This window comes from Salmo salar, chromosome 13 (assembly GCF_965601325.2).
Source record: "Salmo salar chromosome 13, fSalSal1, whole genome shotgun sequence".
In the NCBI taxonomy this organism is placed as follows: Eukaryota; Metazoa; Chordata; class Actinopteri; order Salmoniformes; family Salmonidae; genus Salmo; species Salmo salar.
In genome coordinates, this window is record NC_138303.1 from 75,819,204 (window position 1) to 75,874,387 (window position 55,184).

The 55,184-nt window shown below is 43.2% G+C and overlaps 3 protein-coding genes across 5 annotated transcripts in view; 1 reads left to right on the forward strand and 2 right to left on the reverse strand.

The window, feature by feature from the left end:
- Positions 1–227: 227 nt before the first annotated feature.
- Positions 228–34,576, reverse strand: LOC106567675 (rab GTPase-binding effector protein 1). 2 transcript variants are annotated; one of them, XM_082960334.1, is made up of 19 exons: positions 34,405–34,576; positions 32,493–32,621; positions 29,944–30,147; positions 29,398–29,561; positions 28,979–29,098; positions 28,555–28,690; positions 28,203–28,381; positions 26,363–26,470; positions 10,441–10,743; positions 8,377–8,529; positions 6,824–6,928; positions 6,439–6,555; positions 6,089–6,187; positions 5,563–5,703; positions 4,392–4,581; positions 3,034–3,089; positions 2,126–2,224; positions 1,907–2,023; positions 228–1,154 (listed from the first exon to the last, which is right to left on the reverse strand). In XM_082960334.1, the coding sequence occupies exons 1-19, from the start codon at positions 34,448–34,450 to the stop codon at positions 1,053–1,055; spliced, it is 2,568 nt and encodes an 855-aa protein (XP_082816460.1). In that variant the 5' UTR covers positions 34,451–34,576; the 3' UTR covers positions 228–1,052. The 2 variants fall into 2 exon arrangements, with proteins under 2 accessions (XP_082816460.1, XP_082816461.1); XM_082960335.1 differs by lacking the exon at positions 32,493–32,621 and having other exon boundaries at positions 34,405–34,573.
- Positions 34,577–46,404: 11,828 nt separating this feature from the next.
- On the forward strand, positions 46,405–52,792 carry scimp (SLP adaptor and CSK interacting membrane protein). 2 transcript variants are annotated; one of them, XM_082960336.1, is made up of 5 exons: positions 46,405–46,573; positions 51,539–51,666; positions 51,766–51,823; positions 52,084–52,166; positions 52,364–52,792. In XM_082960336.1, exons 1-5 carry the CDS (start codon positions 46,434–46,436, stop codon positions 52,552–52,554), a joined length of 600 nt encoding a protein of 199 aa, XP_082816462.1. In that variant the 5' UTR covers positions 46,405–46,433; the 3' UTR covers positions 52,555–52,792. The 2 variants fall into 2 exon arrangements, with proteins under 2 accessions (XP_082816462.1, XP_082816463.1); XM_082960337.1 differs by having other exon boundaries at positions 46,438–46,568; positions 52,364–52,760.
- A 2,381-nt stretch (positions 52,793–55,173) lies between these two features.
- The window catches only part of LOC106567674 (derlin-2), an 8,877-nt gene continuing 8,866 nt past the window's right edge, over positions 55,174–55,184 (reverse strand). The window contains exon 7 of the mRNA XM_014137233.3: positions 55,174–55,184. This exon is cut by the window's right edge and continues 711 nt beyond it. The gene's annotated coding sequence lies outside the window, so the exon portion shown is untranslated.

The following is a 55,184-nucleotide window of genomic DNA, read 5'->3' on the forward strand; positions in this document are numbered from 1 at the left end:
CGAGCCCCTGCCTGCTTTATATAGCTAGCCACGGCCACATGACTCAGTCTGTAGGAGTGAACCATTTTTGTGAAAGGGGTGGTTTACTTAACTGTTTATATTCTGTTTACATTATTAATGTACACATATTTCTATGAATCTCCTTCATTAAGTCTTTGCCATAGGCCCAACAGGGTGAAATTGAACTACAAAAGCATGGTGCGAGAAAGAGTAAACCCAAGGTGGTGTGAGTGAGAAACAGTGGGAGCATTTTATTAAACCACTTGCAGACATGGCAGAAATTTTGTGGATCCATTTGTTCCCATTACCTGAAAGAAGTTGTAGTTCAGGGTTCACCAACTGGCAGCCCACAGGCCAAATTTGGCCCGCAGTGATTTTATTTGTTGGACATAAAAGACTGTAAAAACACCAACAAATAAGCTCCATGTGATTTTAATTTTCGAAATATGTTCCAAAGTATTCCCACATAGAGAGATCTATGTGATGGTATAAAAACGTAAGCAAGGTTTGAAATGATTGTTTTAGTCAAATATCTGTTTAGGCTTCTTGTGGTCAATTTTCCGTCTACAATTATTTGTAATTATGTTCCGACCTCCTGACCATCCGCTCAAGAAAAAAATTGTCCCATGGCTGAATCAAGTTGATGATCCCTGTTGTAGAAGAAAGTGCCTTAGAAGGCTACAAACGCCTCCTTTGGTTGGGCTAGTATGGTCAGTCCAATATAATATCTACAGTAAAAACACAGGACAGATAACAGGCAGGAATTGCCACTCTGCAGGAAACAGTCATTTAGTTATTAGCAACCTCTTAGTAGTAGTGTTCACTCCTTCCTCGGTATGCTCCAAATCCTCCTGCACAGAAAATGTATTTTTTCCTATCATCTCTAATGAATTATTTTTTTGTCCTCCACCTTGGATTTAGTCTTTATTTAAAAACACCCACACCGCTCTTATCCATCCTGAGCCCTTCAATTGGGGGGGGGGGGGGGGGGGATTTCATTAGGCCAGTGAGACAGAGTGGGAGGGGGAATGCAGTTTCTTCAGCCATGGGTATCATGTCTCTGGGAGCTGGCTGATGTCAGTTAAATTGGTGTTGTTGAGGATGGCTCGGATACGGTCGAGAGAGTCAGTCTGTCTGATCCGCTCCAACTGGACCTGAGGGGAAGAGTGATTGCATGATTGAATATACCAGATAACCTAGAACCCTCAAACTCAACTGTGGACCTCTAAGCCAGTTCCACTGTGTTTTTTCATTGTTCCCCTCTAATCAGGGACAGATTTAGACCTTGGACAACAGGTGGGTGGAATTAATTATCAGGTAGAACAGAAAACCAGCAGGCTCCAGGCCTCGTATACCCTGGACCTAGAAATACACATACAGCCATGTAGGTTACATCTCACATATCAGGGGCGGCACATCAGAGATAGGGTAAAATAAGTCACTATCAAATAGTGTTAAAAGCACCAATGAGGTGCTGTATATGGTTGCCGGGGAGGAATATGGTTGCCATGGTAAGAGGTGTACTATAGCAGTTGGAGTACCATTGCCATAGTAACACCACGATCATGCGGACCTATCAAATGTAAGGTCAGACAAGGTAAAGATCAGTTTTTGTCAAATTCAAAGGTATGTCTAAGATCTACATCAAAAATGCTGATTGAAAACTATTACGCATTTTACAAGTAAGTAAGTGCTCATCTATTTCTAGGGGAAGGCATGCATTGCTTACCAATGGAAAAGGAATGGTCGTACATAACCTATAATTGGAGGTGTAGGTTAGGTGGATCCTAACCTATATCTATATCTATGAATGTTAAACACTCCAGTCTGAAGACAAAAAAAAAAACTTTGGGGTAACCAGTTTGCGATCTCAAACTGGTTGCCATGGTACCCCGGCTGTCCGTACCTGGAGGGTCTGGGAGAGCTTGACAAAGTCCCTCTGCACCTGCTCACTGACGTCCAGCTCCGTCTGCAAGCGCTGTGCTTTGTCCTTCTCATCCAACGCCTGAGCCTCCAGGGCAGTCTGCCCCCCCACACACAGACACACATCACAGATAGGTGAGAAAGGAACAGCAGTAGTGGCCAGTTTTAAAATACAGGTTGTCTGGTGTGAATGACCTCTGACCTTGGTTGTGGTGAGCTCTCTGAGCTGCTCCTCCAGACTGCTCTTCAGACCCTGGACACTCTCTAATGTCTTGCTCTTCTCTGCCAAGCTGCTCTCCAGCTGGGAAATTAGCACATCAACCAGGGTTATTAATAACTACTGGTACAAATAGTCTAGTACCAAACTTGAAGTCCTCCTGACTTCAGAGTCTGGGGAGGCTGTTAGATGTTGTCAACACGATGCGTCGATAATGAAAGGGGCTGCGCCTTAGTGGTTCTCCTCTGTCTTTCTCACTCAAACACCCACATGGACAGCCACACAGACCCCAAGTGCCACCTCCTTCCATTACAAGTGTTGGATTTTCAAATCCAACCCCCCAGGAAAAAACTAACATTTAAGAGAACCAATCAATGTGTCCACTCTCGAAAAGAGTGGAATATGGAATCATAACGCTGTGTCACGTGGTCTGCTCGCCAACAAGGCTACAAACAGTCTGCATTGCAAAACAATGTTAAGCCAGTGGCCTCCAACCCTGGTCCTGGTAGTTAGGTGCCCAGGCTTTTGTTCCAGCTCAGAACTCAAACGTCAAATTCAACTAAACATCAAGACCTTTGTTAATTCAGTTGTGTACATATAAGGCTTGAGCCAAAGCCTACACACCAAAGCCTACACAACTATGGTCAGAGACCACTGATATTAGCCAGGAGGTATTCACATTGACATATTGGTGATGGTAAATAAAAAAATCACTCACACCTACATTTGTACATATTATTCCACACATATCAAAACATAGCAACTACTACTACTCTAACAAGCCAGTGGTTTTAGGCCTAAACTGGGATTATGTTATTGAAGGCAGCCACTCAAGGAAATCTGACTTCACATTCAGAGGAGTGACTCATGCAGACTCCCTACTGTTCATTTACCTTTTCTTTCTCATCTTTCACGCGCTCCAGCTCGGTTTTCAGACTTGAGAATGACGCTGGCGGAAGGAGAGAAAAGAGATAGAAGGCTTATTACAGTGCCATTATGATGGTAAATCAGAACATCAACCTCAGACATGCGTTCTAGCATTCTAATGTGGTTCCTGGCAAATGAGTCATCAATTCATAAATAATGAATTAGCACGGTTTGCCAAGGGGAGTGGTGTGTGGGCTACTAAGCAAGCAAACACAGTGCTCCACCAAACTATACGACTGACACAAAGAGCAATCAAGGAAGTGTTGATAACTTGGGCCAGAATTCAGCCATTGCAGAACGTAGGTTTTCTGCACTGCACTTTAAGCAGTGCATTTGATTTTAACATTTCTGAGAACAAAATAGACAAAAACAAAGCTGTGATTCCGTATTACTAGCAGCGAGGCATGTTATTTTATCATACCCATGCTGACTAAGAAGAGTGATGTGAATGGCTAAGACATTGAGCAAGGTACTTAACCCTAATCGCACCTGTAAGTCGCTTTGGATAAGAGTGTCTGCTAAATGACTAAAATGTATGTGCTATGTCACATCCATGATCCTAAATGCCTATACCAATTTGGCATGCCACATGTTCAAAAACATTACTGCAGCGAGTGAGTTTCATTGTCCTACAGTCATTAGTCCAACATTTACAGCATTAACACACACAAACAGCCTCAGTAGGTTCGTCAGACAGTGTTTTTCGTACCTTCCAAGATGTCTGAACAACAATCACCAACCGAGAAAAAAGGACAGGAGAAAAAGAAAGGTTTGAGAGGGTACAAAGGAAAGGAGGGGGAAAAAACATCTTCAGAAAATGTGAAAGCCAAGGTCTTTTATGAAGTTCAAAGGAAAAGCAGAGTTCAGTTGCGCTGAAGAGTTCATTATGGGACCGTGAAGCTGAACACTTGCTCAGCACGTTTTATCCCTCAACTCTACTCAAATGTGTACTAATGAAACAACTAAGTCATACAAGTTTGAGCTAACGGTCATATTTAGCATCTTTGGCTCTTAGAAAATGCAACTTTGAAGATTGCTTTATTGCTCGTATTCACTCTCTGCACCTACAGTTTCCTCATTGGGTGTCCAGACATCTCAACTCAGAGCCATAGATAAACATTACACCTGCCCAGAAAATACAGATCAAAATGAAACTTTTGGTAAATCTGGCACATTAATCAATAGATATCTTGATTAATGAGCATGAGGATTATAGCGCAACAAAGTAACTTTTCATAAATGCCAAATATACATCCATGGTTCTTCTCACCCTTCTCTGACCTATCCTTGTGTCAAGACTAAGGAATGGGAAGGGGAGCCTCACCTATCTCCTCCTTGCAGCCATCTATCTCCATCTGTAGTGTGTCCTCCAGGTTCTCTTTGAAGCACTGCTCTGCCTGGAGTTGCTCCTTCAGGAACAGGATCTCTGCCTTCAGCTTCTCTTCTAGGTGGTCTGCAGCCGTGCGCACCGCAACTATGTCCTCCCGCAATTGCAGCACCAGTGGTTGTAGTTCCTAGAGGGCAGCGGAAATAGTTGCACGTACCAATTTAAGTGAGTCACACTAGGTATAAATGGTGAAAGAAGTACCTGATGGGCACGTAAATAGCTCGATGGTGTGAACCAGAGATGGTAGTCTGCTTCTGAGGACTGTGCATGTGGAGAAGTGTATGGTGATGACTTACTCATACATTTCAGTTGCTTCCACCCCTTTTTATACTCTGTTCTTCCAAGATTTTTGTTTTCTTCATTTACTCCCACGTATTCCCATTTCTATTCCTCATTTTAAAAGCTCTTAAGTAATTGAATACTGCAATATCTGAGTTTATATGGGATGAAAAAAACAAGAATCAGTTAGGTGGTTACGAGGGTTTAGTTACCGCACTTTCATCGATTCACGTCAAAGCGGTCAAGAAGTACACTATAGAATCTTTAACACCCCTGAAGGGCCCTAGTATGTTGTCCCCTGCCAGTTCATCAACCAAAGTCAGTGAAATATTACCTGGTCAGACAAGCAGATTGTTTCAGTTCTGAAAGACAGATTCTGTGCAGGTCTGCTAACATTACTAGACCTTTACAATTCCAGGAGAAGTATTTAACATCTCAGGAACCACATCAACATGACGCTCCTATAATGTGTGCAGAATCTGTGCATCTGGAACACAACCAAAGTCTTAGAATATGACAAAGCTAAATCCAGGCTTAAAATATACACTACATTATCCGTCTTGGATTTAACTTTTGAATCTTACTGTTGTTTTCTTCTTTGTCAATGCTATGAAAGCATGGTATGTAAGCATTGGGGGAAAAAATGAAGAGCCTGGATGGTCCTTGCCATTAACTCATGTTTATTATTCAGATGTCAAGAGACATTCTGTAAATCTATGAATGTGTGTGACAAAATAAATCCAAAACAAATCGAGGGCTATGGTTTACAGTGTTGAGATGCGCCTGAGAGCAATTCTCAAAACAGTGGCTGTGAATGATTGTCTCGTACTTGCACCGTGGTGGGTAGTTTGAAGTCCTCCTGCTGCTGGAGAGATAAGTGGAGTCGGTGTTTGCCTGTTAGGCTGTCGTTGTCCCTCTGCAGTCTGCTCAGTTCGTCCGCCACCTGCTCCCTAGACTGCATCAGCACTGCCTGGTTATGGCAAAAACAGCACTCCATCAAATCATGTCATCATCCTGTTTCCTCCTGATGATTCAATGTACTGTAAAATGGAACTGCCGACCACAGTCTTCAGGTGTGATTCACTGGCAGATAAGAGGCCAAACGTCTGCCATCTGGCAGAACACTCCATCACATTTCCACCAGCTCTATCTCTTTGGCAGGAGAAACATCCTCCTTAATTCCAGAAAAAAGCCAGTTGCATCACTAAATCAAAGGCACATGCAGCGATGGAATGTCCAAATGCTTTGGCTGCTAACTTTATTTACACAGTCTTTCTGGCATAGACAGACATTAAGACACTGGAGGGCCAAACAAAGGCTATATTGGGAGGGTGTAGTAGAGAAGTGCTGTTCACCATCTGTTCCTGTGTGTTCCTCTTGGCCTGACTGAAGGCCTCCTGTAGTGTGTTGAGCAGCAACTCCGACTCGTGGACTCTCAGCATGAGAGCAGCGACCTGAGACACAAAGAAAGAAATCAGCAGGCTTCAGGGGATAACTGAGCAAACATACAATCTTACAGAAAAGGAATGGCGTATGCCGATTTATCCACATTCCAACAGGGAGGATTGTACATTCTTTGAAGATTATAAATAACTACTCAAACAACATAAGAGCTATGCATAAAGATTACTTTACACTTACTATACTTTACGCTTTTTGCATAAGAACTCTGAAGTGTGTGTGTGTGTGTGTAATCAGGACAGACCTTGGCAGTGGTTTCCTCGTTTCCCTGTTTCACAGAGTCCTCCAGCTCCTGTTTTTCACTCAGGGTTCTCTCCAGCTGGTCGTTGGCCTGCCGCAGCATCACCTGGAGCTTCTTTACCTGAGAAGGACCAGAGAAAAGAATGGGAGAGATCGGCACCAGTTAACACACTAAATCAGATGGTGCAAATATTTCTATTCATTTAGGATTCTTGTCGACATATTTATTCTAATTCATATAGCCACACAACATATGCCATGGAATATGGAAAGACATCTATAATAAAGAACTTTGATTTTGAGATTAACCTTCCCTTTAAGTATCCTTGGCATTTAGTAAACATTTCAGAAAGTCCAACTGTAATGGAGTGTCTCAGAGAGGGTGTTACCTGATCGCGTGTCTCTGCCTCCTGGCCCTGGATGACTTGCAGCTGTTTCTCGTAGTTGGAGCACATGTCACACCGCCGGCCCAACTTCCTCCCTGCGTTCTTCACCTAGTGACAGACAGCCAAGAATCCACTTAGGAGGAATACCACATGGTAAATACGTCTAGGAGAAAGATGTATATAGAAACTGTGGGCTGTCCATGAGTGCAGACTAAACTGTACACATTTCATAGCAGTGTGAAGATTGTTTACTTTATTCTACCTTACCATTTCAACACTTAGCCTACATTGTATTTTTGCTACAGTACTTGGTACCAGGGTCTCTGTTAGCCGGTAATAGCCGGCTGTTGGCAGATAAAAAAAATGTAAAAGCTGATTAATCAAATCGGCGCCAGCCAAATTGTCCGGGAGACGAAATAATGATTTTTTGCCTATTCATTGATGGAAATACATTTGACTGGTCATGCTCATCGGACTAGATTAATTGCATAATTTAGGGGAATGAAATTGACACGTGTGCAGCATACAGATGGAGCCTTTGAGCAGAAAATCTGTCAGACAGTGCGAGAGCTGCTGCTGCTACAGCATCTCAAACAGCCAATGCTTTTACTACATATATGAGTCAAGTCTTACCTTGCTTCAAAGAAGTCTAGCCAAAATCAGAACATATCCATGAAAGCAATTATTTTATATAAACTTTCTTTCATTGTCCAGTAGCCCAAAGCACAATCCTAGTCATATTAGCAACCCATGCTGGTTGTTGCATATTAGATCTCCTCTAAATTTCGAATAGATATTTTTCTCTCGGTCACAAACCGCTCACATGTGCGGTGTGCTTTTGAGAGTGTCTTCCAGCTAATTGCATTATGGAACGAACATTCGCGCCGTAGCCTACTGTCTTGTGCGCATTGCTGTGCTTATGTGCATTTTTTTGGGGGGGGGGGATTGTGGGTGAACAGGGAGTACAGGAGGGGACTAAGTACACACCCCTGAGGGGCCCCAGTGTTGAGGGTCAGCGTGGAGGACGTATTGTTGCCTACCCTCACCACCTGGGGGAAGCCTGTTAGAAAGTCCAGGATCCAGTTGCAGAGGGAGGTGTTTAGTCCCAGGGTCCTCAGATTAGTGATGAGTTTAAAGGGAACAATGGTGTTGAACGCTGACCCGTAGTCAATGAACAGCATTCTCACATAGGTGTTCCTTTTGTCTAGGTGGGTGAGGGTATGTTCTGTTAATATGAATTACCATAATCTAAATGGGATTTCTGTCATTCTGAGCACTGAGTGGACGCCCTAATCAGGTTAAGCACACAATGCATATGGTCCGGTAAATTTCTCAAATACCCGGTAAATTAAAAGGCTGCCTGTCAAATACCCGGTGCCACATTTTCCTAACGGAAACCCTGCTTGCTAATAAGCGGTACTTGAGATTATGGAATTACAAGCCAACAACTGTAACTATGTAAACAAGGTTTAGCGTACAATATCGAACTGAAAACAAAGCCCAACGAAAACATCATACAATTTAAATGAACCAAAACACTATGAAAACTGTCTGACCTCTTGCTGTAGCAGGTTCCACTCCTGGTCGCTGACCAACCGGTAGCCTGATGGGGAAAGGAAGGCGGTGTCGGGGGCGTGAGAAATGCTGGACATCAGCGAGGCAGTCTCCTCCTGCTCCGGTGTCATGGCCTTGATGGCCTTCTCCTGGTCCTGGATCATATCAAACTTTATTTAAAACTGCATGTAAAAATAAAATTAAAATATATAATAACAGGAACACTAAAATAACACATCCTAGATCTGAATGAAATAATCTTATCAGCCCATGGAGGTCTGGATTCGGAGTTACACTCAAAATTAAAGTGGAAAACCACACTACAGGCTGATCCAACTTTGATGTAATGTCCTTAAAACAAGTCAAAATGAGGCTCAGTAGTGTGTGTGGCCTCCACATGCCTGTATGACCTCCCTACAACGTCTGGGCATGCTCCTGATGAGGTGGCGGATGGTCTCCTGAGGGATCTCCTCCCAGACCTGGACTAAAGCATCCGCCAACTCCTGGACAGTCTGTGGTGCAACGTGGCGTTGGTGGATGGAGCGAGACATGATGTCCCTGATGTGCTCAATTGGATTCAGGTCTGGGGAACGGGCGGGCCAGTCCATAGTATCAATGCCTTCCTCTTGCAGGAACTGCTGACACACTCCAGCCACATGAGGTCTAGCATTGTCTTGCATTAGGAGGAACCCAGGGCCAACCGCACCAGCATATGGTCTCACAAGGGGTCTGAGGATCTCATCTCGGTACCTAATGGCAGTCAGGCTACCTCTGGCGAGCACATGGAGGGCTGTGCGGCCCCCCAAAGAAATGCCACCCCACACCATGACTGACCCACCACCAAACCGGTCATGCTGGAGGATGTTGCAGGCAGCAGAACGTTCTCCACGGCGTCTCCAGACTGTCACGTCTGTCACATGTGCTCAGTGTGAACCTGCTTTCATCTGTGAAGAGCACAGGGCGCCAGTGGCGAATTTGCCAATCTTGGTGTTCTCTGGCAAATGCCAAACGTCCTGCAAGGTGTTGGGCTGTAAGCACAACCCCCACCTGTGGACGTCGGGCCCTCATACCACCCTCATGGAGTCTGTTTCTGACCGTTTGAGCAGACACATGCACATTTGTGGCCTGGAGGAGGTCATTTTGCAGGGCTCTGGCAGTGCTCCTCCTTGTACAAAGGCGGAGGTAGCGGTCCTGCTGCTGGGTTGTTGCCCTCCTATGGCCTCCTCCACGTCTCCTGATGTACTGGCCTGTCTCCTGGTAGCACCTCCATGCTCTGGACACTACGCTGACAGACACAGCAAACCTTCTTGCCATAGCTCGCATTGATGTGCCATCCTGGATGAGCTGCACTACCTGAGCCACTTGTGTGGGTTGTAGACTCCGTCTCATGCTACCACTAGAGTGAAAGCACCTCCAGCATTCAAAAGTGACCAAAACATCAGCCAGGAAGCATAGGAACTGAGAAGTGGTCTGTGGTTACCACCTGCAGAACCACTCCTTTATTGGGGGTGTCTTGCTAATTGCCTATAATTTCCACCTGTTGTCTATTCCATTTGCACAACAGCATGTGAAATTTGTCAGTGTTGCTTCCTAAGTGGACAGTTTGATTTCACAGAAGTGTCATTGACTTGGAGTTACATTGTGTTGTTTAAGTGTTCCCTTTATTTTTTTGAGCAGTATATTATACTTTTTATATTATACCTTTTATTATACTTTCATTTATTGCGTCTGTAAAGTATATATATATATACACACATATATATATACATACATACATATACATACATATACATATATATATACATACACATATATACACATACATATATACATATATACACATACATATATACATATATACACATACATATATACATATATACATACATACACATACATACACACACACATACATATATACATACACACACACACACACACACATACATACACACACATACATACATACACACACACACACATACATACACACATATACATACATATACACACACACATTTTACAGACGCAATAAATGAAAGTATAATAAAAGGTTGATTTAAGACCTTGGTGAGGAGGAAGTGGCCGGCCGTCAGCTGGATGGAGCTGACCGATAGTGTGTCCCCAAAGCCCGCCAGGCCCTCAGAGGCCCCGCAGTCCGCCCCCACCAGGGGCCCAAAGTCGGACTCGTCCAGATGGCTGGCCGACTTAGCCTTATGGTTGTGGCCCCCCAGGCCCTGGAGACCGGGAGAGGAGCCCAGGCTGTCTGTGGACTGGACCCTCCGCAGGCAGTCTTTGTAGGGGTCCAAGTGGCCCCCTGCCACCAGGTCTGTGTCTAAGGAGTACATGGAGCCGTGGGCACTGTGGTGCTGGAGGAGAAAAGAGGGAGTAAGAGAGTGGTTGTAATGACGAGAAGTAGATGAGTAGCGCCTCAGGCTGCATTTACACTGGAAGCCCAATTCAGATCTTTTGCCAATTATTTGCATATCTGATTACTATCTGAACTTTTCCCTAATGTGTAAACAGCAAAAAAAAGCACATGGAATCTGATCTTGACTTCCACCTACATACACTACATGACCAAAAGTATGTGGACATCTGCACGTCGAACATCTCATTCCAAAATCATGGGCATTAATATGGAGTTGGTCCCCCCTTTGCTACTATAACAGCCTCCACTCTTATAGGACGGCTTTTCACTAGATGTTGGAATATTGCTGCGGGGACTTGCTTCCAGTCAGCCACATAAGCATTAGTGAGGTCGTGGCACTGATGTTGGGAGATTAGGCCTGGCTCGCAGTTGGCGTTCTGTGCAGGCTAGTCAAGTTCTTCCACAACGATCTCGACAAACCATTTCTGTATTGTCATGCTGAAACAGGAAAGGGTCTTCCCCAAACTGTTCCCACAAAGTTGGAAGCACAGAATCTTCTAGAATATCATTGTATGCTGTAGCGTTAATATTTCCCCTCACTGGAACTAAGGGGCCTAGCCCGAACCATGAAAAACAGCCCCAGACCATTATTCCTCCATCATTCTAGAGAATGCGTTTCCACTGCTCCAGAGTCCAATGGCGGCGAGCTTTATACCACTCCAGCCGACACTTGGCATTGTGATCTTAGGCTTGTGTGGCTGCTCGGCTATGAAAGCCATTTCATGAAGCTCCCGACGAACAGTTCTTGTGCTGACGTTGCTTCCAGAGGCAGTTTGGAAGTCTGTAGTGTGATGCAACCAATGATTTTTTACGCGCTTCAGCAGTCCCATTCTGTGAGCTTCTGTGGCCTACCACTTCCCAGCTGAGCCGTTGGTGCTCCTTGACGTTTCCACTTCACAATAACAGCACTTACAGTTGACCGGGGCAGCTCTAGCATGGCAGAAATTTGACCAACTGACTTGTTGAAAAGGTGGCATCCTAGGACGGTGCCACGTTGAAAGTCACGGAGCTGTTCAGTAAGCCATTCTACTGCCAATGTTGATCTACGGAGAAAGCATGGCTGTGTGCTCGATTTTACACACCCGTCAGCAACGGGTGTAACAAATAGCCGAATCCACTATTTTGAAGGGGTGTCCACGTACTTTCTATTTATAGTGTATGTTGAGCTGAATCCTGATACACAACTGAGTCCTTTTGCGACCTCTTTCTGGACGCTCAGATCAGATGTTTTTGCCGTGAAGTACATTATTTTCTTTGCACGTGACCTGTCGTTTCCATGACAACTACACCAAAATGTAAAGGAACAGTGACCGGAAATGAGCTACTTCAGAGGCTACATCAGTGTGAATGCACAAATCACATGTAGGGCTGACCCAATTTAGTCTACTGGTCGATTGTTTGGTCGATAGGCTGTTGGTCAACCGATATTCATTTAGTTGAGCAGTAGAAAAAACATTTAATAATATCATGGTGTACAAGACACCTGTCTGATTTGCACCTGTAAGTGGACTAATCCATTGTGGAGGCCTGGGGATGGCACAGTCCATCACACCTTAGACAAGTGCTACTGAAATTGTATATGGTTTTATTACATAAGTGCAATGGTGCAACACTAATAAAAATACTATACTGCTCAAAAAAATAAAGGGAACACTTAAACAACACATCCTAGATCTGAATGAAAGAAATAATCTTAAATACTTTTTTCTTTACATAGTTGAATGTGCTGACAACAAAATCACAAAAATAATCAATGGAAATCCAATTTATCAACCCATGGAGGTCTGGATTTGGAGTCACACTCAAAATTAAAGTGGAAAACCACACTACAGGCTGATCCAACTTTGATGTAATGTCCTTAAAACAAGTCAAAATGAGGCTCAGGAGTGTGTGTGGCATCCACGTGCCTGTATGACCTCCCTACAACGCCTGGGCATGCTCCTGATGAGGTGGCGGATGGTCTCCTGAGGGATCTCCTCCCAGACCTGGACTAAAGCAGCCGCCAACTCCTGGACAGTCTGTGGTGCAACGTGGCGTTGGTGGATGGAGCGAGACATGATGTCCCAGATGTGCTCAATGGGATTCAGGTCTGGGGAACGGGCGGGCCAGTCCATAGCATCAATGCCTTCCTCTTGCAGGAACTGCTGACACACTCCAGCCACATGAGGTCTAGCATTGTCTTGCATTAGGAGGAACCCAGGGCCAACCGCACCAGCATATGGTCTCACAAGGGGTCTGAGGATCTCATCTCGGTACCTAATGGCAGTCAGGCTACCTCTGGCGAGCACATGGAGGGCTGTGCGGCCCCCCAAAGAAATGCCACCCCACACCATGACTGACCCACCGCCAAACCGGTCATGCTGGAGGATGTTGCAGGCAGCAGAACGTTCTCCACGGCGTCTCCAGACTCTGTCACGTCTGTCACATGTGCTCAGTGTGAACCTGCTTTCATCTGTGAAGAGCACAGGGCGCCAGTGGCGAGTTTGCCAATCTTGGTGTTCTATGGCAAATGCCAAACGTCCTGCACGGTGTTGGGCTGTAAGCACAAACCCCACCTGTGGACGTCGGGCCCTCATACCACCCTCATGGAGTCTGTTTCTGACCGTTTGAGCAGACACGCACATTTGTGGCCTGCTGGAGGTCATTTTGCAGGGCTCTGGCAGTGCTCCTCCTGCTCCTCCTTACACAAAGGCGGAGGTAGCGGTCCTGCTGCTGGGTTATTGCCCTCCTACGGCCTCCTCCAAGTCTCCTGATGTACTGGCCTGTCTCCTGGTAGCGCCTCCATGCTCTGGACACTACACTGACAGACACAGCAAACCTTCTTGCCACAGCTCGCATTGATGTGCCATCCTGGATGAGTTGCACTAGCTGAGCCACTTGTGTGGGTTGTAGACTCCGTCTCATGCTACCACTAGAGTGAAAGCACCGCCAGCATTCAAAAGTGACCAAAACATCAGCCAGGAAGCATAGAAGTTGTCTGTGGTCCCCACATGCAGAACCACTCCTTTATTGGGGGTGTCTTGCTAATTGCCTATAATTTCCACCTGTTGTCTATTCCATTTGCACAACAGCATGTAAAATGTATTGTCAATCAGTGTTGCTTCCTAAGTGGACAGTTTGATTTCACAGAAGTGTGATTGACTTGGAGTTACATTGTGTTGTTTAAGTGTTCCCTTTATTTTTTTGAGCAGTGTATTTAATAACAAATGCGCTTTCCCCTGCGTTTGATAGTTGTTGCTATCCGTGGTTCTGAAACACATCAGTGCGCTTTTGAATTGGCACTTTTCCTAGACCATGTTCCGATGTGCCTAATAGCAAAGTTAACCAGCATATTGGTGGCGGAGGCAGCAGTGAAGAGAGGAGAAACTGCAACTTAAGTCTACAATCAATAGCCTAACTTAAATGTGCCTGGATTTATGAATCATCAATATATCTACAGAAATAAGACAGATCCTGCTTCTGTTTGAGTGTTTGTTTAATAGCCTACAGAGTCAGTGAGCACCAAGCCTCATGCAACGACCTATCAAGTAAAGAATTTCACACTATTGGCTGTTTTTAAATCTTTGCTTTTCTGTAATAAAGGCTTTACTTTTTCTCTCGTTAGAACAGCCTCTAGTATTATTTATCTAGTGTTGTTTACACTGTTCCAAATTGTCCGAAAAATTATAACTCTTTTCTTGATCTCCTCGTTATTATTACTATTATTAATAATATTTTTATGATGATAATAATAATAATAATAATAATAATAATAAGTCATGTCATTATCATTAATAGGCTAAGGAAGGAGCCTTTTATAACCACCATTGAGCTGTAGGCCTAAGAGCACATTCTGTTTAGTCTTAATACCATAACTTACTTAGGCCTATATTTCAATACCCGAAGAGATGTTAGATTGGGTTCATGTCCAGGCTCTGGCTGGGCCACGCAAAGATATTCAGAGATTTGTCCCAAAACCACTCTTGCGTTGTCTTGGCTGTGTGCTTAGGGTCGTTGTCCTGTTGGAAGGTGAACCGTCTGAGGTCTTGTGCAGGTTTCCATGCTGCTGCCACCATGGTTCACCGTAGGAATGGTGCCAGGTTTCCTCCAGACGTGACGCTTGGCATTCAGACCAAAGAGTTCAGTCTTAGTTTCATTAGAGTTCTTGGTGCCTTTTGGAAAACTCCAAGCGGGCTGTCATGTGACTTTTACTGAGGAGTGGCTTCCGTCTGGAAGGTTCTCCCATCTCCACAGAGGAACTCGAGCTCTGTCAGAGTGACCATCGAGTTCTTGGTCACCTCCCTGACCAAGGCCCTTCTCCCCCGATTGCTCAGTTTGGCTGGGCAGCCAGCTCTAGGAAGAATCTTGGTGGTTCCAAACTTCTTCCATTTAAGGATGGTGGAGGCCACTGTGTTCTTGGGGACCAATGCTGCAGAAATGTTTTTGTACCATTCCTAGATCTGTGCCGCGCCAAAATCTTGTCGTCTCAGACAATTCCTTCGTCCTCATGACTTTTTTGCTCTGAAATGCACTGTCAACTGTAGGACCTTAGGTGTGTGCCTTTCCAAATCATGTTTAATCAATTGAATTTACCACAGGTGGACTCCAATCAAGATGTGGAAACATCAAGGATGATCAATGGAAACATGATGCACTCGAGCTCAATTTCTAGTCTCATAGTCAAGGGTCTGAATACTTATGTAAATAAGGTGTGTATTTAATATATTTGCAAAAATTTCAAAAACACCCGTTTTCGTTTTGTCATTATGGGGTATTATGTGTAGCAGTGGCGCAGCGACCTAAGGAGCTGCATCTCAGTGCAAGTGGCGTCACTATAGTACCTGGTTTCAATCCAGGCTGTATCACATCCAGCCATGATTGGGAGTCCCATAGGGAGGCACACATTGGCCCAGCAGCATCCGGGTTTGGCAGTCATTGTAAATAAGAATTTGTTCTTAACTGACTTGCCTAGTTAAATAAAAGTTAAATTTAAAAAATAGAAAAATAGATTGACATTTTTTTTTTTAAAGTAAAGGGGTCTGAATACTTTCTGAATGCATTGTATATAGGCTACTGTATCAATTAATCATTCATGGAATGCAATCAAGCATTTTAGTTTTGAAATAAAGCGAGCCTTGAACAATTAGCTTAAATAATAAATAAACAGTTCCATTTCTGAAATTGCATTAACAAATGAATGCGACTTTTTTAGTTTTTGCTGTTATAAAGGTTTAGCAAAAAAACTTTACAACAGACTCTCGGGTAGCATTATAATTTATTTATTGTTGTTTACATTGTTCCAAACAGTCAGAAAAATTATATTGTAATCTATACAGCACCTGTTTGGCTTGCTCCTTACCTTATTTTTCTTGATCTCCAGTATTTTCCACAACTAGTCAAATTTATTCCATACATCTGACCTCCCCTTTGCCTCCTGAGCAACCAGTAAACACTCCCGTTTCGAGTTTATTTGTCACATCCCCTGCATCCATTTTACTGTCACGTGTTACGGTGTTCAGAGTTTACTTTAACCAATTTGTTGATGTGATTATGCTATAGATCGAGCCCAATTGGTCACGTGCATGCGATACAAAGTTCTTAGTGAGAGCAGCCATTCACCCAATCACTGATGTCTAATGTTCTTAGTGAGAGCTAACCAATGATATTGTATCAGTCCTGGAAAAAGAACCCTGGATTGTAAGCAAGCATTTACAACGAACAGTAGAGTTTTATAAAGAGAGCAAGAGTTGAGGGAACAAATTAGGGATTTCAGTAATATAACTTTTCAGTCAGAAATGGCTATAATTGTTGCAGATTCAGCAACACGGAGAGTGCTATAAACACTGAGGTTCTGTGGTGGTAGCTGCAGCAGAGAGGACAAAGAGCCAATGGGTGATAGTCACAATCACTCGCTGACTTTTTTTAATGTATTTTTTTAAACACAGCAAGTCTGAGCCCAGCACAATCAAATCAATTGCTAATCGGACTCCCTCTAGTCATTTGTGTCTTAATGGTGCTTAAAAGCATCAGACTAGCTCAGTGAATATAGTTGATTTGATTAAAACACGTAGGATGTGTCAATATATGGAAAAATACACTAACATTTCAATCGATTGGTAAAAAAAGACGACTCTTGGTCGACCCAGATTTTTTTGTCATTGACAGCTCGTCACGTGTAAAAAAGACTGGACAGTCAAAAATATATAGGATATAGAAAAAAATACAATTTGGGTTCTTAGGGTGGCTGTGTAAACACAGAAAGAGAGAAGAGGGAGAGAAAAAGTGCTGTGGGGATGTGCTGTGGTTGAGCGTTGGCAAAACTGCAGTGATTGGAAATGAAAGGTGCATTGTCAGCAGAGAAGTGCTTTTAACATGCTTTAGACCAATTTCTTGAATACTTATGTCAGTGTCATAACAGGAATTCTCCAAGCCACTTAAGATGGCATTTCAGACCACAATTGACCATGCTTGTCAGAGGATTAGGTGGAAAAGTGAACATTCTACCTTCACAGAGAAGTCATTGTAAAGACGTGGAGTTAATATCCAGAGTTTATGGCAACTCCAGTCCTCAGTTCTCTCTCTTTGTACGTCATCACGCAACAGACGTCAGTGTGTGCAACAGTACGTTGTTCTGTCTACATTCGGTTTGTTGTTTTTATAAAATAGTTTATTAAATAGTTTATATCATAGCTCAAGTTTTTATTGCTACGGATCCCGCAACACGGTTAGCTTTCATGGCTGGGACCACAAGTTTGTGCGTCGGATTACTGTTAACACTAGAACCGCCATAATCAAACGTCAATGGCCGCTGGCCTTTGTAAATAAAAAAAAATACCCCCTCCCCCAAAAAGCTGTCATTCACCTTCCCTGACCAATCCTAAATGTTTGTATTTTACATTGTGATTTCAAAATTCTGACAAACGAGCAAACAGAAAAGTATTGAGCATTTTTCACACCTATTCCCAACTTAAAAACGTCCAGACAATTCACAGTAGGATGTTGGTACCCCGCCAGGTACTAATGAGTCTCTCTCCCCCCCACTGAATGAATGACAAATGGATGATAATTGCGCACCTTAACAATTTAACTTAAATAAGGCCTAACTGAATGATAAGGATGGTGAAGTGGTTGATTTAATTTAAAAAGACAGTAATGATGAGTGTGTGTTATGCCTATTTATCAGCAGCAAATAATTTGACCACAGGACCTTGTAGGTTGATATTCTCTATTACCTTTTACTTTAGAAAAATAAGCTGTTATGGGACTTTTATTTACGTTAACTATTACTAATCACATTTAATTTAACGGAAACATATTACATGTTGTAGTAGGCATTTAGAATAATGCAAAACATATCCTTGACTATCCGAGTTGATGAAGTTGATGAGCGAAGGGACGCAAACAATGCCAGCCCACTGAATGAATGACCAATGGATGGAATGGGCGATACTTGTGCAAATTACTTCACAATCAAATGTAAATTAGGCTTGACTGAGTGATGAGGGCGAAGAGGTCCATTTAATTTAGAACAACAATAGTGTGATGAGTTTGTGCAATGCCCATTTATCATTATTGCCGCTTATGTTAATTTGACCGTGCGCCTTGCAGGTTGATACCATTCTCTTTTACTTCGTAAAAATACAGTAAATAAAACAGTGCCATAAAAATAACTATTACTAATCAAATGTATTGTAAAGGAAACTAAAACATGCTACGTGTTGCAGTAGGCCTTTAGAATATTGCAAAACATATCCTTGACTGTCCAAGATGATGAGCGGGAAACAAACAACGTGTAATCTGATGAGTGACAATATTATCAGTTGTCAAATTGTACATGAAGAGATGGCCGCATTTTGTAATTGACAGATGCAGGGTAAAGATTACTTCATCAAATCGTCCTTCAGATGCAGGTAAAAGATTTTGATTTCTATGTAGTATCAGAAAGAGCACATTCTGCCATTTCTGACACTTACCTTTGTCAAAAAATTCTCAAAACTCAAGAGGTGCAACCATTTCCAAATTCCACTTTTAAGGAAAATATACCTGCTGTCCATTCCTTCAGCACATGAACACTTGCGAGGCCTCATTGCTCTGGCTACTAAGCAAAAAACTAGTAGCAAACCTAAAATAGCCTATTTTTGTCGTCGATGAATGGGCGATAAAAACCAGATATCAGTTTCTAACAGTGATTGTAACTTCAATGAACTGAATGAGGACGGAGGGTGATTGAATTTACAACAGTGTAATGAAGAATTGTGGGCAGTCAATTTTATTATGAAAGGCTGGAAATTGCATATAATCTCCCCTCAGAGAGAGTCAAATCCGACACGGAGTACAACATACAACGTTCACAATGGCAAACCGAACCAAATTAATGGATGCACTGACAGCATTGCAAATGTTGCATATGTTGCAAACACACCAAGACAGTCATGAAGAGGGCACGACAAAGCCCATTCCCCCTCAGGAAACTAAAAAGATTTGGCATGGGTCCTGAGATCCTCAAAAGGTTCTACAGCTGCAACGTCGAGAGCATCCTGACTGGTTGCATCACTGCATGGTATGGCAATTGCCCGGCCTCCAACCGCAAGGCACTACAGAGGGTAGTGTGTACGGCCCAGTACATCAATGGGGCTAGGCTGTCTGCCATCCAGGACCTCTTGCCAGGCAGTGTCAGAGGAAGGCCCTAAAAATTGTCAAAGACCCCAGCCACCCCAGTCATAGACTGTTCTCTCTACTACCATATGGCAAGCGGTACCGGAGTGCCAAGTCTAGGACAAAAAGGCTTCTCAACAGTTTTTTCCCCAAGCCATAAGACTCCTGAACAGGAAATCAAATGGCTACCTGGACTATTTGCATTGTGCCCCCCCACCCCTCTTTTACACTGCTGCTACTCTGTTTTATCATATATGCATAGTCACTTTATCTATACATTCATGTACATACTACCTCAATTGGCCTCACCAACCAGTGCCCCCGCACATTGGCTAACCGGGCTATCTGCCTTGTGTCCCGCCACCCACCAACCCCTCTTTTACGCTACTGCTACTCTGTTTATCATATATGCATAGTAACCATATCTACATGTACTGAGCTTGAAATCGACGTTGCTGATGAAGAGTCTAAATCTGTTTCTGACTTTAACTGCCACGGTGAGACAGGAGTCTGGGAGGGATGGGATGGTTTGGGTAGAAAGTGTGACAAAAGCGCAACAGGAAGATGGCCTTCCCAGAATATTCTCACAGAGAGTAAGCCTTACACCTCACGCAAAGACACAAATTGCCAGTGCACTCAACATTTTTTTGTTTATGTGACATGCAGATGTTGCAGCACATTAGAGATTGTACCGTCGCTAATGCGCACAGAAAAGGAAACCGTACCTAGGACATGTCTATGGATGAACTCAAAGCATTTATTACACTCTTGTATGTCCGTGGAGCATACAGCAGAAAGGGCATGGATGTGTAGTCATTTTGGTCTGATAGGTATAGGGTGGACTTTTTCAGAGACCATGCCACACAACTGCTTAAAGACAGATTATGCGACACTTGTGTTACGATGACAAGGAGACAAGACCAATATGCGTGCAGACAGACAAGTTTGTTGCGGTCTCAGACACCTTGAAAAGTCGTGACGAATTGCATTGCTTCTTACAAGCCAGGAGAGAACGTAAACGGTTGATGAACAACTGTCCCCAACAAAAGCTCAGTACTTTTTTACGGGAAAGATGAAACCATGCCAGCGGGTGAGTGACAGACTGTGGTTTTAAAACTGTGAGCCTTACAAAATGGGCAAAGGCAGAAAGGTGACCATGGACAACTTCTTCACATCAATTTCCCTGGCAGACAAGTTGTTTGCAAAGACGACTAGACTGCTCGGAACAGTGAACAAAAAAAAAAACGGCGGGAGCTTCCCCCCTCTACGCAAAACATACCAGCGAAGCTGTACTCTACATCAGTGATAGAGAGTGGTAAAGCAACACTTGTGGTGTACAGATGTATAATAAAGTAAAGTGTTTGCATCCTCAGCACCATGCATCCCACTGTTGCCATCTGCCATATACAGAGAGCCTTCCATTTTCCAAACACCAAATATTATCTCCTTTTATTACATTAATATTGTTATTACTATTAGCATTATTCTATATAATTATAACCTTTATTTTATGCAATAGGTTGGTGTGGATGCACTCGACCAGATGGCAAGACTGTACTCTGTAAAATAAGATAGTCGCCGCTGGCCTGTAGCAGTGTTCTACAAAGTGCTCGACATGGCTGTTATCAAAGCGCACATGTTGTACAAGCAATGCCTTAACAAGACAGTCAGCTGGAGAGACTTCATCATGGATCTGGCATGTGAGCTTCGTGAGAACCACATGAACACCAAGAAAGAAACCACAGCCGCTAAGCAAGCCGCCAAGGCAGCAGGTCCTGCTCTCCCTCAAGCACCACAGCTACCACTCTGGAAAAAGACGACAATGTCACGTCGGCAGGTGCACACAAAACAAGGCCCATGAAAACTGTGTGCAGTGCAACCGATTTGTTTTTGTTTGTGGCTCTTGCTCACACAAAGCCCTGAAGCTGTGTGCTGACTGTGGACCCGAAGCATAAAGAGAAGACGAGATTGAAACACGCATAAAGGCCAGTGTATAAGGGCACAATACAGTATACAACACAATATATCTTTATGAAATTCATCCTTTACAATTGTTCATGCACTGGTACTTTTGTTCAGGAATACAGCAAATCATTTCACCTGTGCACCTGGCTGGTTATATTATCACCTTTTTAGTTTCTACTTTGTCAAAATAAGCTCTAACAGGCCTTTAATGAATTAATAATTATCTCTATTACTAATCAAATCTACAAATAAATTTGATCAAAGGGCCTCCCGAGTGGCACAGTGGTCTAAGGCACACAGCATCGCAGTGCTAGCTGTGCCACTAGAGATTCTGGGTTCGAGTCCAGGCTCTGCCGTGGCAGCGCACAATTGACCCAGAGTCGTCCGGGTTAGGGGAGGGTTAGGCCGGCAGTGATGTACTTGTCCCATCGCGCACTAGGGACTCCTGTGGCGGGCCAGCCGCAGTGCACGCTGACACGGTTGCCAGGTGTTTCCTCCAACACACATTGGTGCACCTGGCTTCCGGGTTAAGCGGGTATTGTGTCAAGAGGCAGTGTGGCTTGGTTGGGTTGTGTTTTGAAGGACGCACGGTTCTCGACATTCACCTCTCAAGAGTCCGTACGGGAGTTGCAGCGATGAGACAAGACTAACTACCAATTGGATACCACGAAACTGAGGAGAAAAAATGAGTTAAAACAATAAAATAAATACAAATAAAGTTGATCAAATGGATTACACAAATGTTTTTCGTGTAAGGGAAACAAACATATGTTATCTTCACTAGGGTAGGGGGCAGCATTCTGGATGAAAAGCGTGGCCAAATTAAACTGCCTGCTACTCAGGCCCAGAAGCTAGGATATGCATATAATTGGTAGATTTGGATAGAAAACACTAAAGTTTCCAAAACTGTTAAAATCATTTCTGTGAGTATAACAGAACTCATATGGCAGGGGAAAACCTGAGGAAAATCCATCCAGGAAGTACTATTATTTTGAAAGGCTGTTTTTCCATTGAAAGCCAATCCACCATACAAAGACTTAGGACCCAGTTCACGATCTCTATGGCTTCTTCTACATGTGGCCAGTCTTTAGGCATTGTTTCAGGCTTATACTCTGAAAAATGAGGGAGATACAGCACTTTCAATGAGTGGACAGTGGAAATTTCCAGACAAGTCCAGCGCGTGATCGGGAGCGCGCCTTTCTTGTTTCTCCTTTTCTATTGACAAAGCATTTGTCCGGTTGAAATATTATTGATTATTTATGACAAAAACAACCTGAGGTTTGATTTTAAACATCGTTTCACATGTTTCTACGAACTTTTATTGTACTTTTTGGACTTTTCGTCTGGATATTGAGAGCGCTTTGTGCCTTTGGATTACTGAACTAAACGCACCAACAAAACGGAGGTTTTTGGACAAAGAGGGACATTATCGAACAAAACAAACATTTATTGTGTAACATGGAGTCCTGGGAGTGCCACCAGATGAAGATCAAAAGGTAAGTGACTAATTTAATCGCTATTTCTGACTTTTGTGAGTCCTCTCCATGGCTGGAAAATATCTGTATGGTGTTTTGTGGCTAGGCGCTGTCCTAACATAATCGCATGGTGTGCTTTCGCCGTAAAGCCTTTTTGAAATCGGACACTGTGGTTGGATTAACAAGAAGTTTATCTTTAAAATGGTGTATAATACTTCTATGTTTGAGGAATTTTAATTATGGGATCTCTGTTTGTATTTGGCGCCCTGCAATTTCACTGGCTGTTGTCGAGGTGGTACCCAATGATACCATGGATCACCAGCTCAAGCTGAACCTCGGCAAGACGGAGCTGCTCTTCCTCCCGGGGAAGGACTGCCCGTTCCATGATCTCGCCATCACGGTTGACAACTCCCTTGTGTCCTCCTCCCAGAGTGCTAAGAACCTTGGCGTGATCCTGGACAACACCCTGTCGTTCTCCACTAACATCAAGGCGGTGACCCGATCCTGTAGGTTCATGCTCTACAACATTCGCAGAGTACGACCCTGCCTCACACAGGAAGCGGCGCAGGTCCTAATCCAGGCACTTGTCATCTCCCGTCTGGATTACTGCAACTCGCTGTTGGCTGGGCTCCCTGCCTGTGCCATTAAACCCCTACAACTCATCCAGAACGCCGCAGCCCGTCTGGTGTTCAACCTTCCCAAGTGCTCTCACGTCACCCCGCTCCTCCGCTCTCTCCACTGGCTTCCAGTTGAAGCTCGCATCCGCTACAAGACCATGGTGATTGCCTACGGAGCTGTGAAGGGAACGGCACCTCCATACCTTCAGGCTCTGATCAGGCCCTACACCCAAACAAGGGCACTGCGTTCATCCACCACTGGCCTGCTGGCCCCCCTACCTCTGAGGAAGCACAGTTCCCGCTCAGCCCAGTCAAAACTGTTCGCTGCTCTGGCACCCCAATGGTGGAACAAGCTCCCTCACGACGCCAGGACAGCGGAGTCAATCACCACCTTCCGGAGACACCTGAAACCCCACCTCTTTAAGGAATACCTAGGATAGGATAAAGTAATCCTTCTGCTCTGCGTCTCACAAAAACACAGCGGTTGAAACCAAAAATCTCAAATTTGGACTCATCGGACCAAAAGACAGATGTCCACCAGTCTAATGTCCATTGCTCGTGTTTCTTGGCACAAGCAAGTCTCTTATTGGTGTCCTTTAGTAGTGGTATTTTTGCAGCAATTCGACCCTGAAGGCCTGATTCACGCAGTCTCCTCTGAACAGTTGATGTTGAGATGTGTCTGTTATTGCAGCTCCCAGATCACTGCACCTGTACATAGCCCATCTGTAAATAGCCCATTCAACTACCTCATCCCCATACTGTATTTATTTATTTATCTTGCTCCTTTGCACCCCAGTATCTCTACTTGCACATTCATCTTCTGCACATCTACCATTCCAGTGTTTAATTGCTATATTGTAATTACTTATTTATTGCCTTACCTACCTTATCTTACCTCATTTGCACACACTGTATATAGACTTTTTCTACTGTATGTTTGTTTATTCCATGTGTAACTCTGTGTTGTTGTATGTGTCAAACTGCTTTGCTTTATTCTTGGCCAGGTCACAGTTGTAAATGAGAACTTGTTCTCAACTAGCCTACCTGGTTAAATAAAGGTGAAAAATAATACAACTCTGAAGCATTCTTTTTGGGGCTGCAATTTCTGATGCTGGTAACTAATGAACTTATCCTCTGCAGCAGAGGTAACTCTGGATCTTCCTTTCCTGTGGCAGTCCTCATGAGAGCTAGTTTTATCATAGCGCTTGATGGTTTTTGCGACTGCACTTGCAGAAACGTTCAAAGTTATTGAAATGTTCCACAGACTGACCTTTTTGTCTTAAAGTAATAATGGACAGTCGTTTCTCTGCTTATTTGAGCTGTTCTTGCCATAATATTTTCCAAATAGGGCTATTTGTATACCACCCCTACCTTGTCACAACACAACTGATTGGCTCAAATGCATTAAGGAGGAAAGAAATTCCACAAATTAACTTTTACGAAGGCACACCCCACTTTTGATAAAATTAAACTGATTCCAGGTGACTACTTCATGTAGGTGTACCAAAACATTCACTGGCTATTTTATCTAAAGTGGGGTTTGATGTTTCTCAACTTTCAAAGCAGAATTACTTTCTCATTGTTTCTCAACTGCAGTGTATGATATATACTGAACAAAAATATAAATGCAACATGTAAAGTGTTGGTCCCATGTTTCACGAGGTGAAATAAAAGATCCCAGAAATGTTCCATACGCACAAAAAGCTTATTTTTCTCAAATTGTGTGCACAAATTTGTTTACATCCCTGTTAGTGAGCATTTATCCTTTGCCAAGATAATCCATCCACCTGGCCACTAAAATGTGCAGTTGTGACACACAACTTCAATGCCACAGATGTCTTAAGTTTTGAGGGAGCGTGCAATTGTCATGCTGACTGCAGGAATGTCCACCAGAGCTGTTGCCAGAGAATTGAATGTTAATTTCTCTACCATAAACCGCCTCCAACGTCATTTTAGAGAATTTGGCAGTACGTCCAACCGGCCTCACAACCACAGACCATGTGTATGTTGTGTGGGCGAGCGGTTGGCGGATGTCAACGTTGTAAACAGAGTGCCCTATGGTGGTAGTGGGGTTATGGTATGGGCAGGCATAAGCTACAGACAACGAACACAATTTAATTTTATCGATGGCAATTTGAATGCACAGAGATACCGTGACGAGATCCTGAGGCCCCTTGTTGGCCATTCATCCGCTGCCAACACCTCATGTTTCAGCATGATAATGCACGGCCCCGTGTCGCAAAAATCTGTATACAATTCCTGAAATCTGAAAATGTCCCAGTTCTTCCATGGCCTGCATACTCACCAGACATGTCACACAATGAGCATGTGTAGGATGCTCTGGATTGACGTGTACGACAGCGTGTTCCAGTTCCCGCCAATATCCAGCAACTTCGCACAGCCATTGAAGAGGAGTGGGACAACATTCCACAGGCCACAATCAACAGCCTGATCAACTCTATGCAAAGGAGATGTGTCGCGCCGCATGAGGCAAATGGTGGTCACACCAGATACATATTTTTTTTAAAGCTATCCACCTGTGACCAAGAGATGCATATCTATATTCCCAGTCATGTGAAATCCATAGATGAAATTGATTTCCTTATATGAACTGTAACTCAGTAAAATCTTTGAAATTGTTGCTTTTACATTTCTGTTCAGTATACCGTTTTCTAGCCCCAGTCTACTTTTATCAAATGTAAAAAACACAATTTCAAATTTTGCTGCACAGGACGGAATCCAGGTGGTGTTTCACATATACAATATGAACTCAAGAGAATGTTTTATGGAGCGGTTGACCTCAGAGGATCGTGTGTGTCTGGGATAATGTGCTCTCGGTAAGGTGTTGGTGAAATCATATCCCTACCTCTTCAATACTGAACCCAATAAATGAGTCTTCTAAAGGTTCGGTTTCTGTCCCGTCCTCCTCGTTTTGCTCCTTAGTCTGGATGATCCTTTCATTATCATCCTCCTCCTGGGGGGAAGCAAACAATGTCAATAAATGGTCTGAGCATGTAAATACTCTGTAAGCACCAGCTGTCAGAGCAGCTCACAGATTACTGCACCTGTACATAGCCCATCTATAATTTAGCCCAAACAACTACTGCTTCCCCTACAGTATTTATTTATTTTGCTCCTTTGCACCCCATTATTTCTATTTCTACTTTGCACTTTCTTCCACTGCAAATCTACCATTCCAGTGTTTTACTTGCTATATTGTATGTACTTCGCCACCATGGCCTTTTTTTGCCTTTACCTCCCTTATCTCACCTCATTTGCCCACATTGTATATACCGTAAATTCCGGACTATAAGCCGCAACTTTGTTTCCCAGGCTTTGAACCTCGCGGCTTAAACAATGACGCGGCTAATATATGGATTTTTCCCACTTTCAATTTTTCTTCTTCCAAAAAAACACATTCTGTGACGTGCTCAGTTTTTTGGCGGCATGAAGCTTTCATTAGACCAATGAAATTGCGGAACGGGTTAAGGTCAAACAACTTTTTTGTTTACTGTTTAGATTAAATCGAGCGCTCTCAAACTTCCCATCATTCTGATTACGGTAGTCATTTTGTCACCCTCATCATGGCAAAGACACGGAGAAATGCATATGATGCAGCTTTCAAGTTGAAGGCCATTGATCTGGCTGTTGGAAAAGGAAATAGAGCTGCTGCACGGGAGCTTGGTCTTAATGAGTCGATGATAAGACGTTGGAAACAGCAGCGTGAGGAATTGACTCAGTGCAAAAAGACAACTAAAGCTTACTGCTAATTTTTTATTTTTTGTTACAAGCCGTGTTTCGTTAAAGCCTGTGTAAAGTTCATTTGTTTCAATGTACCGGTAGGCACCTGCGGCTTATAGACATGTGCGGCTTATTTATGTTCAAAATAATATATATATTTTTTAATTCAGTGGGTGCGGCTTTTATTCAGGTGCACTTAATAGTCCGGAAATTACGGTAGACTTATTTTTCTACTGTATTATTGACTGTATGTTTGTTTTACTCCATGTGTAACTCTGTTGTTGTATGTGTCGAACTGCTTTGCTTTATCTTGGCCAGGTCGCAATTGTAAATAAGAACTTGTTCTCAACTTGCCTACCTGGTTAAATAAAGGTGAAATAAAATAAATAAAAAGTACATTTTATTTAACCTTTATTTAACTAAGCAAGTCCATTAAGAACAAATTCTTATTTACAATGATGGCCTACCCCGGACGATGCTAGGCCAATTGTGCGCCGCCCTATGGGACTCCCAATCACGGCCAGATGCGATACAGCCTGGATTCGAACCAGGGACTGTAGTGATGCCTCTTGCACTGAGATGCAGTGCCTTAGCCGCTGCGCCACTCGGGAGCAAGATGTCGGCAAATTCTCTGAAGAACCAAAAATAAATCTGATATTTCTGGATTCTATTTTGCCAGGTTGCCCATCAAAATGTAAAATCATGCATTCCCTGGATATGTTAGATGAAATAGCTTACGTTTTCAATATAGACTACCATCTTAGTTCTTACTTGGCACTGAAAGCATTTTTGTCTAGAGCCCCGCCGCTAATGTAAAGTAACTGTCTATTAAAACATTTTGTTTTATCGTTGTATTTGTAATCGAGCAAAATAGTTACATTCATCACAATATGACTTTAAGTCCATATCACCCAGCTCTAGCACTTCTGTAAAAAAGAATGGTAATTTATCGTTAGTGTGCGTACCTGGTCCCTCTTCTTGATCTCCTCCACCTGACGGAGCTGCTCGGAGGAGAGCACGTTCTCGATCCTCTGCATGTCCCTCATCAGCAGCCTCTGGGACTCCAGGAACTGGTCATTGGCCCGATGCCATGTGTGCTTCAGCTGGTTGTGCTGCTGCCGCTCCAGCTCCAGCAGGTGACAAACTAAGAAAATATGGCATTTAGGGGGGGGGGGGGTGAGAGAGAGAGAGCGAGCAAGAGAGAAGTGGAGGTAAAGAGAAAGAATACTGTGCTGTACTCTTGTATTGAAGTCTCTCACATCTCTTTTCCTAAAGTTTGACAGCATGCTTTTGAATAAAGCTTTACAAGCGAGTCACCTTCATGGAGCTCTTTACGTAGTTTCTCTGCATCCTCCTGAAGGACAGACTTCTGAGTGTTGAGCACCGCCACGTACATTTCCAGGTCTGTGCGGCAGGATTTCTCTGCTTCCAGGACATGATTGAGCTCCTTTACCTACAGAATGGAAATGTGTCCTTCATCTAACTCAGATAATAAATTTAACTGTAAGCCATTTTTAGAAATTGTTTCCCCCCCCTCTGTATCACTTCAGACAGTTTTACCTATGTCATAAATAATCAACACAAAAACATGTTCCTTTGTAAAGGATATAACCCATACCTCAATTGACATTTTGGATGGATAACATTGTTTTGTTAATAAAATTAGCATCATGGAGTTTTTGTATTGTAAAAGTCTAACTTCCACAGTATCCATTTTCCTTTCCAGCCCCCGTTGACTAACCTTTGAGGCTTCCAGCTCCTTTACCCTGTCCTCTGCCATTGTCAGCTTGGCTTTCAGAGCCGCTATCTCCTGCTCCATGGGCATCACCACCGACCGCAGCTTCTCTGCATCTTCCTGAGCCTTGGGGGGGAAGCCATTCAAATCAAGTCCAACTCTATTGACCTTGAATCAAAACAGACAAATAAGCCTAATCTAAAACAAAAGTGGTCAATTCCATTTAAATTCAGTCAATTCAGGAAGTAATTTAAAATTCAAATTCTCGTCAACGCTTCTGTATAAGAAAATTGATTTGTAATTGGTATTTCTGTTTCCTTCCTGAATTGAAATTGACCCCAACCCTGATAAAAGGATACATGTACTCTGATGACACCACCACCACACCCACCCCCCACCACCACCCCGGTGTGGAACCAGCCTACTTTTTTCATGTCGTTCTCCAAGTTCTCTTCCTCCTGGCCACCCTCTGAGAGGCGGTGTCTCAGCTCGCCCATTTCCCTCTCCACCGCCTCCCTGTACTGGTTCCATTGAGCACGCTCCTGCTCCAGGCGCTGGTGGAACTGCACCTCGTACTCACGCACTGTGTCTGAGAGGAGGGGGGGAGGTGAGAGCATTGACTGGTACTGTGTTGTAACTGATCCTCAGTGTAAAGCGTAGCAGTTAATTTGCAATCAGGCTTATCACTGCTTAACTATTCAATTCAATACACTTTATTTAGCCACAGGGACAGAATTGTAATCCTATTCTATTTTAATTTCTGCGTGTCAAGCTAAGATGATACGTCATCAAGGCTGTAACAGAAGCATGGCAATGACATGGAATTAATGACTGCCTTTTATGAAGGCCTAGACTAGAGTAAATGTTACATGGGTTACAGCTTTTCTGAAAGCCTTCCAACAGTGTCACCAACTAGATACTGAATGGCAAAATGAGAGCCAGAGGAGTCAAAGTAGAGTTAGCCTAGCTACCTTTCATGATGGCCTGTAGGGAGGCCACCTCCTCCTGCCACTGTCCCTTGACCTGGTCAACAGCCTCCTGTTTGGTGCTCTCTGACACAGTGGCCACTGCCTTGATGTTCTCCATGTCTGCCTGGGCCTGTTCCAGCTGGGCTTGGACACGATTCAGCTCCGACTGGGCCCCCTCCAGAGACGCTGCCTGGCACTTCAGCTCCTCTGGGGAAGAAAATAGAGGAACTGAGGAAAATACCAGAGTTACCCCATGATAAGGCCGGATATGTTCCAGGAGACCAGGGCGCCAAAGACGTGGATGTAGATTAAGGCAACCCTCCACACCTCTCTGATTCAGAGGGGTCGAGTTAAATGCGGAAGACATTTCAGTTGTACAACTGACTAGGTATCCCCCTTTCCCTCTCCCATATTCATGAAGCTTACAATTAGTTGGGAGTTTACAATTAGCAAAATGGCATGATAGCCAACATCCCTAGTTCAATGTTCAAACGTTTAAAAATATCTTGTTAAAAAAAAAAAAAATCCAGTCAGCATGCCCAATTGCACGCTCCCTCAACTTGGGACATCTGTGGTATGTTTGTGTGTCAAAACTGCACATTTTAGAGTGACGTGAATTCACAATTCAGATATGGTCCTGCATATGACCACTAGGGGGAAAATCCGGTTCAATTTACCACAGTTCTGACTACCTACCAAAAAGCGCTCACCTCCATTGCAAAGGCCGTGGGGATGGCAGTCCAAGAAGGGGAGCGTGGCTAAAATGCACAATGCACGTCTCTCCCCAACCAAGTGGTGCACATTCATTGTTTCATAACTTGTGAATTGTTTGCTTTTGATTGTTAGTGTCAATCAATTTTCCATTACATACTGTATATCACCAGTAGCACATTTACCATTAATTCCTATCATTTCTAATAGACAATGTGTTTGGTTACGGTAATTTCTGTTAATGCATTCAATATATTATTATTATTCGTCATTTACCATTCTCATTGTCAGAGTTGACACGTAGTTTGCAGAGTGCACAACCTATGCTACACTTGTGAGAAACAAGTTTTGGGTTATTTCATTCCATTTACGAGCTGTCAATTTAGTTATTGTCTTTTGTTTGAAGCGCTCGCTCCTGTCAATGTTGAGTAAGGACACGCAGCTGATTACGCATAGAAGTAGGCCTATAGGCTACCTGGCCTGTGCTCAAATGTAGCCGTATACACGTTCTCATTAGGGGATCTGATAGTATTTCTGATTGGCTTAACGCACCACGACTAACGAGCTGTGGAGCTTCTCAAAGTAATGCTTTCTTCCCCTCAAACAGCAAGCAAACAAAGTCTATTTTTACATCCATTGAGAATGACAATATTTCCTCAATGTATTTGAAAAATCTTTCGATAACCACTCCGCGAGAAAGGAAAAAAATGTCATGCTCTGATCCAGTGGAAACTTATCCCTTGAGCAAATAGCCTACAGCTGTGTCAGTCCCGAGCTCACTTGAGCTGGAAATTCTGAGGGCCCAGAATATTTTATACAATGTTGCAAGTTTGTTAGCACAAGCTTCAGGCCAGACCCAAGTTGATATAATGTTTCAAGTTTGTGGCAGACAGGCCATGTGTAGCCAATGTGATTTATAGGATTATTTTTATTAAAATCAGGATATTTTCTACCTGCAGGCTGCAATGTTTTTATTTGTTGGCTTTATGTAGGCTATTTTTAAATAGTTGGCAAAGGCAATAGAAGTTACTTTTTAGGTTTGTATCATTTGAAATTTGGATAGAATTTTGATTTACCACATGACAATGATTGATATACAGTACCTAGACTTTATTCAAATGAAATTAAACTGTTCCACAAAAATGTGCATATGAAAACCATAATGGCACGCATATCAGTAGAAATTGTAAGATAAATTGGCATTCCACATGAAAGGTTGCCGACTCCTCGTGTAGCCTACTACCTCCTCGTGTAGCCTACTACCTCCTCGTGTAGCCTACTACCTCCTCGTGTAGCCTACTACCTCCTCGTGTAGCCTACTACCTCCTCGTGTAGCCTACTACCTCCTTGTGTAGCCTACTACCTCCTCGTGTAGCCTACTACCTCCTCGTGTAGCCTACTACCTCCTCGTGTAGCCTACTACCTCCTCGTGTAGCCTACTACCTCCTCGTGTAGCCTACTACCTCCTCGTGTAGCCTACTACCTCCTCGTGTAGCCTACTACCTCCTCGTGTAGCCTACTACCAGCAACTTCAGCAGAGCAGAATCTGCTGAAAGCCAGCAGGAGGAGGAAGGTTGGGTCAGGTTAATTTTTTTTTCTTCTTCCTTCTACCGCAGATGCGGAAGGGAGACATCAGTGGATGCAGTGGATTGAGAAGCAACCCATGCAAAAAAATATATATATCTCTAGCTTAAAAAGACAGATTTTGATGGGGATGTTTTAATTATGTTAGACTTCTGCAGGGGCACGGAAATTGTAGGCCAAGGGGGGTTTCGATTAAGGATTTTTTCTAAACGTTAATGATCCCTAATTCGGGTCACACCTCTACATTGAACAGTCACCTTCTTTGGACATGTAGAGCTCTTTGAACTTGGCCCGTTTCTGGTTGAACTCAGACTCCAGTTGTTGTTTGAGCTTGGAGAACTCTGCTCTCTCCTGCTCCAGGGCTGCCATTCGCTGCTGGAGCACCACTAAGGAAGAGGACAAAACAAGAACACTAAAGAAACTTCCAGAAATAAAAAGGTATTTCTCTTTACAACCAGCAGCCTGAAAGAGGGGATGTTATTTATTTGAAGGGGGAATCTGTTCAAAAAAAAGTATTGCCCAGGCAGGACTGAGTGGGAGGGTAATTTGGTCTTCACTTCAACAATAATCACTGTTGGTGTTGTTTATTGCATAAAATAAATGGAGGTCTAACTGGTGGACAAAGAGCAAACCGATCTCACTAATTGTAGCCAATCACAAAGGACGACACCTGTGCATTACAAAATACAAAGCAACATTCTAGGGGCAAGATCTATTAATGACTATATTAGCATACTGACAATGTCTGCAAAAGGTTTGACCCGAAAGACACTCAAACTAAACAAAGATCTATGACATGAGCCTACCAACGAACAAACTCGAGGTTTTCCAAGTTGTTCAGAGATTCAAGTTTATACATATAAAACAGCATGAGGTGCCTGAAAAGTAACTTCCCCAAATATCATTCCTGGTGTCCAACATAATGGTTATATAGCCTACTTCTTAGAGTCAATTTCCAGCGCAGAAAGTACACTAGTTGCAAGTTCCAATCTTTGATGATTTGGGGCTTTAGGCCTACTTGAGGTATAGGCCCATCTGTCCACTAGCTTTAGGCTACATACTGTACAGTTTTCCCCCATTCTTAATAATGCATAACTCACTACTCAAAAAAGAACAGACCAATCTCAGTCGTTATGGAGAGCATAAACGTAGGTTTCCTAATAAATCAGTATGACGTGGAAAGTTTGCTTACAATCAAATGCATTTATAAAGTAGATGCCTGAATGTTGAATAAAATTGCATTTGAACTTAAATATACCGATTGTCTGTGCGGTTGGTCCTTCAGTGGGTTGGAATTTTAGACAAAATATCCACAGTAAAGTATTATTTATCCGACTTTTTAGAGCGTCGGTACTGCGGTTGAAATCACCGGACACATGCGCAAATCCATGTAAACACCGGCAAACACCAGCATTGTCATGACACATTTCATTTCCTCCATTACCAGATTTGGTGTAACTAGTTGGAGAAAAATAATCATTTCAATTCCATCATAGGCTCAATGTATAAAGACATGTTGGCTTACAATTTATCTGTGGAGTGTGGCTAACGTTACTAGCTTGCTAGTAAACTAGTTAACTAGTCTGGAGTTCAACGTCTTGGCCCGTCCTAACGTTACCTGTATAACTTTAGGGCTAGACGCTACAAACCAGGGCAGGGGATGGAGAACTAAATTACTGAATATTCATGCGTCAATAAAAACTGTTTTCGAAAATGTTTGCTACATGTACAAATATAACCACCACTATCCAATTTCCACTCCGTCGAATAACTCGCATACACTGTCTAGCGCTGCAAAACAATGACAGCTAGCTAGCTAACGTAGATAGCATCAACACAGTTCGACTAACTAGTTAAGCGTCGTCTGTGGCTAAAATAGATCCAGCCAGATGGGTGAGCAATCATACGCCATTCTTAATCGCGCAAAATGTAACGATGCATGTATTTTCTAACAAAGTATGCACATCTAGTTTGGTGCCTGTGAAGCTCGCTATGTATAATATACATCCATTGAGAAACGTGAAATAATGGCCAAGTATAGATAAGGTTAATGACACGTCGGGTGATGGTGCTAGCTAAACCTTATATTCACAGGCCGCTTATAGTATCTGGATTAGCTCGAAACGTCACCACATCATATACTTCAAAAAAAATAATAACAAGCTTTACCGTCGTGCTGGGGCTGCCGGGCGGATTCCGTGGCCTGTTCGGCCATGGTTTCCAGGGAGGTGGAAACGCTATAACCAGCTTGGTGTGGGAGAAAACTAGATAGAAGTCCAAGAAAACAGGCTGCCTGCTACATGGAAGGCAACATAATTGGAGAAACAGCTATTTTTCTTCTTCGGCGGTTGGCATACAACGTTATGGTGCATTACTGCCACCTACTGCACTGCAGTGTGTGCCAGCGACAGGGTGAAACTAAATCCAACCTGCCAACCCTGTTTCTCTTAAAAAATATTTGAGGTGATGAGGACGATTATTTAAGATACTGTTTGAAGAGGTATGTTTTCGGAAGATGAGCAAGGATTCTGCTGTCCTAGCTTCAGGTGGAAGCTGGTTCCACCATCGGGGTGCCAGTACAGTAAAGAGTTGGGACTGGGCTGAGCGGGAGCTGCCCTCCCGTAGAGGTGGGAGGGCCAAGAGACCTGAGGTGGCAGAACAGAGTGCTCAGGTTTGGTTTTAGGGTTTGAGCATAGCCTGAAGGTAGGGAGGGGCAGTTCCTCTTGCTGTTCCATAGGTAAGCACCATGGTCTTGTAGTGGATGCGAGCTTCAACTGGAAGCCAGTGGAATGTGCTGAGAAGTGGGGTGACTTGAGAGACCTTGGGAAGCATGAACATCTGGGTAGGGGCTGAGTGGTTAGGGTTGGAGGAAAGGGAGACAGAAAAGGAAACAAAGTAGTGATCAGAGACCTGGAAGGTGATTGCAGTGAGATTAGTAGGCAAGCAGCCTCTAGTAAAGATGAGGTCAAGCGTATTGCCTGCCTTGTGAGTTGGAGGAGATTGGGCAAGGGTGAGGTCAAAAGATGCAAGGGGGGAAAAACTGAGTTGGAATGAAATGCATCGAATCAAAGGCAGACGTCAGGAGGTTGAAGTTGCCAAGTATGAAGAGCGGTGAGCCATCATCAGGAAATTATCTTATCAAGGTGTCAAGCTCATTGAGGAACTCTCCAAGGGCACCTGGTGGACGATAGATGACAATAATGTTAAGCTTGACTGGACAAGTGATAGTGACAGTGACAGCATGGAATTCAAGTGAGGAGATGGACAGGTGAGAGAGGTAGAAAAGACAAAATCTCCACTTAGGAAAAAGGAGTAGATCTTTGCTACCACAACGACAACCAGGTGTTCTCGGACTATGAGAGAAAACATAGTTAAATGAAGAAAGAGCAGCTGGAGTAGCAGTGTTCTCTGGGGTGATCCATGTCTCCGTCAGGGGCAAAACGTCAAGGGACTGAAAGGCAGCATAGGCTGAGATGAACTTGATGTTCTTGACCGCAAATAGGCAGTTCCAAATGCTGCCAGAGACACGGAATTCCACATGGGTTGTGCGCGCAGGGTACACTAAATGAGAAGAATTGCAGCCAAGGGGTGGGGAGTGTCTGTAAAGCCTACAGAGAGAGGTGCGAATAGGTATAGAAAACACACACATAGTTGACAAAGCTACAAAAGAGCTAAATGAGATAATCTGTAAATAACTAGGTAAATTATTAAAGTGACCGGCTGTGTCCCAGCCGGTCGCTTGGAACAATCTTCTGTCCTTTCCTGGCTTTGAGATCTACCTACTGTACTGGATTGTGAGGCTCCTGTGTTTCCGCCAATTACGTATATAAACCCCATATTGGCACTCCCGAGTATGAGCAGTCCTCCATAGGAATGAATGGAATTCTACAATATTTCAATTAAATGTTTCAAGGACACAATTCAATTAATTCTATAATTTTTTTATTGTAGTGGGGACAGTAACATTAGAACCAAAATAAATAAATAAATAACTTGAAGGAAAAAAATATATTTCTATGTTTAACTCGCATAATAGAATTTAAAAGTATGCATTAAGGTGTCTGTGATATAATACATGTGTCAAAGGCAAATGTAGACATTAATAAATGCATTTCTAAATATTTTTAGTACCAAGATGGCTGAGCAGTGGCTTAAATACAGCAGCCCCTGTCAGTCATCCAGGGTTTATACACATCATTGGTTTCCACCTACTATTCTGGAGTGTGAATTCATCACACTTCGTGACACGAAAGGGAAGGGCAAAAGGACGGGGAAAAGGGAAGAAAAATTGCCCTACAAACTAAACCTACACCCATTAAAACCTCACCACTATTCCACTACTTGGCCCTATCTGATCCAACATCAGGGCAGCAGCCAGGGCAGACAGAACACTATCGTTCAACACACCTTGTAACTCCTCTGCAGTAAAATCTCGTACACCCAAGTACTTCCCTGCTACCGCAACATTTATTTTCTGTGATTTACGTTCTATTTCTGTGGTACAGTAAATAACCATGGCTATGAGCGCTAAGAAGCCAACCTTACTGAAACACAGTATTCCGATCACTCTATATTGGCCTCGGCCTACTCACAGGGAGCTTCTTAGGATCCCTCGCCCTGGACCCATCTTCCTTTATTACTCCCTTGATTGCCTCAGCATAGGACACCTTCTGTACTACTCTGATCCTGGCAACCTCGACCTGCCTTTCTCTCACCAGACACTTCTGATCGCCAGCACCATGGGTTCCCCTGCAGTTAACACACACAGTTTTTTCCCTCAACACTACACATTCCTTTGTCTCATGCTCTCCTGTACACTTCACATCTAGAAATCTCCCTCCAACACACTGCTGCAACATGACCATAAGTTTGGCACTTAAAACGCTGTAATGGGTTCGGAACAAAACCTCTCACAGGATAACTGGATAACTGACACAGTAATGGCGCCGAAAGAGTTGGCCACGGTTTTACGATCCTGTAACCAATTGTGCTATTGTGTATGTTCTTTCAAGTTATTTGTAACTTATTTTGTACATAATGTTTCTGCCACAGTGGCTTATGACCGAAAAGAGCTTCTTGATATCAGGGCAGTGATTATTCCCCTGTACTGGAGGAATTATTTTCTTCAGCGAGTCGGACGGGAAGGATTTACTCCAGACAACCGACAGATATCATGAACGACAGTCCGGGTGCCCTGTAAGGATCCGTCGCTGAGAGGGTAATCTACCTTCACCATCGGTCCTATTAGCCAACGCACAATAAATCAATAATAAATTAGACGAACTACAAGCACGTATATCCTACCAACGGGACATTAAAAACTGTAATATCCTATGTTTCACCAAGTCGTGGCTTAACGACGACAATATTAACATACAGCCGGCAGGTTTACATTTACATTTTAGTCATTTAGCAGACGCTCTTATCCAGAGCGACTTACAGTGGTGAATGCATACATTTTTGGTACTGCCCCCCGTGGGAATCGAACCCACAACCCTGGCGTTGCACACACCATGCTGGCGTTGCAAACACCATGCTCTACCAACTGAGCCACAGGTTGTAAGCTTTTTCAGCAGGATAAAACAGCGGCCTCTGGTAAGACAAGGGGCGGTGGCCTATATATATATATATTTGTAAACAACAGCTGGTGCTCGAAGTCTCGAGGTTTTACTCTACCTCAGGTGAGCATCTCATGATAAGCTGAAGACCACACTGTTTACCAAAAGAGTTACCATCTATATTTTTCGGAGCTATCTATTAAACCACCGCAGACCGATGCTGGCACAAAGACCACACTCAATGAGCTGTATACGGCCATAAGCAAACAGGAAAACGTTCATCCAGAGGCGACGCTCCTAGTGGCCGGGGACTTTAATGCAGGCAAACTCAAATCAGTTTTACCTAATTTCTATCAGCATGTTAAATGTGCAACCAGAGGGGGAAAAAAAACTCTAGACCACCTTTACTCCACACACAGAGACACATACAAAGCTCTCCCTTGCCCTCCATTTGGCAAATCTGACCAGAATTCTATCCTCCTGATTCCTGCTTACAAGCAAAAACTAAAGCAGGAAGCACCAGTGACTCGGTCAATAAGAAAGTTGTTAGATGAAGCAGATGCTAAGCTACAGGACTGTTTTGCTAGCACAGACTGGAATATATTCCGGGATTCTTCCGATGGCATTCAGGAGTACACCACATTAGTCACTGGCTTCATCAATAAGTGCATTGATGACGTCGTCCCCACAGTGACCGTACGTACATACTCCAACCAGAAGCCATGGATTACAGGCAACATCCACACTGAGCTAAAGGGTAGAGCTGTCGCTTTCAAGGAGCTGTACTCTTACCGAAGCTTATAAGAAATCCTGCTATGCCCTCTGACGAACCATCAAACAGGCAAAGCGCCAATACAGGACTAAGATTGAATCGTACTACACCGGCTCCAACACTCGTCGGATGTAGCAGGGCTTGCAAACTATTACAGACTACAAAGGGAAGCACAGCCACGAGCTGCCCAGTGACACAAGCCTACCAGAGGAGCGAAACTACTTCTATGCTCGATTCAAGGCAAGTAACACTGAATCATGCATGAGAGCACCAGCTGTTCTGGACGACTGTGCGATCACGCTCTCCGTAAGACCTTTAAACAGGTCAACATTCACAAGGCCACAGGGTCAGATGGATTACCAGGACGTGTACTCCGAGCATGTGCTGATCAACTGGAAAGTGTCTTCAGTGACATTTTCAACCTGTCCCTGACTGAGTCTGTAATACCAACATGTTTCAAGCAGACCACCATAGTCCCTGTGCCCAAGAACACTAAGGTAACCTTCCTTAAATGAATGCCGACCCGTAGCACTCACGTCTGTAGCCATGAAGTGCTTTGAAAGACTGGTCATGGCTCACATCAACATCATTATTATCCCAGAAACCCTAGACCCACTCCAATTTGCATACCGCCCAAACAGATCCACAGATGATGCAATCTCTATTGCACTCCACACTGCCCTTTCCCACCTGGACAAAATAACACCTATGTGAGAATGCTATTCATTGACTACAGCTCAGCGTTCAACACCATAGTGCCCACAAAGCTCATCACTAAGCTAAGGACCCTGCGACTAAACCCCTCCCTCTGCAACTGGATCCTGGACATCCTGACAAGCCACCCCCAGGTGGTAAGGGTAGGTAACAACACATCCGCCACGCTGATCCTCAACACAAGGGCCCCTCAGGGGTGCGTTCTCAGTCCCCTCCTGTACTCCCTGTTCACTCATGACTGTAAGGCCAGGCACAAATCCAACACCATCATCAAGTTTGCTGATGACAGAACAGTGGTAGGCCTGATCACCAGCCTATAGGGAGGAGGTCAGAGACCTGGCCGGGTGGTGCCAGAATAACAACCTCTCCCTCAACGTAACCAAGACTAAGGAGATGATTGTGGACTACAGGAAAAGGAGGACCGAGCACGCCCCCATTCTCTTCAACGGGGCTGTAGTGGAGCAGGTTGAGAGCTTCAAGTTCCTTGGTGTCCACATCAAAAACAAACTAGAATGGTCCAAACACACCAAGACAGTCGTGAAGAGGGCACGACAAAGCATATTCCCCCTCAGGAAACAAAACAAAAAAAGATTTGGCATGGGTCCTGAGATCCTCAAAAGGTTCTACAGCTGCAACATCAAGAGCATCCTGACTGGTTGCATAACTGCCTGGTACGGCAATTGCTCGGCCTCTGACCACAAGGCACTACAGAGGGTAGTGCGTATGGCCCAGTACATCACTGGGGCTAAGCTGCCTACCATCCAGGACCTCTACACCAGGCGATGTCAGAGGAAGGCCCTAAAAATTGTCAAAGACCCCAGCCACCCCAGTCATAGACTTTTCTCTCTACTACCGTGTTACAGATACAGGTATCCTGTGTATGTATCCTGTGTGTGTTTCTTTTCTCTCCTTCTCCCCTCACAGGTGACAATCATCATTCCCCAATCAGTCACCAACCAAGACACCTGCTCCTTTTCCCTCAACCAATCACATCCCTTTCCCTTGGTTTAAAAACCCAGCCAGTTGTTTTCTCTTGAGATCAAGCTCTCTCTGTAAGTTCAAGCTCTCTCCTGTATTGATCTCTTTTGTTTTGGCACCTAAATGTCTCTTTGTCCGTCAGCATGTGAGTATTGTTTTGTCATAGTGTTTTACTGTTTGTTTAGTGGGAAAAGGGGGTACCAAGACAAGTCGCCCATGGGCCTACATTACCCGTAGGAAAACAGTGTCTAAATACACTAGTTAGAACTGAGCGGACCACCCACTGTAATATTGGTTAGATAACTAGCTGTTATAGAAATAGGCTAGTCTAGCTTAGGGGTGTTTTTGGCTTATTGTTTCTTTCCTTGGGTCCAGCTCAGCCCCTCTTCCCACACCCCATTACTGTGTGTTTGAAAATAAACCAGTAGTGTTTGACGGTAGATTAAGTTGTCTGTGGTTTTTGTTCACACTGTTCCTTTTCACTATTATAATTGTGCCCCCCCCCCCCCACCCCTCTTTTTTACGCTGCTGCTACTCTCTGTTTATCATATATGCATAGTCACTTTAATTATACATTCATGTGCATACCGCCTCAATTGGGCCGACCAACCAATGCTCCCGCACATTGGCTTACCGGGCTATCTGCATTGTGTGCCAACCCCCTTCTTTTACGCTACTGCTACTCTCTGTTCATCATATATGCATAGTCACTTTAACCATACCTACATGTACATACTACCTCAATCAGACTGACTAACTGGTGTCTGTATGTAGCCACGCTACTGTATATAGCTTGTCTTTTTACTGTTTATTACTTTACCTACCTATTGTTCACCTAATACCTTTTTTGCACTATTGGTTAGAGCCTGTAAGTAAGCATTTCACGGTAAGGTCTACACCTGTTGTATTCGGCGCACGTAACAAATAAACTTTTGATTTGATACAACAGGTGAAATGCTTACTTACAAGCCCTTAACCAACAGTAGTTCAAGAAATCGAGTTAAAAGTAACACAAAATGGCTGGAAGCTTGGCCCCAGTGATGTATTGAGCTATACGCACTACCCTCTATAGCGTCTTATGGTCAGATGCCGAGCAGTTGCCATACCAGGCAATTTGTCAACGTGTCAGGATGCTCTCAATGGTGCAGTTGAAGAACTTTTTGGGGACCCATGCCAAATCTTTTCAGTCTCCTGAGAGGGAAAGGATGTTGTTGTGCCCTCTTCACGACTGTCTTGGTGCGTTTGGACCATGATAGTTTGTTGGTGATGTCGATAACAAGGAACTTGAAACTCTCGACCTGCTCCACAACATTCCCGTCGATGTTAATGGGGGCCTGTTCGGCCCTCCTGTTCCCGTAGTCCACGATCATCTCCTTTGTCTTGCTCACATTGAGGGAGAGGTTGTTGTCCTGGCACCACACTGCCAGGTCTCTGACCTCCTCCCTATAGGCTGTCTCATTGTTGTCGGTGATCAGGCCTACCACTGTTGTGTCGTCAGAAAGCTTAATGATGGTGTTGGAGTCGTGCCTGGCCATGCAGTTGTGGGTGAACGGGGAGTACAGGAGAGGACTAATCATGCACCCCTGAGGGGCCCCGGTGTTAAGGACCAGAGTGGCAGATGTGTTGTTGCCTACCCTCGCCACCTGTGGGGCGGCCCGCCAGGATGTCCAGGATCCAGTTGCAGAGGGAGGTGTTTAGTCGCAGGGTCCTTAGCTTAGTGATGAGCTTTGTGGGCACTATGGTGTTGACTACAGCTCAGCGTTCAATGAACAGCGTTCTCACATAGGTGTTCCTTTTGTCCAGGTGGGAAAGGGCAGTGTGAAGTGCGATTACTTCATCTGTTGGGGCAGTATGGGAATTGGAGTGGGTCTGGGGTTTTGGGATAATGGTGTTGATGTGAGCCATGATCAGCCTTTCAAAGCACTTCATGGCTACCGACGTGAATGCTAGGTAGGTTACCTTCGCATTCTTGGGCACATGGACTATGGTGGTCTACTTGAAACATGTAGGTATTACAGACTCGGTCAGGGAGAGGTTGAAAATGTCAGTGAAGACATTTGCCAGTTGGTCAGCACATGCTCTGAGTACACACTCTCTGGTAATCCATCGGGCCCTGCGGCATGAATGTTGACCTGTTTTATGGTTTTGCTCACAGACTACGGAGAGCGTGATCACACAGTCGTCTGGAACAGCTGGTGCTCTCATGCATGATTCAGTGTTGCTTGCCTCAAATCGAGCATAAAAGGCTTGTCTCGTAGGCTCACGTCACCGGGTAGCTCGTGGCTGTGCTTCCCTTTGTAGCTCATAATAGTTTGCAAGCCTTGCCACATCCGACGAGCATCAGAGCCGGTGTAGTAGGATTCAATATTAGTCCTGTATTGACGCTTTGCCTGTTTGATGGTTCGTCTGAGGGCATAGCAGGATTTCTTAGAAGCGTCTGGATTAGTGTCCCACTCCTTGAAAGCGGCAGCTGTAGCCTTTAGCTTGGTGCGGATGTTACCTGTAATCCATGGCTTCTGGTTGGGGTATGTACAGTCACTGTGGGGATGACGTCGTCAATACACTTATTGATTAAGCCAGTGACTGAGGTGGTATACTCCTCATTGCCATTGGATGAATCACAGAACACATTCCAGTCTGTGCTATCAAAACAGTCCTGTAGCATCCAAATCGTCTGATCACTTCCATATTGAGTGAGTCACTGGTACGTACTGGTTTAGTTTTTGCTTATTAGCAGGAATCATGAGGATAGAATTATGGTTAGATTTGCCAAATGGAGGGTGAGGGAGAGCTTTGTATGCATCTCTGTGTGGAGTAAAGGTGGTCTAGAGGTTTTTTTTCCCCTGGTTGCACATGTGACATGCTTGTAGAAATTAGGCCAAACGGATTTAAGTTTGCCTGCATTAAAGTCCCCGGCCTCTAGGAGCGCCGCTTCTGGATCAGCATTTTCTTGTTTGCTTATGGCCTTATACAGCTCCTTGAGTGCAGTCTCAGTTCCAGCATCGGTTTGTGGTGGTAAATAGACGGCTACAAATAATATAGATGAGAACTCTCTTGGTAGATAGTGTGGTCTACAGCTTATCATCAGGTACTCTACCTCAGGCGAGCAATACCTCGAGACTTATTTAATATTCGACATCGCACACCAGCAGTTATTGACAAATAAACACACACCCCTGCCCCTCGTCTTACCGGACGTAGCTGCTCTGTCCTGCCGACGCACGGAAAACCCAGCCAGCTCTATATTATCCGTCTCATCGCTCAGCCACGACTCTGTGATACATTACAGTTTAATGTCCCATTGGTAGGGTAGTCTCGGCCGTAGATCATTGAGTTTGTTTTCCAGTGGTTGCACGTTGGTAAATAGAACCGATGGTTGTGCCGATTTACTCACTCGCCTCTGAATCCTCACAAGGCACCCCGACCTTCTCCCTCTGTATCTCCGCCTTTTCCTCACGCAAATGAAGGGGATTTGGGCCTGTTCTCCGGAAAGCAGTATATCCTTTTCGTCGGACTCATTAATGAAAAAAATCTTTGTCCACTTCGAGGTGAGTAATCGGTGTTCTGATGTCTAGAAGCTGTTTTCAGACATAAGAGACGGTAGCAGCAACTTTATGGACAAAAAAAGTTACAATGTGAAAAAACAAACAAAATAGCAGTTGGTTAGGAGCCCGTAAAACGGCAGCCATCCCCGCCGGCGCCATTTTCACTCTTATTTTTATGTGTGTGTGCTTTCTGAACCATTCATAGCAACTAGCTAACAAATTAGATCATATTGACAACGACTCTCTTTATGACCCTACCTTAGTGGATCCATACAATGATTCTATTATTAATTGACAGCTCTTCATCTCAAGTTCCTCGGCGTACACATCACAGACAAACTGAAATGGTCCACCCACACAGACAGCGTGGTGAAGGCGCAGCAGCGCCTCTTCAACCTCAGGAGGCTGAAGAAATTTGGCTTGTCACCAAAAACACTCACAAACTTTTACAGATGCCTAATCGAGAGCATCCTGTCGGGCTGTATCACCGCCTGGTACGGCAGCTGCTCCGCCCATAACCGGAAGGCTCTCCAGAGGGTAGTGAGGTCTGCACAACGCATCACCGGGTGCAAACTACCTGCCCTCCAGACTGTTAAACAGCCATCACTAACATTGAGTGGCTGCTGCCAACATACTGACTCAACTCAAGCCACTTTAATAATGGGAAAATTGATGTAATCAATTTATCACTTGCCACTTTATATTATTTATATTAGATGATGTTTACATAACCTACATTATTCACCTCATATGTATATACTGTACGCCATACCATCTACTGCATCTTGCCATCTTGCTGTAATTAGATGTATCACTAGCCACTTTAAACAATGCCACTTTATATAATGTTTTCATAACCTACATTACTCATCTCATATGTATATACTGTTCTCTATACCATCTACTGCATCTTGCCATCCTGATGTAATGTATCACTAGCCACCTTAAACAATGCCACTTTATATAATGTTTTCATACCCTACAATACTCATCTCATATGTATATACTGTACTCCATACCATCTATTACATCTTGCCTATGCCGTTTGGCCATCACTCATTTATATATTTTTATGTACATATTCGTATTCATTCCTTTACACTTGTGTACAAGGTAGTTGTTGTGGAATTGGTAGACTACTTGTTAGATATTACTGCATGGTTGGAACTAGAAGCACAAGCATTTTGCTACACTTGCATTAACACCTGCTAACCATGTGTATGTGACAAATAAATTACATTACTGTCTAGTCCTGCTTGAGTAGTGGAGATCTCTATGGTCGACCTGTTTCTCCTTTGCACTGTACTATACTGTGCTGTTCATTGACTATAGCTCAGCATTCAGCGCCTCTTCAACCTCAGGAGACTGAAGAAATTTGGCTTGTCACCTAAAACCCTCAAACTTTTAGATGCACAATTGAGAGCATCCGGTCGGGCTGTATCACCACCTGGTACGGCAACTGCACCACCCACAACCGTAATGCTCTCCAGAGGGTGGTGCGGTCTGCACAACGCCTCACCAGGGGCAAACTACATGCCCTCCAGGACACCTACACCACCCGATGTCACAAGAAGTCCAAAAGGATCATCATGTTCACCCCACTACCATCCAGAAGGCGAGGTCAGTACAGGTGCATCAAAGCTGGGACCGAGAGACTTAAACAGGCATCACTAACATAGAGAGGCTGCTGGCTACATACAGACTTGAAATCATTTGCCACTTTAGTAAATGGATCACTAGTCACTTTAATAATGCCACTTTAATAATGTTTACATATCTTGCATCACTCATCTCATTCCTATGTACTGTATTTTATACCATCCATTGCATCTTGCCTATGCCGCTCTGTCATTGCTCATCCACATGGGGCGGCAGCGTAGCCTTGTGGTTAGTGTTGGACTAGTAACCGAAAGGTTGCAAGTTCAAATCCCCGAGCTGATAAGTTACAAATCTGTTGTTCTGTCCCTGAACAAGGCAGTTAACCCACTGTTCCTAGGCTGTCATTGAAAATAAGAATTTGTTCTTAACTGACTTGCCTAGTAAAATATGTGTATATATATTCTTATTTCCTTCCTTTATTTGTGTTGTGAAATTGTTAGATTACATTTTAGATATTGCTGCACTGTCAGAACTAAAAGCACAAGCAATAACATCTGCTAACCATCTGTATGTGACCAATACAATTTGATTAGTTGACAGTTGACTCTGTGGCTCATGGTCAAACTGATGATCAATGCCGTGGAACGAGCCGTCGGCATGGGGATCTCTATTGACAAAGCATACATCTGAGTATGTTGGCATGAACGATAATAAGTCAACAAAAAATCTGCAGCTTGTAAACAGTCAAAGACCTCCATGTTATTGGACTGATTAAACCAGAGACATGCACAGAAGCTGTCTGATAGCCTGTCTTACTCCCAGCTGAAATAAACACATTTGAGTTTGACTTCTCCGATTCGCAACTTTCCAACGTCGGGGTTGCAGCAGCATTGCTTCGTAACCACGGCACATGGTAGACCTTATCAGTCCTTTTATTCATTTTCTCTTTTTCCTTCTCTCTATCACGCGCACACACACTGCATGGTGCAGAGTGATGGGTGTGGGTAGTTCCTTTAATATGACTGAGAGGAAATGAGTTGGCTGAAGCCTCAGACCTCAGAAGTGCATCATGATCCCATAAGAGTCTCCCTATCTTCTGTACACAGCTTAGAACTAAGAATATCATTGACCCACACAATCCTAGTCTTCAGCTGTTCGACTTTCCTTGTAAGGTAAGGCATATGCCATCTATTTGAGAGGTGTATTCTATTGTCATAAGAACAAGAAAATGCTTCTTTGTCAGCAAAATATTTTCTTCTAGGCTGTAGCGTACTATAAAACTGTGCTGACCATAGAACCTTATTGTTCAATAAATGCAATAGGTGATGTTATTGTTTGATTATAGTGTTAATAAAATAACTGTATAAGAATAACCATAACCTATGGAGGCAGGTTGAGGGGGTTTATTTTGTATGATAATTACTGTTGATGGTACTTTACTACCATAAAGGTCTTATTTATCATTTATTATTCATTTAAAATATAACAATAGCCTACTCTGCAACACCTTTTAATTGTGAATACATCTCTCTCTGACTAGAACTTCTTAGAAAAAGTAAATTGCCGGAAGTTATTTAGTTCTATAAAAAGGTATGCAGCTGTGAAAGGATGTTGTGCATGTTGTCTGATAAATATGTCATTAACATCAAACTCTGGTCAGAGAGAAGTGTGAATTAGTATCATTTACCAGCTGTGTCTGTGGCAAACACAGTTCATGGGAAATGTATGAACTTAACTTTCATTACAGCTAAAATGTAAATGTAGTATTAGGTGCATGTAAGGGTGCTCAGGATTGAGCGTGACTGTCAAAAAAACTGAAGAATGAGATTTATTATGTAAAAATCAAGTCACTTTTCCCCTTTGATTTAGTACAATTGCATACACAATTTTTATTTATCAATTATAGAGATAAAACAGTCTGCTTCAATGTAAAGCAATGAGTCGAAATGGCTTATGACAGTAATAAGTGGCATGTCAACACTGCTCTTACACAGTGTAGGCTAAAATAATCACAAGACTTGGCCAGTTCAAAAATGAGGAAGTGACATGTCATGGAGAAAAAGCAGAAATGCAGAACGATGTTGATGTGGGTGCCCATCAGTTATTTACTTGTATTAGGTCTTTCCACGAAGACATGCTAAAGCGCAAAAATTCAGCATCTTGACATTTCCCCCCGTGCACCCTCTGACTTCTAGGAAGATTTAACCCACTTAAACCTAACATTTCACCAGTTTGTAACGTCATAGTTATTTTGTTGATTTGACAAAGTCATTTCTTTTTTTAAATTTCATGCGATTAGTGATTAATTTACATCTGTCCCTAATTTTAAGATCAACCCTGTTATGTGAGCTGAACTCTTTTTTTTTAATATAGTGAAACTATTCCTTTTAAAAATATTTTTTGCAAAAGAAACATTGAACATCTACAGTGGATTTGGAAAGTTCAGACCCTTTACCTTTTTCCAAATGGTGTTACGTTACAGCCTTATTCTAAAATGGATTTAAAAACAAATAAAAAATTCTCATCAATCTACATACAATACCTCCATAATGACAAGAGAAAACAGGTTTTTCGATTATTTTTTTAAATACCTTAATATTTTTAAAAGGAATAGTTTCACTAGATTAAAAAGAGTTCAGCTCACATAACAGGGTTGATCTTAAAATGAGGGACAGATGTAAATTAATAAGTATTCAGACCCTTTGCTATGAGACTTTAAATTGAGCTCAGGTGCATTCTGTTCCATTGATCATCCTTAAGAGGTTTCAACAACTTGATTTTAGTCCAGCTGTGGTAAATTCAATTCATTGTACATGATTTGGAAAGGCACACACCTGTCTATATAAAAAGGCCCCACAGTTGACAGTGCATTTCAGGCAAAAACCAAGTCATGAGGTCGAAAGAATTGTCCGTAGAGGTCCAAGACAGGATTTTGTCGAGGCACAGATCTAGGAAAGGGTACAAAAACATTTCTGCAGCATTGAAGGTCCCCAAGAACACAATGGCTTCCATCCTTAAATGGAAGAAGTTTGGAACCAACAAGTGTCTTCCTAGAGCTGGCTGCCAAGCCAAACTGAGCAATCGGGGGAGAAGGGTCTTGGTCAGGGTGGTGAGCAAGTACCTGATGTTCTCTCTGAAGGAGTTTCAGAGTTCCTCTGTGGAGATGGGAGAACCTTCCAGAAGGACAACCATCTCTACAACACTCCACCAATCAGGACTTGATGGTAGTAGCCAGATGGAAGCCCCTCCTTTTATTTAACTAGGCAAGTCAGTTAAGAACAAATTCTTATTTCAATGACAGCCTAGGAACAGTGGGTTAACTGCCTTGTTCAGGGGCAGAACGACAGCTTTGTACCTTGTCAGCTCGGGGATTCAATCTTGCAACCTTTCGGTTACTAGTCCAACGCTCTAACCACTAGGCTACGCTGCCGCCCCGCTCCTCAGTAAAATGCACATGACACCCCACTTGGAGTTTGCCAAAAGTCACCTAAAGGAGTCTGACTCTCAGCCAAGTGTCACATCTGGAGGAAACCTGTCACCATCCCTATGGTGAACCATGGTGGTGGCAGCATCATGCTGTGGGGATTTCTTTCAGGGGAGGGACTAGGAGACTAGTTAGGATCAAGGTAAAGATGAATGGAGCAAAGTACAGAGATCCTTGATGAAAACCTGCTCAGGACCTCAGACTGGGGCAAAGGTTCACCTTCCAATAGGACAACAAGCCTAAGCACACAGCCAAGGCAACGCAGGAGTGGTTTCAGGACAAGTCTCAATGTCCTTGAGTGGCCCAGCCAGAGCCGGACTTAAACCCGATCGAACATCCTCTCGAGAGAACTGAAAATAGCTGTGCAGCGACGCTCTCCATCCAACCTGACAGAGCTTGAGAGGATCTACAGAGAAGAATGTGAGAAACTCCCCAGATACAGGTGTGTCAAACTTGTAGCGTCATACCCAAGAAGACTCGAGGCTGTAATTGCTGCCAAAGGTGCTTCAACAAAGTACTGAGTAAAGCGTCTGAATAATTACAGGTGAAGTCAGAAGTTTACATACACTTAGGTTGGAGTCATTAAAACTTGTTTTTCAACCACTCCACACATTTCTTGGTAACAAACTATAGTTTTAGCACATCTAACCGACTACAGACAGATGATTTCATTTATAATTCACTGTATCACAATTCCAGTGGGTCAGAAGTTTAAATACACTAAGTTGACTGTGCCTTTAAACAGCTTGGAAAATTCCAGAAAATGTAATGTCTTTAGAAGCTTCTGATTGACTCAAATGATGTCAATTAGCCTATTGGATGAGTACCTGTGGATGTATTTCAAGGCCTACCTTTATACTCAGTGCCTCTTTTTTCTTTGACATCAAGTGAAATTCAAAAGACCTCCACAAGTCTGGTTCACCCTTGGGAGCAATTTCCAAACGCCTAAAGGTGCCACGTTAGTTCGCAAGTATAAACACCATGGGACCACGCAGCCGTCATACCGCTCAGGAAGGAGACGCGTTCTGTCTCCTAGAGATGAAGGTACGTTGGTGCGAAAAGTGCAAATCAATCCCAGAACAGCAGCAAAGGACCCTGTGAAGATGCTGGAGGAAACGGGAACAAAAGTATCTATATCCACAGTAAAACAAGTCCTATATTGACACAACCTGAAAGGCTGCTCAGCAAGGAAGAAGCCACTGCTCCAAAACCGCCATTAAAAAAGCCAGACTACGGTTTAACTGCACACTCCCTTTTTGGAGAAATGTCCTCTGGTCTGATGAAACAAAAATAGAACTGTTAGGCCATAATGACCATCGTTATGTTTGGAGGAAAAAGGGGGAGGCTTGCAAGCCAAAGAACACCATCCCAACCGTGAAGCACAGGGGTGGCAGCATCATGTTGTGGGGGTGCTTTGCTGCAGGAGGGACTGGTGCACTTCACAAAATAGATGACATCATGAAGATGGAAAATTATGTGGATATATTGAAGCAACATCTCAAGACATTAGTCAGGAAGTTAAAGCTTGGTTGCAAATGTGTCTTCCAACTGGACAATGACCCCAAGCATACTTCCAAGTTGTGGCAAAATGGCTTAAGGACAACAAAGTCAAGGTATTGGAGTGGCCATCACAAAGCCCTGACCTCAATTCTATGGAAAATTTGTGGGCAGAACTGAAAAAGCATGTGCGAGCAAGGAGGCCTACAAACCTGACTCAGTTACATCAGCTCTGTCTGGAGGAATGGGTCAAAATTCACCCAACTTATTGTGGGAAGCTTGTGGAAGGCTACCCGAAACGCTTGACCCAAGTTAAACAATTTAAAGGCAATGCTACCAAATACTAATTGAGTGTATGTAAACTTCTGACCCACTGGGAATGTGATGAAAGAAATGAAAGCTGAAATAAATCATTCTCTCTACTATTATTCTGACATTTCACATTCTTAAAATAAAGTGGTGAGCCTAACTGACCTAAGACAGGGAATGTTTACTTAGATAAGTCAGGAATTGTGAAAAACTGAGTTTAGATGTATTTGGCTATGGTGTATGTAAACTTCTGACTTCAACTGTATGTAAATGTGATATTTACATTTTTTATATTGAATACATTTTCAGAAATTTTAAAACAGTTTTTGTTTTGTCATTATGTAGTGTTGTGTACTTTTGAATAATAAGGCTGTAATGTAACAAAATGTGGAAAAAGTCAAGGGGTCTGAATATTTTCCAAATGCACTGTAATTGTCAAATCAGTGTAAATGCAAGTAACCTGGTTCTACTCCTTTTGGACATTTTCTGGTGGGAAACTAAGCACGTCGAGCATGACAGACTAGACAGGCTAGACATTTGTTTTTATACTTTGTGTAGGTTGCATCCAATTGCCACTCCCTGTTGCACACAAGCTTCGATTCCCCATCACAAGGGGATTGATGGCTGATTTAACATGAAATTGTCAACCCTGTTACTTTATTTGGCACTTAGGGAAACTTGTTTTTTATGAAGTTGAACATGTTAAAATTATGTGCAATCAAACGTTTCTTTTTTAACAAGTTACACCTCTTGAAATGGCTTCTTGAAAGATTTTTCTAAGGAATTCATGAGGTCATCATCAATTACTTACATGTATATTTGGGCTCTTTTGTGCACTGTGGACTAGATCACTCATGGAACCTTTACGGGACACTTTACGAGAACTCTTCTGGCTGTGGGTGGTTCTTGGAATGATTTTTGTTTCCTTGGTAATAGGTCTCATCTTCATTCTTATCAACAAGTGTATTTCCAAAAGTAAGTATTTTCAATTACACGATTACATCAGAAGCATTATTGTGAGCGTTACAGATCCATTTCTCAACTTATATGAACTGTCTTTTTTTTTTTTTACAGCTGCTGAACAATACAATACAAGTACACCAAGTCGCACCACACCTCAGTATTATGCCCAGTAAGTCTCTTGCACTATTTTCAGCTGATATAAATGTAACCTACATTTCTATTGACATTTATAGAGGTTGAATTTGTTGACTCATCATTCATTATCACAATTAAAACCACAAGTTTGGTCCTCTCTTCCCCTCAAACCTTTGATTCAATTTAGGGCGAGTTGTTTTTTAAGCATTCTTAGTTGTCCAGGGAAGGGAGGGATTTTGTAAAAAGTTTTTTCCAAAGTGGAGATCTAATTGCTCGGGTTTCTCCCCTATCCAGGAGCAGCAAATATCATCCCAAAGATCTGGAGGATGATTTGCCTCCTTTACCACCAAGGACTCAGTTTCTCACATCCTCTCCCAGTAAGCATCAGGTTTCATTCGATAAGCCTTGAAATGCAATCATGAGCACACATTGGGAGTAATATTACACAATGATAAGCTGTTTTGTTAGAACATTCACAATAGGAGCCTTTTAAGCCCACACAGTAACAAAACACTTTTTAGGCCCTGTACAATGTCAGCCTCAACTGTCAATAATGTGCGTCTTTGCTTTCCAGAGACCGAAAGCTATGAGAACCTTGTAGGGCTACCTGACTATGTGAAAGTAGATGACAATGCCCCTCCTCCACCGTACCATCACACAGAGACACTGGTGTGTAAGGACAATTGCCATGATGGCATTGCTGAGGACTACGATGACATCAGAGCAGACAGACAGATTGAGGAGGACTATGATGATCTGGGATAAAGCCAGAGGCAACAGAGACTATACTAAAGGAACTGTTGTGGTACATATGTAATGTATACTCCTACTAGCCAAAAATAGATGTTCTGTAGAAGTACGACTATCCCTCAGCTGATATGGCTTCATGTTTTAATCATTTATTTGGCAATGCTTTACCAGTTTGCAGAAAACTAAAGTATAGCTTTCTGGTACTTACCAAAAAGCTCTCTTGTAACAATTTCTTACTTTTAAGAATTCAACACAAATTAGTTGTGTTTCAGGGTTTACAGTCATGGCCAAAAGTTGAGAATGACACATTAATTTTCCCAATCTGCTGCCTCAGTTTGTATGATGGCAATTTGCATATACTCCAGAATGTTATGAAGAGTGATCAGATGAATTGCAAAGTCCCTCTTTGCCATGCATATGACCTGAATCCCCAAAAAACAGTTCCTCTGCATTTCAGCCCTGCCACAAAAGGACCAGCTGACATGTCAGTGATTCTCTCGTTAACACAGGTGTGAGTGTTGATGAGGACAAGGCTGGAGATCACTCTGTCATGCTGATTGAGTTCGAATAACAGACTGGAAGCTTCAAAAGGAGGGTGGTGTTTGGAATCATTGTTCTTCCTCTGTCAACCATGGTTACCTGCAAGGAAACACGTGCCGTCATCATTGCTTTGCACAAAAAGGGCTTCACAGGCAAGGATATTGATGCCAGTAAGATTGCACCTAAATCAACCATTTATCAGATCAAGAACTTCGAGAGCAGTTCAATTGTTGTGAAGAAGGCTTCAGAGCACCCAAGAAAGTCCAGCAAGCGCAAGGACCATCTCCTAAAGTTGATTCAGCTGTGGGATCGGGACACCACCAGTACAGAGTTTGCTCAGGAATGGCAGCAGGCAGGTGTGAGTGCATCTGCACGAACAGTGAGGCGAATACTTTTTTGGAGGATGGCCTGGTGTCAAGAAGGGTAGCAAAGAAGCCACAGACTGATATTCTGATATCCCAGAAGGGACAGACTGATATTCTGCAAAAGGTACAGGGTTTGGACTGCTGAGGACTGGGGTAAAGTCATCTTCTCTGATGAATCCCCTTTCCGATTGGGGCATGCGGAAAAAAATCTTGTCCAGAGAAGACAAGGTGAGCGCTACCATCAGTCCTGTGTCATGTCAACAGTAAAGCATCCTGAGACAATTCATGTGTGGGGTTGCTTCTCAGCCAAGGGAGTGGGCTCACTCACAATTTTGCCTAAGAACACAGCCATGAATAAAGAATGGTACCAACACGTCCTCCCAACCAGCCAGGAACAGTTTGGTGTTGAACAATGCCTTTTCCAGCATGATGGAGCACCTTGCCCTAAGGCAAAAGTGATAACTAAGTGGCTCGGGGAACAAAACATCAATATTTTGGGTCCGTGGCCAGGAAACTCCCCAGACCTTAATCCCATTGAGAACTTGTGGTCAATCCTCAAGAGGCAGGTGGACAAACAAAAACTCACAAATTCTGACAAACTCCTAGCATTGATTATGCAAGAATGGGCTGTCATCAGTCAGGATGTGGCCCAGAAGTTAATTGACAGCATGCCAGGGCGGATTGCAGAGGTCTTGAAAAAGAAGGGCCAACACTGCAAATAGACTCTTTGTATCAACTGAATGTAATTGTCAATAAAAGCCTTTGACACTTATGAAATGCTTGTAAGTATACTTCAGTATTCCATAGTAACATCTGACAAAAATATCTAAAGACACTGAAGCAGATAACTTTCTGGAAATTAATGTGTCATTCTCAACTTTTGGCCACGACTGTACTATGTAACTAAACTATTAGGCTGTAGTTAGCAGAAAAGCTGTGTAGTTACAAAATGAATATTGAATATAATGGAAAAATGTGCACAGAAAATTAACAATCACCATATGCTGGTCAATGGTGCTCGTTTTGCAAACTTATTAAATCCCATAGACCAAACCAGTTGTATCAGGAATCAACACAAGTGGTATATTTATCCATTTTACTCAGTCTTTATATCTGAGCAGTAATCTGATGCTTGCTGAGTTTATAAACCAGCGTAGTTGTTGAAACCCTGTAGTTCTAGGAATCATCAATGTTAGATTGTGTTTATAACTGTGCTCACTGTGGATCATGAAGCAGCAGACCTTGCCATGTAAAACATGACATTGTTTTATGAAACCAATAACTGTAAAAGGTTTCCAACAGATCGGATATAGAGTATAAGAATAGAAATGGGTGAAAAGGTGACTTCCCTTGTCCACCAGTGACAACTTCCTTTCGCAAAGTTAAAAATTAGATCCTCTGGTTATTGACAATGGAACAAATAGGCATTTCAAAATCTGTATTGATTAAAATACAAATGTAATCTACAAGCCCTGCCATAAAGGTAAAAAACTGCAAAAAAGTGAAGCGTTTACCACTTACTGTATGCAACCGAAACTTTTGAAAAAAGTAGCCGTTTAGTTTCAGTTTGAATACTGAAGGGTTTGTTGCAGGGGTTTCAAAATGGCTAGTCTCTTGTCGAGCCTAGAAGCTTGGCATGCAACACAAATGGTCGGTCAAATTTACTCCCTTCCTTCCACACTGCAATGTCTTCTACCAGAGGAGGGCAGTACAGAGTAACGTATGCATGTTTGATTTGTC

Coding starts and splice junctions, on each gene's coding strand:
- LOC106567675 (XM_082960334.1), bottom strand. CDS start 34,450: ATGGCCGAACAGGCCACGGAATCCGCCCGGCAGCCCCAGCACGACG. Junction 32,622..34,404: donor CCGGCAGCCCCAGCACGACG/GTAAAGCTTGTT, acceptor CCTCTTCCTTAG/TGGTGCTCCAGCAGCGAATG. Junction 28,691..28,978: donor AGGAGCTGGAAGCCTCAAAG/GTTAGTCAACGG, acceptor TCCATTCTGTAG/GTAAAGGAGCTCAATCATGT.
- scimp (XM_082960336.1), top strand. CDS start 46,434: ATGAGTTGGCTGAAGCCTCAGACCTCAGAAGTGCATCATGATCCCATA. Junction 51,824..52,083: donor ACACCTCAGTATTATGCCCA/GTAAGTCTCTTG, acceptor TCCCCTATCCAG/GAGCAGCAAATATCATCCCA. Junction 52,167..52,363: donor GTTTCTCACATCCTCTCCCA/GTAAGCATCAGG, acceptor TTTGCTTTCCAG/AGACCGAAAGCTATGAGAAC.